General features: G+C 43.1%; 2 protein-coding genes and 1 pseudogene across 7 annotated transcripts; all 3 read left to right on the top strand.

The window, feature by feature from the left end:
* Positions 1-8,897: 8,897 nt before the first annotated feature.
* LOC110593143 lies at positions 8,898-9,238 on the top strand (annotated as a pseudogene).
* Positions 9,239-19,143: 9,905 nt separating this feature from the next.
* On the top strand, positions 19,144-39,081 carry SRSF1 (serine and arginine rich splicing factor 1). Of its 4 annotated transcripts, none has more exons than XR_006541286.1 (5): positions 19,144-20,232; positions 20,636-20,820; positions 21,205-21,377; positions 21,577-23,547; positions 38,327-39,081. XR_006541286.1 is itself a non-coding variant. In XM_044921422.1 (5 exons), the coding sequence occupies exons 1-5, from the start codon at positions 20,039-20,041 to the stop codon at positions 22,159-22,161; spliced, it is 762 nt and encodes a 253-aa protein (XP_044777357.1). In that variant the 5' UTR covers positions 19,919-20,038; the 3' UTR covers positions 22,162-23,705. The 4 variants fall into 4 exon arrangements, 2 of the variants coding, with proteins under 2 accessions (XP_044777357.1, XP_021559624.1); XM_044921422.1 differs by lacking the exon at positions 38,327-39,081 and having other exon boundaries at positions 19,919-20,232; positions 21,577-21,763; positions 22,139-23,705; XR_002481128.1 differs by lacking the exon at positions 38,327-39,081 and having other exon boundaries at positions 19,919-20,232; positions 21,577-22,257; positions 23,189-23,705.
* An 802-nt stretch (positions 39,082-39,883) lies between these two features.
* Positions 39,884-55,770, top strand: VEZF1 (vascular endothelial zinc finger 1). Of its 3 annotated transcripts, none has more exons than XM_044921543.1 (6): positions 39,884-40,046; positions 44,756-45,450; positions 46,224-46,287; positions 47,352-47,553; positions 48,820-48,942; positions 52,295-55,675. In XM_044921543.1, the coding sequence occupies exons 1-6, from the start codon at positions 40,014-40,016 to the stop codon at positions 52,720-52,722; spliced, it is 1,545 nt and encodes a 514-aa protein (XP_044777478.1). In that variant the 5' UTR covers positions 39,884-40,013; the 3' UTR covers positions 52,723-55,675. The 3 variants fall into 3 exon arrangements, with proteins under 3 accessions (XP_044777478.1, XP_021559773.1, XP_044777479.1); XM_021704098.2 differs by having other exon boundaries at positions 47,370-47,553; XM_044921544.1 differs by lacking the exon at positions 39,884-40,046 and adding an exon at positions 42,766-42,879 and having other exon boundaries at positions 47,370-47,553; positions 52,295-55,770.
* The last annotated feature ends 14,950 nt before the right edge of the window (positions 55,771-70,720 follow it).

Below are 70,720 nucleotides of genomic sequence, written 5' to 3' on the forward strand. Positions count from 1 at the left end.
GATGGTCTAAAGCAAGGGTCAGCAAATTAGGCCTATTGGGAAAATGCAGCCCACCACACGTTTTGTAAGTAAATACTTACTGCCACTTGATCATACTCATTCATTTCCTTATTATCTATGGCAGCTTTCCCCCACGACACCACAGGTGGATAGTTGCGACAGGGATCACAGGCCCCTATCCCTAACATATTTACTACCTGGCTTTTTACGGAAAGGGCCTGCCAACCTCCAATTTAAAACATTAAGGTGCTTCTGGGTGGCTCAGTTGGTTGAGCAGCCAACTCTTGATTTCAGCTCAGGTCATGATCTCAGGGATCTGGGACCAAGCCCCTTTTTGGGCTCCATGCTCAGCGGGGAGTCGGCTTGAGGATTCTCTCTCCCTCTCCCACTGCCCCTCCCCTCACTCACATGCTCACTTGCATGCTTGCTCTCTCTCTCTCTCTCAAATAAATCGTAAAAAAAAAAAATTTAAAAATAGAATGTCATTTTATTCAAAATATATACAATTTAAATGCATTTCATCAAAAATGTTAAAGTAAACGTCAAATATTTAAAATGTAAAGTTATATTCATGTTTTCAGGTTTCCTCTAAAAATTAAAATTATCTATTAAAATTAAAAGAAAATTCAAATTATAATAAGCAAATACCAATATTTCAATTAAAATATTCTAAATAAAATGGATGTTTTAACTTAAATTGGGGGAAATTTTTAATTAAATCTTAATATCTTTATAAAAATAAAACTATTCTTGGGGCGCTTGGGTGGCTCAGTCATTAAGCGTCTGCCTTCGGCTCAGATCTTGATCCCAGGGTCCTGGGGTCGAGCCCTACATCAGGCTCCCTGCTCGGCGGGAAACCTGCTTCTCCCTCTTCCACTCCCCGTGCTTGTGTTCCTATCTCTCTCTCTGTCAAATAAATAAAATCTTTTAAAAAATAATAAAAATAAAAATAAAACTGTTCTCAATTCTAGCACTCAATGTCCGTCTAGTGACTCATGTAAATTATCTGTATCACGCTGCGCACATCATATTATCTACATATATGCACACGGAAGAGTAACAGGACTTGTTTAGTATTGCAACACATTTCTCAGTCCCTCTGTGTAACTTCTGCAAACACTGCCCTAATTAGTGTGAACCACAAATGGAACATAAAGAGAAGCAAGAAAAATGGATGCTTGGCACTACTGGGAAATACTACATTATGTAAGAATCTATTGCATTTATGCTATCTGAGGGAAGGGATTTAACAAGTTAGTCTTTTCTCATACCTAAACCATCTGCCACTCAAATCCATAGCATTCTGTCCCCAACACAGACAGTAGCAGAACCCATTCTATTTCAGACACTGGGAATGAGCTCTAGGGCCTGAAGAGCATTCCTCAAGAGAGTAGATGTTTAGGAGAAATCGTGCTGGTTCCACGCTGAGCATAGAATCCAGAATGATAGAGGCACCTGTGGGGGGCGGGGGGGGGGGGGGCGGGTTCTGTTTTTTGTTTTTTCCTCTTCTACATGTAGCAAGTACTATCATTTATGTGGGAAAAAAAAAAAAGTTACCACATTCAGAGGCCTATTTATGCCTAAGATTGCCATTTTTTCGTAAGAGGAAAAAGGATTTTTTTAATATTTGGTAAGATATACTAGCAAAATTAAGACACCTGTGTTTTTTTTTAATAATTTATTTTTTTAAGTAACCTCTACCATGGGCTCGAACCCACAACTCCGAGATCAAGAGTCACATCTCTACTGACTGAGCTGGCCACGTGCCTGTGTTTTTAAAATAAATGTGTATTTGTGCTATGTGCTGAAACTTGAGCAGGAGCCTCTCTTGCCTGCATCTGCAGGTGGTATTTCTGGAGCTGTAAGAAGAGACTGGTGTGAAAACCTGGAGTTTAGGTAGAATCACTGTGGAATTAGTAACTAAGAACCAGGGTCTCAGTACAGAATATCTTACTGTAATTCAAATCTAGAACTATATTGCGGTCCTGAGTCTTTAAATAAGTCTAGTTGGTTGGCTTCTCTTAGGTAAGAGTTTTTACCATCTGATAAAGGTATAGATGATGTAGATGTTTGAAATGTTTTAGAGGGGCGCCTGGGTGGCTCAGTCGTTAAGTGTCTGCCTTCGGCTCAGGTCATGATCCCAGGGTCCTGGGATCGAGCCCCGCATCGGGCTCCCTGCTCAGCGGGAAGCCTGCTTCTCCCTCTCCCACTCCTCCTGCTTGTGTTCCCTCTCTCACTGTGTCTCTCTCTGTCAAATAAATAAATAAAATCTTTAAAAAAAAGAAAAGCCAACACATTAGAGAATTTAACCTATCAAATGTGTGATTTTAATTTGAAATGTTTATTGTCATTAGACATGATATTTTAAAATTTTTATCCAAGTACTCCATGCTTTGCAATGTAAACTATACTCTTCAAGAACATAGTTTAAAAAATAAAATAATTGACTTGAGACAACAAAAAACAATAGCTCCAGGTCAATTCCAGTAGTAAACACTTTCCGTTCTTTTAGCTCTTCTTGTAATAACCTCCACACTTCTGTGATATATGTTCTTTTGATTTATCAATTGCAGGTGGTATCCAGTGACTTCTAATGATATATGAAAGTATTTAACTTTCTTACACCCCCCATCCAACTTCCAAATATAGTTCTATCACAATTTTTTCTTGGATCCACGTTTCACATTTTAGTTACCATGACTATGTAAATATTGTTCAAGGCTGATCCAACAGCATACTATGATTTTACTTCATCTCTTGTAAACCTATCTAGTTTTCCTTGAATTAATAATTAACTCAGTTTTAAAATAAACATTTCTATTTTGGAACAGCTTTAGACTTACAGAACTATTGCAAAGATACAACAGAGAGATCCCATAAAGCCTCCACCTAGTTTCCCTTATGATTACACTGGGGTATAGTTGTCACAATTAGTGAATCAATAATGATGCATTATTAACTAAAGTCAATATTCTATTCAGATTTCCTCAGTTTTTCCCTAACGTTTTGTTTTGTTTTGTTTTGTTTCTGTTCCAGGATCCTGTCTCCTTGGACTCCTTCTGGTTCTTAGAGTTTTCCAGACCCTCCTTGTTTTTATGACTTTGACAGTTTTGAGGAATGCTAGTCAGGTATTTTGTAGAATTACTGTCAATTAGGGTTTGTCTTACGTTTTTATCATGGTTAGACTGGGGTAATTTATTGGGAGGAAGACCATCCTCATCAGATCATAACAAGAGTACCTATTATTGATATGACTTATCACTGTTGGCATTAACCTTGATCTTCTGGCTTAAGGGAGTGTTAACTGCCCGCCGCCGTGCCCCATATCTATACTATACTCCTTGGAAGGAAGTCACTATGTTCAGCCCACACTTAATGAATGGGGAGTTAGCTCTACATAAATTATTTGGAATTCTTCTATATGGGAGATTTGTCTATTCTCCCCATTTATTCAATCATTTATTTATACAGTATGAACTCATGGATATCTATTTTTTATACTTTGGGTTATCATCCAATACAACATTTTTTTCATTATTTTTAAATTGTTCCAGCTTGGCCACTGGGAGTTCTGTCGGGTGGCTCCTGTATCCTTTTCACATATCTCCATCATTGTGGTGGGATTTTTAAATTTAATTTTTAAAATATTTATTTATTTGAGAGAGCAGGGGCACAGAGGGAGAGGGAGAGAGAATCTCAAGCCGGCTTCCCACTGAGCGCGGAGTCCGACCTAGGGCTCAACCCCACAACCCTGAGATCATGACGTGAGCTGAAATCGAGTCAGATGCCAAAATGACTGAGCCACCCAGGAGCCCCCCATTTTTTTTTAAGCATTCTCTTACTTTCTGGTACTACAAAATGCTATAGACTCATATTGTATTTTTCCTGCTCCAGTTTTTTTTTTTTTTTTTTTTTTTTTTAGAGAGCGAGCGAGAGAGAAACAGCATGAGAGAGGAGAGGGTCAGAGGGAGAAGCAGGCTCCCTGCTGAGCCGGGAGCCCGATGTGGGACTCGATCCCAGGACCCTGGGATCATGACCTGAGCCGAAGGCAGTCGCTTAACCAACTGAGCCACCTAGGCGCCCTTTCCTGCTCCGGTTTTAGAATCAGTCATTTCTCCAAGGAACACTGGTTCCTTCTGTTAGAGAATGGTATTAGAAGCCAAGATCTGGGTGCTAGTGTGCTCATTGCTACTAGGGTGTCTTGCTTCTAGGCCCTCCCAGCTGACAGAGATAGGAGATATACACAGTGTACTAATCCATGTATACCCACATATTTATAATGTAGCTGAGTCTCTCCATATAAACATGAGTTCATACCATCTCCAACTCTATTCCAGTTACTACATGGATCATCCTTGCATCTTCCCCTTCCTTATCTATAAGCTCCCATTCCAACGAGAACATGGCTCACATACTTACTGGTTCAATTCCAATACACACACAGTTTTTTCAGAATTATTAACCCAGGAAGCAACTAGTTTTTTATCAGTCTGTATAAAGTGTTTATGTATAGTTCCTTTGCCTTCAGTTTTACAGACTACACTCATTTCCAAAGTCACTTAGGTCAGACCTTTATTCTCCCACTCCCTCCAGAGAGGTTACTTCATATATTTGCAATATATTTAGATTCGTTTGTCACACTATGCATTTTATACTGGGTTCCCTCAACCTCCTAAATTATATTTAAAATTTGCATGCATTAAACTATACTCTTTGTGCTTTAAAGTTCTATGGGTTTTTGAAAAGGTTTTATAGGTTTGAATGTCTTATATTCACCATTAGAGTATCACACAGAATAGTTTCACCACCCTAAGAAACCCATGTGTTTCACTCCCCTCCTCCTGAACCCCTGACAATCACTGATCTGTTTTGTTTATCATTTCCATAGTTTTGTCTTTTTCAAAAAGTCATATAATTGGAATCATACAGTATGTGGTTTTTTCAGACTGGTTTCTTTCCCTTATCAGTATGCATTTAAGATTCATCCATGTCTTCTCATAGCTCATTTAATTGCTGAGTAATATCTCATTGTATGGATACAACAACCTCATTTTTCATGCACTTTCTTTGAACTTACCGCTAAATTTTGCAGTACTTCTCAATACCAAAATGTTTCAATACAAGTTTTACATGGTCATTTTTGTCAGATGATCTATCCGTTACTTTTTTCCCCTGCTAGAGACACCAAACCTGCAGTTTTTTAGTGTCCTGCTCCAATCTAGACAAGTTGTCCTCAAAAGGAGCTGCAGAATTGTCCTCCTGGGTTTGCTCTCTGATAATCATGCTGGAAATTCCTTTGTCTCTCTCTACATAAACTTTTTGTTCTCTGCATCCAATGTCTTCTTTGTTTTTTGGTTTACTTCTTTCCTTTAGTGGAACATATCCTTCAGCACCTTCCTGAGAAATAATGACTGGAAGATACATCATTGAAAATTCTGGCTTCACTCATGATTGAGAGTTTGGATATGTATAGAATTGAACATTGAAAATACATTTTTACTCAGAAATGTCAGGGAATTGTTCCATTCTTGTTATTGTTGTTTTAGTTGTTTAGTATTATTGTTTATTGTTCCAGTGTTGTTATTGAGAAATCAAATGATATTTTGATTCAAGGCTGAGAGGGAGGGTGTGGTAGGTGATCTATTTTGTTTTCATTAAAACATTTTAGGATATTTTACCTATGGTTTTCTAAAATTTCACAATGATATAATTTGGTAAGTTTCATTTTTGTTCATGGTGCTGGGCATTTAGTGATCTCTATCCATTTGAAGACTCATATCTTTTTGTTCTGGAAAATATTTTTGTACTATCTCTTTGATAATATTCTTCCCTACCATTCTGCCTTTCTTCTGGAACACTCATTAGGAGTTTTTGAACTTCTTGAATTCTCTAATTTTCTTATCTTTTCTCTCCTTATTGTCATCTATTTGTTTTTCTAGTTTCTGAGAAGTCTCCTTGGTTTTATCTTTCAATTCTTTTGTTTCATTTCTTGAATTCTTACTATCAAACTTTAGAGTTTCAAGAGTGGTCCTTTCTTACTCCATATTGTTTTATATATACACCGTGCACACGTCGGCTCTCCTTTTTTCCTATTTACTTCTTTCAGTCTCCCTCTTTTTTTTTTTTTTAAGATTTTATTTATTTGACAGAGAGAGACACAGCGAGAGAAGGAACACAAGCTGGGGGAGTGGGAGAGGGAGAAGCAGGCTCCCCACTGAGCAGGGAGCCCCATGTGGGGCTCGACCCTGGGATCATGACCTGAGCTGAAGGCAGACGCTTAACGACTGAGCAACCCAGGCGCTCCAGTCTCCCTCTTTCTTTCTTTTTTTTTTTTTAAGATTTTATTTATTTATTTGACAGAGAGAGACACAGCGAGAGAAGGAACTCAAGCAGAAGGAGTGGGAGAGGGAGAAGCAGGCTTCCCACCAAGCAGGGAGCCCGATGCGGGGCTCGACCCCAGGACCCTGGGATCATGACCTGAGCCAAAGGTAGATGCTTAATGACTGAGCCACCTGGGCGCCCCAGTCTCCCTCTTTCTTACTGGACATTTTCCTTAAACATCTGGCAGTCCTTGACCGGCCATTCATATTTATGAGTAGGTACTAAAACGTTGATTGGAAGCAGCCTATAGAAGGGCAGGACTTGACTGTAGGGAGAACTGGCTACAATTCTTTTGCTTTTTGTCAAATCAAAATTTTCCAGAGCTTCTATCTTCTGTGTCAGCCTCCACCACTCAGGTACCTGGTACCCTGTTTCAGAGTCTTTCATAGTTGTGTGAAGGAATTCAGCTTGTTTCGGGTGCCCTTCTGGGACTCTGCCCATGTGCCAAGTCATTCATTGACTTCTCACTTCCACTTTCTCTCTTCTACTTTTCCCACTTTCTACTTCCCTGTATATGCCTCAGATGTCTCCTAAGGTTCATCAAAGATTGATTTTGTATCTGGTCTTTGTTGTGTTTTTTGAGATGACCAATGGGACAGAAATGTCTATACACTGCCATCTGAAAACCAGAAGTCTTCTAGAACCATGCTTGTTTGGAAAGGTTTGATGAATATTTGTGATTTGAATCTGAAAAGTTGAAAAGAATTTGGTTAATTTTCTAAATAGAATTTTATAATTATTGGGTTGGTAAGTAGTGTTACATCAGGAAATTTTGCTTCGTATTAAATTTTCATGATGGCCATAAGTGCCATATATGGGTACCATTCCCAACACACTTATACAGCGAGGGTTCAGGGTATAAATGAACTTATACCAATTAAATGTACTGATGCCCTAATACAACAAACTATAAAACTTTCTGCTATAGACAACCACTCCTAAACATCTATTATCAGCAGCAAAATAGCTACATAGTAATGTCCACAATGAATGTCTCTGACCAGTTGCCAATGGAAATGATCCAGTTCTTCTTTCCCATTTCAATAACACTTGCTGTGCATGCTCAGTTGCTTATGATTGGCATACTGGAAATTAAGCTGAAGGAGATGGAAGATTAGGATAATCAAAATCAGGACATCAAAATGACAGTATCAAATGTCAATATATTGAATACCCAATCATCAATGTGTTATTTACTGAGCAACCTCTGTGCCTGTGCTACCGGCTGAAAAAAAAAAGGCATGACACCTTTTCTCCTGGAGGTTTCCATTCACTTAGAAGAACCACAACATACACATGAGCCACAATGATCAAATAAGACAGAAGACAGAAGTGTGGCAAAGTGCATCTTCTTGACACTTTGCAGTATGTAATTCTGGTAAAATTTGGGGTTGCCAGTATCCAGTCTCTAGCTTCTTTTTTTTTTTTTTTAAAGATTTTATTTATTTATTTGACAGAGAGATAGAGAGAGAGCACAAGTAGGCAGAGAGGCAGGCAGAGGGAGAGGGAGAAGCAGACTCTCCACTGATCAGGGAGCCCGACACGGGGCTCGATCCCAGGACCCTGGGATCATGACCTGAGCCGAAGGCAGCCGCTTAACTGACCGAGCCACCCAGGCGCCCCGAGTCTCTAGCTTCTTGAGTGTTGAGAAACAATTGCAGCAGTGGCAGCCCAATACCACAATTCAGTGACAAGGCAATTGTGGTGGTGGCTACTATGACTTCCCAGTCCCAGTTCTGTGACCCCTGAATGACATTTTAGGCAGTATGCTGGAATTTTTTTGTCTCAGTAGTTCAGGTTCTGGCCTCCTCATCTCCACTTTCCTGATTGTGGCAGAGGAAGCAACATTCCTGATAGATCAGTTCTGCAATGTTCTGGAAGTCACACCAAGAGTTATGCCTCGAGTTCACACCTCCATTGCTTCCAACAACTGTTAAAGTATGTAATCTCCTATATTTAACCCCCCTTTCTGCTTAAGACAGCTAGAGTATGTCAGTTTCCTACACTGAACCCTGACTAATATAGGACTAAAGTTAGGAATTTGAAGGGTTTGCGAGAACCAATTATATTAAATATGTAATTACTTTAAATGTTTAGTGGAACTTGAACTACTTACTTAATATGCCAAATGTTGAGGATTTAATCTTTTAAATGTAAGTATTAATTGAACATTAATCATAGAATAAGTAAAAGTAATGGATCTTATCTTTACACAATATGATAGGATTAATAATTACCAAGATGTTTAAGTTGATCTTAAAGACTTAAGAAAAACTAGATTGTAAAACTTAAGAATTTCAATATATTGAATATCAATTAAAACATAAGTAAGTATAAATAGTAAACCCCTCCAACAGAACTCTCCCCCTAGACATTAAAAAAATACAACTGGAATTTAGCACTATCTCTCCAGTCCCTCAGACAGAATCTAATATTGGAGAATACTCAATGAAATTTGTTGAGTGGATAAATGAGCAACAATACCATGAGAAAGATTTATCATCATAATTTTAATGATGAAGAAAGTGAAGTTCAACTGCGTCTCTTCCTCTCTGGGCTCAGACCTAGTTTGCGGGGACACGGCTAAACACACCAAGAAGGTTGGAATTGTTGGTAAATACGGGACCTGTTCCGGTGCCTCCCTCAGAAAAATGGTGAAGAAGACTGAAATAAGCCAGCATGCCAAGTACACTTGCTCCTTCTGTGGCAAAACCAAGATGAAAAGATGAACTATGGGGATCTGGCATTGGGGTGCCTGCATGAAAATGTAGCTGGTGGTGCCTGGACCCACAACACCACTTCTGCCCTTATAGCAAAGTCGGCCACCAGAAGACTAATGGAGTTGAAAGACCAGTAGAAGCTCCACCATTTGAAACACTGCTAGCCTATAGTAAATGGGTTGTCATGTAACAACAACAAAACAGAAAGAAAGTGAAGTTCAAAACAACTTACCACTAGATCAGTGGCCTTTAAAATTGGGTGTATGCACCCAGGGAGTATGTGATAAAATACCGTATGTTTTTGTTTGTTGGTTGGTTGGTTTTTTGAGAGAGAGAGTGGGTGGGGAGGGGCAGAGGGAGAGAGAGAGAGAGCGAATCTTAAGCAGGCTCCACGCTTAGCGGGGAGCCCAACGTGGGGCTTAATCCCACAACCCTGAGATCATGACTTGAGCCGAAATCAAGAGTCAGACACTTAACAGACACTGAGCCACCCAGTCACCCCTAAAATACCATGCTTTTTAATCAAATATCTTATTATGTACACAATATAATAGTGTACAAGTCATGTACACAATATACAAAAATGTACATAAATGAGAGGCTTGTGCTCAAAAATGTTTTAACGATGGTATGAGTGGTCAGGAAACTTTGTAGGTTACCGTGGTAGACCAAAGGCAAACTGTCTTCGGTGGGTGTCATGTTTCCTTATGTTTGTACCCCTGAAGTCCAGCCTACAGCCTGGCGTAGCAAGAGTGTTCGATAAATGTTCAGAATGAGAATGAATAGACCAACAGATGAATGGATGAATACAAGGACATTCATTTAGATGTCCCGGATAATATAACGAGCATGTGAAGGTGTCAGGATTCAAATTCAGATCTGCTTACTTCCAAAGTCTGTACTGTTATAATAACAATAGGTTGTTGCACAGCACATGAGACAGATCAGCAATGAGGAACCTGAGATGTTTTTCCAACTAGTTTTTTAAACACACACACACACACAGAGATAAGCCCTGAGCAACAGAGAAAAGCATTACATTAATCAGGAGGTTTTTATCATCCTGTCAGCCTTTCCACAAGGGAGACATTCTTCAGAAACATAGAAAGGCAAAAGAGCTACATCACATTTCCTCCAATTATATATTTGGGTAGCACTAGAGGATGCGTCCTGCATCCTCCTAGAGGCCAGGGACACTTTTCTTTCTCTATGTGATCCGTGGAGGGAATTTCTCAACTTCTTCTTTTTTTTTTTTTTTTTTTCAGCATAGGCCTCATCTCCCCCCTGAAAATGAACAAAAAAACTTAAGAACTTCAACCTACTTTCTACTAAGCTATAACCCCACAATATCAAGTTAGTCACAAGACAAAGTTGAGTTTCATTTATTCCTCCCTCCAAAGAATAGTAAAGTGGACCCACATCTGAAGCACAGATGTTGATAATCCAAGGGCACAGGTGTTCAGAGCCTGAATAAGAAGCAGTGTGAAATTACTGAGAACTTCTGTGTGCAGGGCACTCTACTACTAGCTGATTTCTACATGTTATCGCATTTAATCTTTACAACAACCCTAAAAGTACCATTCTTATCCCCATTTTAGAGATGAAGAGAGGCTTAAGCAAGTTAAGGAACTTGTGCAAAATCACACAGCTGGTAAGTGGTCAAGGGGATTTAAACAAAAGCCCATCACACCAGACCAGAGATCTGGATTCCAGAATCAGATATGGAGAGGAGTGTCTTGCCCCACCCGTGGTTGCCATTAGATAACAGGTAAGAAGTAAACCTTTTGTGAAGCCACTGAAATTTGTGGGTTTGTTTTATTATTGTAGGCTTACCTAACAGAAGTTGGTTGATATAGGGAGTTTTTTACTGTTTATAGCGGTGTAAACTTTGGAAACCACTTCAATAACTTGGGACAATGCAGGGGCGCCTGGGTGGCTCAGATGGTTAAGCGTCTGCCTTCGGCTCAGGTCATGATCCCAGGGTCCTGGGATCGAGTCCCACATCGGGCTCCTGGCTCAGCGGGGAGCCTGCTTCTCCCTCTGACCCTCTCCCCTCATGCTGTTTCTCTCTCGCTCGCTCTCTAAAAAATAAATAAATAAAATCTTTAAAAAAATAAAAATAAAAAAAAATAACTTGGGACAATGCAAATCATGGTTAGTGAGAGCCTCTATTGTTTTATCCCCAACCAAGTACTTCCTCTGATTTAGGACAAAGGCTCAAAAATGATAGGCGCTCTGGGCGCCTGGGTGGCTCAGATGGTTGAGCGTCTGCCTTCAGCTCAGGTCATGATCTCAGGGTCCTGGGATCGAGTCCCGCATCGGGCTCTCTGCTCCTTGGGAGCCTGCTTCTTGCTCTGCCTCTCTCTCTCATGAATAAATAAATAAAATCTTTAAAAAAAAAAATGATAGGCGCTCTGCAGGCAAGACTGAATCTGTGGGGATGTGGCTTTGGCATTCAGATAGTTGAATACAAATTGCTGCATCAACATCTAGAGAGAGGGGGGCGCCTGGGTGGCTCAGTCAGTTAAGCGGCTGCCTTCAGCTCAGGTCATGATCCCCGTGTCGGGCTCCAGCCCCGCATCGGGCTCCCTGCTCAGCGGGGAGCCTGCTTCTCCCTCTCCCTCTGCCTGCTGCTCCCCCTGCTTGTGCTCTCTCTCTCTCTGTCAAATAAATAAATAAATAAATCTTTTAAAAAAGAAAAACATCTAGAGAGCGAGATTTTCTTAAGGGGCCATCAGAGTATTTGAAGAGTACATTGTCAGATGGAATTGTAACTACAGCCACAAATATCTATATGTGTACTTGCAAACTAAGAGTTTATAAGAAACTTTCTGGAACTGTGACTTGAATCGTTATTAAAAGACATGCCTATAATTTTTTTTAATCTGTATTTAATTGAACCTAAAAAAAAAAATGTTAGAGTGATAAGCAGTTATTGTATCCATAAAGGTAAAAGATCTGAATAATCCTTTAGACTGTTTCTTTTGTGTTAAGAAGCTTACCTAATGGGGCTTTCTAGTTGCACAAATTTAAAGCAACACCCACTTGCTCATTTTGAGAAAAACTGTAAAGAAAGCTTTTTTCTAAATGCAGATATTTTAGACTGAGAAGTTGAATATATTACTTGGGCATATAAATTGTGCTTGGTGAATACATGCCATACCACTGTAAAAAAATTTTTTTTTAAGATTTTATTTATTTGAGTGGCGCCCTGGTGGCTCAGTCGTTAAGCGTCTGCCCTCGGCTCAGGTCATGATCCCAGGGTCCTGGGATCGAGCCCCACATCAGGCTCCCTGCTCAGCGGGAAGCCTGCTTCTCCCTCTCCCACTCCCCCTGTTTGTGTTCCCTTTCTCACTGTGTCTCTCTGTCAAATAAATAAATAAAATCTTTAAAAAAAAAAAAGATTTTATTTATTTGAGAGAGAGAGAGGGAGAGGCAGCACGAGCAGGGGGGATGGGCAGGGAGGAGGGGCAGGGGGAGGGACAAAGGGAGAAATGATTCCCCGATTCCCCAAAGAGCAGAGAGCCTGAAGCAAGGCTCATGCAAGGTTCATGCTACGCTCTGATCCCAGCCCCTGGGATCATGACTTGAGCCAAAGGCAGATGCGTAACCAACTGAGCCACCCAGGCCCCCCAGCACTGTAAAATTATTAAGGGGACTTAGGAATGTACAGATAGAAATATTTCTTATCTCATTACTGATGTAGATATGTGTTTGTGGGGATGAGTATGTTATTTAAGAGGTGGCTTGCACTGTATCAGAAACTGAGATCCAAAGACCACATAAAGGATATCCAGACTTGTTTTTCATCTCTTACTAGAGGAACTGGAACTGGAAAAGGAAAAATGTACTGGACTATGTTTGGCTGGCAAGGTTCATCCTTGACTATGTACTGAGAATGTCCTACATGTGGTGCTAATTGTGAACAATCCAGACTTCAGAAAATATATCCATGTTGGTTCATTAAGACCTGATGAAATTGTTCTGGTGGAGGTGGAGGGAGAGGTTATATTCCTGCAGAAAAGATTGGAAGTTCCTCTAGAGGCAAACATTCTCACTCTCAATCATCTTATATAAAGACAGATCCCAAGATGGGAAATGGAGACTTTGAGGCAAAGGAAAGAAATTTTTCTCCCCTGGAGGCTGGATTCCACAAAGAGTAGAAAATAACTTGGAAGGAATTACAGCTGGTGAGGCAGAGTGGCTCTTGGCCACATGGAAGCAGGTGCAAGCCAGATAAGGAAGAGCCCCTGGGGCATGGGTCTAGATGGTCAACTACACAGCCATCACCTCTGGGGCCAGCATGGTGGGGCCAGCACCAGCCTGAAAGCTGGTGGGATCCAGAACTGTAGAATATAATCTGCAAATTTTGGAAATTTCATCAGCAAATTCCACAGTGAATGGACAGTAATAGATATCTGCTTAGAACAAAACCTGTTATGAACTCTGCACGACACATTACTTCAATGCAAGAACAGTCACACAAACCTGCACTCTTGACTGGCAATTCTGAGTCAACTAGACTACAAAAGAATGCAACCCAACGGAGCAGAGCTGAGGAACACCTCCCCTTCAAAGCTGTTTCCACTGGCAGGGCAGTTGGTTTCCACCAGTCTTTGGTACCCTATCGCTAAATTGTAGTAATGGCTGATGAAGCATGTGTAAAAAAAGGTATTAATTTTAAAAAGTGTATTACTTATGGTGACAAATATTAAAAATGTAGAATATTACCTGTGACAAAAAACACCTCGCGGTGGGGAGGGGAATGGGAGAGAGGGAGAGAGAGAGGCCATGACAACAACTGAATTTTTGAATTCAGTTTAAGTAAAACTCACAAAAGCCCGTCATTTTCCTCTTGGTCAGAGACTAGTAAACTTCTTCCATAAAGAGCCAGATAGTAAATCATTTTAGGCTTGTAGGCCATGTAGTCTATGTTGCAATGACTCCACTCTGCAAGTAAATCTAGAAAAGTAATTCTGGGGCGCCTGGGTGGCTCAGGCATTGGGCGTCTGCCTTCGGCTCGGGTCGTGGTCCCAGGTTCTGGGATCGAGCCCCGCATCGGGCTCCCTGCTCTGTGGGAAGCCTGCTTCTCCCTCCCCCACTCCCCCTGCTTGTGTTCCCTCTCTCGCTGTCTCTCTCTGTCAAATAAATAAATAAAATCTTAAAAAAAAAAAAAGAAAAAGAAAAGTAATTCTGAGAGTTTTCAGCTAATCTGGGATACCTTTTAAAGCAATAGAGAGGGCGCCTGGGTGGCTCAGATGGTTAAGCGTCTGCCTTCGGCTCAGGTCATGATCTCAGGGTCGTGGGATCGAGTCCCGCATCGGGCTTCCTGCTCCTTGGGAGCCTGCTTCTCCCTCTGCCTCTCTCTTTCTCTCTCTCTGTCTCTCATGAATAAATAAATAAAATCTTTAAAAAAAATAAATAAATAAAGCAATAGAGAAAAAAATAGTGATGCTTTCAAAACCTCAAATAAAAAATTTTATTGAAATCATTTCTAACATACTTGGTAGCATTATTAACCTCTAATACCAGTATTACTACTAATAAACCTAGCTAACACTTATATAGGATTCATGCTATAAGATTTGTCAAAAATGGTTAGCATTTTTGGCAAATAAAACATATCTGCCATGTTTTTTATAAAATTCCTTAAAGAGCCATTTACTCCAATTAGGAAATGTACAACATGATCTGCAGTTTTAATTTTTTTTTAGAGATTTTATTTATTTCTTGACAGAGAGAGACAGCGAGAGAGGGAACACAAGCAGGGGGAGTGGGAGAGGGAGAAGCAGGCTTCCCGCGGAGCAGGGAGCCCGATGCGGGGCTCGATCCCAGCACCCTGGGATCATGACCTGAGCCGAAGGCAGACGCTTAACGACTGAGCCACCCAGGTGCCCCTGCAGTTTTAATTTTTAAGGGGAAGAACTAAGCAGAAAAAGGGAGTCATAATATTAATAGGAAGAGGAAGACATGGTGAAAATAAATCTCTTTGTAACAGATCATTTTAAGAGCTGGTTTCTGGCAAAATCATATCCTATTGTTATTAATGATGGGAAGAATTAGTCAAAAACAAAACAAGAGGAGTCAAAGAATAAGGGAAGCCAGCCCTCAAATAAGATTACCAAGACTATATTATTAGAGGACTTATTTGGGCCTGTGAAGTGGCCATCATTTTTATACTGTGAAATGAAAACAATCCTTGTACCCATTGTGTCTATCCACTGGTAGCAACAAGACAAGGTTTCCATAGAAACAACATTCTGCTCATCTAACGGCCCACCTCTTTCAAAAAGCAGTCAGTAAATTGTCAATAATATTCATTTTAACAGAGATTTTCCTGGTAATGAAGAAGTTACAGCAGAAATCTGTCCTCCATATAGTTTACTAGAGATGAGACAAACAGAAATGAAATAAGAAGATATAAACTGTTTCTTCCTTTTTCAGAGACTATTTGGCACGAAAACAAGCAGAACAAGGGAACAGAGTCATGCAAATCAACTGTTCCTGAAGGGAACTCCTGTACACAGTAGAATCAAGTATTCCTAATCTTTGTGTCTCTTCACCCAGTAAAAATAACAGTTATCCCCAAGGAAGATTCAAGTAGGGATTGAAATACACATTTATATGGAAAACAGAATTTCCAGATTTGGAAAGCCGTATTTCAGTGCAAATTAATCTATAATATTCCCTATCCCCAATAATGCCTTTAGAGAAATGGTACCGGAGAGTGATTTTGCTGATTTTATAAATAATTTTCCCCAGTCATTTTGAAAAATAATTTTATTGAGTTATAATTTACATACTATATAGTTCACTCGCTTTGTGTACAATTCAATGATTTTTAGTATATCTACAGAGTTCCATAACTATCGCCACAGGTTTAGAGAATTTAAGTGTTCAGCAAATAACTGAAAAACTGGGTTGTGAGACTTCAACCCTTTTTTTTTCCTCAAGTAAATATTTCCAGGGTAAAATATAGTGCTGACACTAGTGTATACTTACTAGATTGAATTGAAAGCATTTACAATTTTTTGAGGAAGTAACTTTTTATAAACAGCAACAACAGTGTTGAAAATAAAGCAACTTTTGAGGATTAAGCTAGTAAAATGAATACTTCATAAATTATCTGGCTGTGCGAACAATCCCTAAAACTGCCAGTGAATGTGTAACTGAAGAGTTGATCGATACTCTGAACCCCTACTTAAGATGAGAATGTAATCTCAGGAGGCAAACTGGAAGGGGCTGTAAACCAGTTAGCAGAAATCTAATCAATTGCCTAGTATGCTGTTTATGTGAAGATCAGCCTACAGAAAGAGAATTGCTAGGGCTCACTGCATTGAGCGTCTGACTCTTGATCTCATCTCAGGTCTTGATCTCAGGGTCCTGAGTTCAGGCCCTGTGCTGGGCTCCTTGCTGGATGTTGAGCCTACTTAAAAAAAAAAAAAAAAAAAGAATTGCCAATCTTTACCCAGCATCATTATCCAGGGAACAGACACACAAAATCCAGGAGGTTATGAATTTTCCTGTGTTCGAAGAAGTATACTCTGAGGCAGGGTGGGGGTCATTTTTTCAGGTCTCACCACTGTCTGAATGAGATCTCTCAAAACAATTTGCCTCATTTTGCTTGGATTCCTCATTTACTAAGCAACTGCCCGATTTGTTTTCCAGACCTACTAAAACAGTTATGTTGGCATTGTACCATCTGAGCATCCTGCTTACCAAAAATGAATCTGATCTCCCCCCACCCCCCACCCCCCAATAAATGAACAAATGGTTTGGTTTACTTCCTTTCTTGTTTTTTACTCTTGTGGACTAAAATATGTTAATCAACTCTAAGATAATGATATTAAGATCACACCCTCAGGGCATCTGGGTGGGTAAGTCTGGTTAAGCTTCTGACTCTTGGTTTCAGCTCAGGTCATGACCTCAGAGTCCAGAGATCAAGTCCTGTGGTGAGCTCCGTGCTCAGCGGGGAGTCTGCTTGAGAATCTCTCTCTCCTCCCTCTGCCCCTCACCCCTACACTCGCGCTCTTCTCTTCTCTCTCAAATAAATAAAACTTAAAACAAAAAATCACAACCTTAACTGTAATAATCACCAAACTAATGTCATCCTGGGAGACCTTGATAAACAGCCATTCAGACTTTTCCTGCTACAGCCTGACCTCATCATGGACCCCCGGATCTATAATTTGGTTACATTCAAATACAATCAGTCAATAGAGGAACAAGAATGTCCTATTCACTCCATATTAAATTCTACTTGTATTCCTCTGAACTGAACATCAGAATGCAGTGATTGCATGAAATTGGACAAGAATAAATCAAAGCAAAATCACAAGTTTCTTATTTTTCCGGAACGAAAATGTCTTGAAATTAAAAGCACCTATGTTTAAATCACTTCAGTTATCATTAGCTTAACATTAATCAACAGAAGATGAGCCTAAATAACTCTTAAGTGGATGGATAAAATAAAAGAAAGTGTGCTCACTGAACAACGGTCAAATGAAAGAATACATGATATGCATGCAATTTAAAAAAAAACTACTTTGCTGCTGCTAACTGAATAGGACAGTGAGAGAAACTGAATTTGTTGAAATAGTGTCTTTTTTGGTCAGCTTCCCATTTTAAAAATCATCAGCTTCTTTTTTTTATTAAAAGCTCAGTTTCAAAAATATCATTGAAGGATAATCAATGAAGGATGGTCTAAAAGATAGACAATCTGCCCTCCCCTCTAAAATTTTCAGAGGTTCTCTTCCCTTTGGGAATCTACAGACCCCTTTAAGAATCTGATTAAAATTTCAAATCCTCTTTGCAGAAAAAGTACATGCACATACATGCATAATTTTGGAAACCATCACAGAGAGTTCAAGGACTACCAAAGATCCTCTATGAATCTGTTCAGGATCAAACTGAATTTGTATTGTGGGATCATTCAGAGACATTTGTAAAATGCACTCAATCAACTTTTAGAACTAAGAAAACATGGCCTTCTCCTAAACAACCTATTTATTTTTTAATCTCAAAGGCACTTAGGATTTTTTTTTTTAATTTTTATTTATTCAGAGGAGAGAGAGAGCAGGAAAGGGGCAAGGGGAGAGGGAGAGGAAGAAGCGGACTCCCTGCTGAGCAGGTGTGGAGGGGCTCGATACCAGGACCTGAGATCATGACCCTAGCCAAAGGCAGACGCTCAACCAACTGAGCCACCCAGGCGCCCGGGCACTTAGGATTTTGAATATACTTGTGTTCCCTTCTTTACTATGACTTCTGGGATGACTGGAGTCAAATTTGCAGTCCATCTTTAGTAACTGGCCAGGCAATTACTGCAGGCATTTTGTATAGTAATCTTACCCATGACTTCATCTTAATTCCTCTCCCCTTATTTTCCCATTTCCCCTGAGTTCTTAGTCCAGTTTTAATGTTTTAGGGTATCTCTGCCTCACATCCTTGGGGACTGTTGCAAACAAATACATACATAATACGAAAAAAATCCTCCTTAAACTCAGGGTACAGATGTTTTAACATATTTATGATTGCAGGGTTTTCTTAAAATTGAATGCATTACTAATATTTTTTATTATTTTTTAAAGATTTTATTTATTTGACAGAGAGATAGAGAGCACAAGTAGGCAGAGTAGCACGCAGAGGGAGAGGGAGAAGCAAGCTCTCCGCGGAGCAGGGAGCCCGACGCCGGGCTTGATGCCAGAACCCTGGGATCATGACCTGAGCCCAAGGCAGCCGCTTGACTGAGCCACCCACACGCCCCTCATTACTAGTATTTTAAAATCCCAACATTTCACATAGAAATCCAGATTTCAGATGTCTCTGGCAAAACTGTAACAAGTTCTTATCTCCCTGGGCCAGCATGCAAGTGGGATCCGTCCTGAGCAGCAACTGTGGTCTCCTGGGGTCACAGTTCTCACACATCCACTTTGCTCGTCTATTATTACCTGAGAGGCCCGGGAATGAGTTCAGAAAGAGGAACAAACTTCAGGATTCTGCAAACACACACACACTTTTTCTTGATCTTTGAAATCACTGGACCCCTCTGCGCTAGGCCTAGTGGTAGGCGATTAAAGGGAAGCTGAGGTCTGAGTCCTGGCTGACTCATCAGGGCTGGAACCACCGCCACTAGATGAAGCCACAAGCTCAACTGAGCTATACAAAGTTAAGTTTTGAACCGACAATGCGACGGTACTTGGTGTAGAGTATTAACTACGGAATCTAAGCTAGGTTGCTCTAAATTAGACACTTGTTTAAGCAAACCACGGCCTGTGCAGAGGAGAAAGGGCAGGAAGACAAAGTCACGCCTTAGCTCTGGATTGAATCATAAGCAGCGGAGCTCCCAAACCAGCCGCACTCTCCGAGGATGTTCGCGTTTCCGGAGCAACCGCCAGGTCCCTCCCCCCCTTAGCTCCGCCCCCAGCAGTCTTTCCCGCCAAAGGCCGTTAAGCCGCAGAGCATTGTGGGACAAGGCTCAAGGCTAGGTTTCACCCAATGCTTTCAAGGCGAGGATTTGTTTTAAGAGACTCATTCCTGGAAGAATCGACTATCTCTTAAGACTCGTCAGGGATTAGTAACCCCTTTAACGAGGAACCTGTGTTTAATTTTTACCAAACGGCTGGTCACTTCACTTGCAAACCACTCCGCAAATTGGGAACGCGAGGAACTTTTTTTCCCCCTTCTCGCGGAGGGTCACGTCGCGCATGCGTGAGCGTACCCTTCGCAGCACCCGTTACGCTCTTGCGCGTGCGTACTGAGATCGAATAGCTGCTTCCTCCCGCTTCTCTACCTCCCTCCCCCCATATCCGTGCGCCGAGCTGATAAAGGCGCCATTTTGGAGGGGCCGCGGGAGACGTGGTGTCGCTGCGGGCTCGCTCTGCCGTGCGCTAGGCTTGGTGGGAAGGCCTGTTCTCGAGTCCGCGCTTTTCGTCGCCGCCATGTCGGGAGGTGGTGTGATTCGTGGCCCGGCAGGGAACAACGATTGCCGTATCTACGTGGGTAACTTACCTCCAGACATCCGAACCAAGGACATTGAGGACGTGTTCTACAAATACGGTGCTATCCGCGACATCGATCTCAAGAATCGCCGCGGAGGACCGCCCTTCGCCTTCGTTGAGTTCGAGGACCCTCGGTGAGGCGGCCCGGGGCTTGCCGCCTTGAGGCAATAAGTTGTAGTAGTTGGGGAAGGCCTTGAAACAGAGAATGGGGAGGTGGGCTCTTAGGTTCGGGGTAAGACGATATCGTCCATGCAGGAACCGAGTAAGGAGCCGAGTCGCTGTGGCTTCTCTGGTGGCTGGGCCCACGGACGTCCCCAGAGCGGACTCTCTCGGAGCGGGAAACTGAGGCGCCGAGGGCTGGTGTAGTGGTCGGGAGCCTGGCGTGCTTCTGGGTGGGGGAGGGGCCGTTCCTATTATGCAGCGCATGTGGGCTCTTCCACGCTGGTTGCGCATGTGCGGGGGCCGCTAGTTCCTGACTGAGTTAGCTGCCCCTCCCGGGCCTTATTCTTACACTTTTTGCTTTCTGTGATCACGCAGAGACGCGGAAGACGCGGTATACGGTCGCGACGGCTATGATTACGATGGATACCGTCTGCGGGTGGAGTTTCCTCGAAGCGGCCGTGGTACAGGCCGAGGCGGCGGCGGGGGTGGAGGTGGCGGGGCTCCCCGAGGCCGCTATGGTCCCCCATCCAGGCGTTCTGAAAACAGAGTGGTTGTCTCCGGTGAGTTTACTGTTTGTGAGGGTTGTTGAGAAGGGACAGGAACTACTTTTAAGTTTTTCCTTGAGTGACCGGTTGTGACAAATGCAAGTTTTTGTGGTAGGTCTTAAATTACTTAAGTTTCTTGGGTGAATTTAGTAAACAAGGATTACTGTAGTGGAGGTATACCAATACACTACTTACTTAACTTACCATTAAGTTGGATACCTAGAACATGGAAGATTTTTACAGATAATTTTGGACTTTGGATTCCAGAATTTTAATAAACGGTTCTTTACCTAGGATCTTGAATCTAATCATTTATTTCAAAGTAGTCTTTGTTCTAGTGTAAATTTTAAGTTTAATGTGAAATTTAGGGTGATTGGTATTGAAAAAATACTTTTTTAGGACTGCCTCCAAGTGGAAGCTGGCAGGATTTAAAGGATCACATGCGTGAAGCAGGTGATGTATGTTATGCTGATGTTTACCGAGATGGCACTGGTGTCGTGGAGTTTGTACGGAAAGAAGATATGACCTATGCAGTTCGAAAACTGGATAACACTAAGTTTAGATCTCATGAGGTAGGTTTTACACTTACTCTTTTCTTTGGCCAGAATTGGATACAGTGGTCTTAACAGTGGAATTTAAAGGTAAGATTCAGGCAAGGGTGTCCAAGTAAAGTACCAGATTCCTGGTTTTAGTTACATTGTGTTCGTTCAGCATGCCTGAAGACAGGTGAAAGCTTAGATCTTTCAATCGAAAGTTCTGTCTATTCAATAGGGAGAAACTGCCTACATCCGGGTTAAAGTTGATGGGCCCAGAAGTCCAAGTTATGGAAGATCACGATCTCGAAGCCGTAGTCGTAGCAGAAGCCGTAGCAGAAGCAACAGCAGGAGTCGCAGTTACTCCCCAAGGAGAAGCAGAGGATCACCACGCTATTCTCCCCGTCATAGCAGATCTCGCTCTCGTACATAAGATGATTGGTGACACTTTTTGTAGAACCCATGTTGTATACAGTTTTCCTTTACTCAGTACAATCTTTTCATTTTTTAATTCAAACTGTTTTGTTCAGAATGGGCTAAAGTGTTGAATTGCATTCTTGTGTAATATCCCCTTGCTCCTAACATCTACATTCCCCTCATGTCTGATAAATTGTATTTTAAGTGATGTCATAGACAGGATTGTTTAAATTTAGTTAACTCTCCATGCTCTTCAGACTGTGATATTGTGTAAATGTCTATTCTGCTCTGGTTTGTGTGAACTGGGATGTTGGGGGTGTTTGTGGTTATCTTACCTGGGGAAGTTCTTATGTTTATCTTGCTTTTCATGTGTCTTTCTGTAGACATATCTGAAGAGATGGATTAAGAATGCTTTGGATTAAGGATTGTGGAGCACATTTCAATCATTTTAGGATTGTCAAAAGGAGGATTGAGGAGGATCAGATCAATAATGGAGGCAATGGTATGACTCCAAGTGCTATTGTCACAGATGAAATTGGCAGTATTGACCTTATACTAAAAGGCAAGGGTTAAAAGTGATTATATATATATATATATATACATCTACCTTAAAACACTTGCAAACATCTTATGCAGTTATCTTTAGCTACAATTGCTTTGCTCTTTAAACCTTGGCAATTGTGGCAAAATTACATTGCCCATTTTGTAACAATTTATTTTGCTCCCTTCCCCCCTTTTTTGTTTTAATAGGGACTAATGTGGGAAGAACTGGCTAATTTGTCACAGTGCTTAGTTACAACTGTTAATGTGTGACCTGCTGTTGGTGTACATGTGGGTACAGGGTGTCTTTAATTCCAACCAGATAGAGTATAATATCAATACTGCTAAATCTGCATGTCCTCTGTGTGACTGATATAGCGTTGCTATTTCATTTTTTTAAGACAAAATGAAAGCAGAATAGAGAATTCCAGTGTATTGGTGTAGATAATCTAGTTGGGAATACTTTTTAAGTCTCACCTTCCCCTTTAATATTCATAATTGACTCATGTTTAAAACACTTTAATTTACAAATTAAATTGCAGATGGGAGCATTAGGTTTAGTTTAGACTTAGGGTGGGTAGCAATACCAGTAAACTTCTCAACTACATAACTTTTTGCAACCACAAAACCTGTAATACGCTGTACAGTAACAAGTGTTGGCATTATCAGTTGAACTGTAAATATAAAATGCTTCTTCCAATTAGTCTCTATGATGATTAAGTTTCTAAAATTTATCTGAACACCATTCAGAAACTTGTTTTGGGGAATTTGATAGTTATTGATGTACATCTGTTAAACTGATGACAGACATAACTCATCATTCCCCAGAAACCTTTTTTGATTACAGTATCTAACATTTTGCCTCCTCTTTTTTGGTTTTGCTGGTTATAAAGGTTTGGATTGGAGAGGGCTCACTGGATCCCAATCCTTGGAGCTGGATCATTGGATTCAAATCATAATGTGGATAGGATAGGGAGGATGAATTACAAGGATTCATGGAGCGGGATCAGATTACCAGGAACATAGGAGTGGATTCCTGCCCCAACCAAACCGCATTCGTGTGGATTTTTTTTTTTTTTATTCAACTTAATTGGCTATTCCAAAGATTTTTTTTTTCCTATTTTTGACGATTGGAGCCCTTAAGATGCACGATGGAATTGTGTTTTGCATTTTTTGGTAAAAGGAGCAAAGCGAGGACCTGGAGATAATACGCTGGAGCAATCTCCTTGGAAGGATTCAGCACGAGTAGATGGTAAACATTTAAAGGGGAAAGGGGGGGTTTGTTTAAAATAGTAAATCAGTAAGTCACTTCTAAATTTAAAGAACAAAATTGGAGTTGAAGAATAAGTAGGTTTCCAATTGGCTATTGCCGTTTTTCTTTGAAAAAAATAAACATTTTTTAAAAAACTATGCATGGTTGTCCTTTTTCCTCTTCATGTAAAATTTTAACTGGGTGACTAGTTTATCAGTTAATACTTCGATAAGATTCTGTTATGTGTTAGTAAATTAAAGGTTCTTGAAAGGTAATTTGTAATAAATGGAATTGGCCATCTCTTACTGTTAATTATAAGTCTTTTGGGGGAGATACGGTAAGAATAAGGCAATTGTGTATATAATATGGTAAATGGGGGGGTGATCTAGTTTCTGAAAGATAATCTTCCCATACTTTGATAAAAGTAATTAAATTTTATACATGTTTATTTTTTGGTGATCATCTAGACAACAGGCTTTTGTGCAGAATTGGGTAGTGACTAGTTAATGTTAACGTGGGGATAGCCTTTGAGATTTTAAAGCTTTTCTCAAAAATTGGTAAGTATTAAATGTTAAATTCAGCACAGATTAGAACTCTTAACACAAATTACATTTTTTCTGAAATGTGAGTAATACACCAGAATTTTAACTGCTTATTTATTGTTAATAAAAAGCTGGGCTTTAGAATTTTGCCTTGCAAACCCTTCTCAACCATAAGATTATTCTGTATCCAAAACCTACCAAAGCAGTGATTTATATCTTAGTCTGCTAGTTCTTGTATCTTTTTGATAGGCCCTCGGTGCTAAATTTTCAATGAGTTGGGGGAGGAGATTTTTACTTAAAATCCTTAATCTTTTTCTTTTGATTTCCTCATAGCTAGTCAAAACCATCAAAACACTTTTTTCTGCACTCAAAAGAAATAACTAAGTCTTAACATTTGCCTTGGATGCTAATCAGAGTTGGAAGCTGAATTTAAGACCACTATGCAGGTGACATAATTTGAAACCTAGGAAAAACTAGGCATAATCTTGGTAATAGAAGAAATGGGCCCCAGTAGATAAGGGCACACTTGCATAAGGGCACCCAACCAAAACATTTAGATGAACCTTATGGAATGTAAGGAGGAAGAGAAGGGACATTAAGTTCAAAACTAAGATTCCACTTACAAGTAAAGAGCTTGGTTTAGATAAGGAAGTTAGTTTATGCAAGAATTCAAAATACAATGTTCAAGAAGTGGAAAGATCTTTACTAATTAAAGCCGTTTCATGTATAGAATATAAGTATTTTTAAACTAATTTTGGAAAGGTTAATGTGAGCTAGACTTAAGCTTGTGTTCATTGAATGTGTTGGAAACCAGACCAAGATGAAAATTGCCTTCACTGAAGATTGAGAGCATTTAAGCTAAGTTGAAAGCTGTGTTCTAAAAAACTTAGTAGTAGTCCAAATCTCAGAATTGAAGTGAGGTAGAAAAGATCTGATAATAAGCTGTCTGAAGATTAGAGGACTTGGCTGCATATTTATAGAAGGTAGATGGGCACTGGACCAGACAGCTAAAAGCTGTGAGGGCAGATGCAGACTTTTTTCAGTCTTAGGAAATGAACCCTAAACCTCTATCCATTTTGGCAGCTGTTAGAAGAAAGTTGCACTGTTCTCGAACTAAAGTAGCCCTGAATTGTTCCCCTTTTCTCTCCCTATTTATGTCCCCTTAGAATAGTGTAGGGAGCCTATAATTAGCTTGTTATTTTCTAACCAAGGAAAAACTTTTAAGAAGCAATTATTTTTCATAACGTCAGATTGAATAACCCACCTTGCTGTTCAGCCCACATCCTTCCGGAAACAAAAGGTAAGAAACCCATTTTCTGATTCCTAATTGTTTGGGATCTTGAATTTTATTTTTAAAATTTGTTTAATAATTTTTTAAAAATACTGTATGACCAGATTTTCCTTAAAAATGTTTTTCCCCTAAGTTTTATATCTTCATAAATTGAGTGCTCCTGTGTCCACTTATTGTAGTGTTTAAGTTCGGTATGATTCTAGAATTTCAGCTTTCTCCGTTTTATCTTTGAAACCTCTTGCTCGTTAGGACTGATGTGTGTTTTCTGTGGAGATGAATTTCTTAATGTGTCTTTTCACTTTGTATATGAAGTTGTACTGAAATTATAAATTAAGTTCTGTGTATGTATTTACCGTAAACAGTATTAAAAAGAGACTATTAGGCTGAAGTTTTGTTGTAACAACCAGTCTTTGGTTTCATTTATTCCATCCCAGTATGAAGATTGCAAAGGCAGAAAACCAGTTCACAGTCTCTTATCCAAAAAATTCTGAAAACAAAATTTGTTGTTGAATGTGAAACCTGACCAGAATGGATGCCTTCATTTTGCACTTTACTGGGACTGCACGGTCTTCTGCAGAAATACTGAGGTTTCGTTACACACTTGCCATAGGCTTTGCTGGGGGTGTTAGATGATACAGAGTCTATATATATATACACACCATACTTTATTATATGAAGTTCGAATGGCTCTGAATTTCAAATACACCTGCCCCCTTGAGTTTGGATAAGAGATTATAGAACTCTAATAGAATATAGGGCTAAGCTTCATGTGAGTGAAAACCTGTTAAAGTGTGGATCCTTTCTTAATGGAGATCTAAGTTTCCCGTCTTTAGGCTGAAGCAGTCACGAGAAAAAAGGTATGACCCACATTTCTTTATATTCTTTTGCTATAGTGGACTCACAGTTGTACTCCACTGAAGGAAATACTCTACCATTCTAGTGTATGTAGTGGTATATTCAGTTCTTTGGGGGTAATTTTTTTTTTCAATACTTTTCAGGAATATTGATCAATATCTATAGGAGAAGCTGGGATTGGCATGAATTGATGCAATTATAAGGGAACATCCGAATAAATAATAATCCTGGCAAAAATTTGCTTTAAATAGGGGCCCAAGAAGTTGCGGTTATACTTAAACCAGCACTTATTCCTGTGATTGAGGACTTTGGGGATGCATCTTGGTAACTTCAAAAGCTGTACCTGAAGGTGGTTGTGATTTTGTAGGAATCAAGGAATTTTTCTATTAAATCACTTGGTGCTTCTGTAGTACCCCCCCCCGAAAATAGTCTTTTCATGTAGAAGTTAATAGGCAGAAATAACCTCATAGTAAACATTTTAGTAAGTTCTTTCAGCTGGATTATTGGGGAGAGAAAATTTATGCATGCCTTTGCATAAGGAGTTGCTGTTTTAGATAGGTGTACAAAATGACAGATGAAATAATACTTAAGATCTTGAGTTCAGCAGATTCTGGGTGTTTGTCTTTATCTCTTAAGTACAAAGGAGTTAACATTGAACCAAGTTAAATGTCTTAACTCCTGCTACCTTGTGACTTAGTCTATCAACTGTTGATAGAACTATAAATGTGAAGGTAGTAGAAAATGCTGTACTCCTCTTCACCAAATACGAGCAAGACAACTTAAAGGGATGCCAAAGGTCTAGTAAGTTCTTGTTTTTTCAACCATGGTCTGTTCTACTCCGCTATTGGAGTAAATGCTAGGGAAAACCTTGTAGCCACTAGAGGGAGCTATTATATAATAAGTAAACCAGGAGAGATCCCTACTGCAAAGAACCCCTAAAACAAGGTGGAAACCAACTATCTTAATTCTATCAGCTCCAAAGTTAGGTGGGGTTTTTAGGGTGGGGTAAGTTTTCTTCCTGTAATTGAACCTCTGCCTTCTCATCTGTTGAGTAAGGATCCATTTAGGTCTTGAACAGAGCTTTTAGTACTGAACCTCTAAAAAAAAAAATAGGTTCAGGGACATAGGAGAAAATGCTGAAGACGTGAAACCTCTTATTGTCCTGCCTCCCCTGTACACCTACAGGTACGGACCAGTAAGGCCAGAAGTGTAAGAATTGGGTACAGGAGTAGATGTGCTGCAAATGGCAATCTAGGCATAAAATTGATCTCAGGAAAAACGAATATACTTTCAGATCTTTGTCATTTGTTTTTATGGCATGAAACATTTCTGGAATCTTCTCAGCATTACTAAAATACTTAATGAGTGTTAGTTAAAACCCTGCTTATTCATCAAGTTGACTGTTTATATTTTTGTTTTCTAGGCCTTGCTTAACTAGGCACAGTATCTTGTGATCAGAAAGTCCATATGCATAGTTCTCTTGTCATGTTTAGTTAATGCCATTTTATATTAAGACAGCTGAAAATTTTTGGGAATTAACACTTGAGTATTTGTCATTTCCATCATTCCCTTCCCTATGACCTCACATTGGCAAAAAATGTAAAGGACACAAACTTACCTCCTGTTTAAATTCACTAAAAATACTATTGAAATTTCTTAGGCCCACTTGATCTAATTTCATCAAGAAAATGGTATGGTAGTACTCTCCTTAAAACATTAATGTTAGAAACTTGTCTGCTTTGAGGAATAAGATACTAAGAGCAAATAAAAGTATTTTTCCAGGAGAGAGAAGAAAATCAAGTTCACACAGTAGAGCTTGTCTGACTGACATTTTCTGTGGCAAGTGAGGCCACAGAAGGTGGTTGCTGACTAGCAGGCTTGGTGCGAATTGGATTGGGAATGCTCTAGATTGGTTATTTCCTATCCTTAATCCTGGGAATGTTAGCTATGAGGTCTCAACTTAACTTGTGAGGAGACACTCTAAAACCAAAATTGTACAATTGAAAATCCAGCATTCCCTTTGTGAAAGAAAAAGGCTAAATTTGGATATTGTAAAGTGCCAGGGGCATGGCAGGATTGTGTCCTGAGTTGCTGAGTATTTGGGGAGCCTTAACACCTGAAGTTTGGGATAAGCTTTCAAGTTGCAGCAATGATGGTTTAAAACAGGAAGAGACTGCTGCATCTGGTAAACAGAAAATAACCTACAGCCTTTAAATACGACTTGGAAGTCCTAGGCTGAATCTCTTCTGCCCTTAAAGTGGCTTGCTTAGAAATGTGATTTCTACCATCTACTGTATGGTCAGTGAATGCCAAGTGTGGTTAGAAATTCATTAATATCTTCATCCCAAACCCCAGCTGTCCACCAGCTACTGTTGCTAGGGTAATTTTTTTTTTTTTTTAATGAAAAATTACCTTCTCACTTCTATAGTTACTTGAAACCTCAATGCTTGGAGGTTATTCTTGGAAATATGGCAGCTGAGCCCTTTAGTAACCTAGCCCCTAGCCTACCTCTGTAGTGTCATCTCTAGCCCTCCCCCTGATAACTCCATATCCCAGGACTTGACATTCTCCAGCATTTCTTATATTTGGTCCTACTGTTTTCTTCCTCCTGCAGTGCTTTCTATCTGCTCATTTAGAGAAGTATAACTTGACACTGGATAGTACCTCAAAAATCACCTCCTGGAAACTTAATACCTACCATACAGACAGAATCATTACTTTGTGTGTGGACACAGACTTGTGTATTTTATTCTAGTATAGCCATGTCACTTAGCTTGCTTGCTTACACTATCCAGCCATCTATTTCAACTGTCTTGCATCATGAATTTTTATTTTCTGAGGAACCAAGAGTGTCTGGCACAATAGTCACTATAAGAACTCACTTAAGAGAAAAAGCACTATTGGTTCTTCCTCTGTTCCCAGAGTATTGCTACTGTATTTTAAAACTGCCATTCTGCCTTGATTATCAGTGAGTTGTTTATATATCTGTCTTTTCTAACAGGTCATAATCTTTCTTCCTCCCCCTTCCAGGTACATAGCACAAAATAGCTATATACTGAATAGACACTCAAGATAATTATTCAATTGCTTTGGAAGAGAAACCTAGAAATTTGAATTATTTCCCGTTCTGAATATCTTGAATAAGTAACCAGTAAATATAGGTCTAAATTTATTTTGTGTCTAAGTTGGGAATAAATCTTTAATTGATATTTGTTGTGTAGTAGTAGAAGTTAAATATTTGTATGTAACATTAAAATATCATTTTCCATTCTGTGACCTCCTGGAGTGTTTCTAGTTATTTTTGGAGACTTTTTTTTTTTTTTAAAGGAATTTGAATTACAGAATAAACAAGAGTGACGTCCACATTTTAAGATATGAAATGTTGATTAGCAGTACAGCAAGCACACTACAACAAAGAAAACTAAAAATGGCTCCTTTGTCCTCTAAAACTAGATATTAAACTTGCACCAAGGTCATAGTTAAGTTCTATGACTTTTTTTTTTTAAGATTTTATTTATTTGACAGACACAGCGAGAGAGGGAACACAAGCAGGGGGAGTGGGAGAGGGAAAAGCAGGCTTCCTGCAGACCAGGGAGCCCAATGCAGGCCTTGATCCCAGGACGCTGGGATCATGACCCGAACCGAAGGCAGATGTTTAACAACTGAGCTACCCAGGTGCCCCTTAAGTTCTATAACTTTCTGTGTAACCAGTTCTTAGCCACAGTACCATTGTATCTACGACTTGAACTATAGTTTTATTTGCCACATCGAAATGCTATTTAGTTTTGTGTTCCATCTCCATTTGCCATACCAGCATACTTACCTGTGTACCCAGATTCATTACTAAAGTGTTTTGGCTGGTTTCACAGACTCCAGTATCCATCCTGGCCATCAAGTCTGATCTTCCTAAAACATTGTGTCAACTCCCCCTAATACAAATCAACAATGGGTTATAGTCTACTTTTCCAACTTACCACTATTCTGAATCACATCTGCCCTTGCTCTGGTTGGTCTGGTAAATACTGACCATGCTTGTTTTTTGCTTCGGTGTGTTTGTAGGCATTTCTTTCTCTCCTCTCACTTAGCAGTCACCCTGAAGTTTCAAGTCCTGATCAGCCTCAGTTAAACCTAATTCCTGAAACTAAAAAGTAAACTTCTAAGCCCATATAATAGCTCTCTTCTCTGATGCATTTCACAATCTTTTTTATTACTGTTGAAAGTTTTGTGTTAATTTTTCCTGCCCAGTGAGGTTTCTGTAGTATTTGTATCTCCCATTCAGCCAAATGCAGCGCTGACAGTTTAATAAGTGTTAAGAGATAGAATTTTTACTCCTTAAAAGCAACACAATAGAACCCTGTTCACAAACTTTTGGGTAACTGGGTGGATTATTGGAGAAAACAATTCTGATCTTAATACTGCATCAAATAATCCCTCCTCAGATGTGATGCTAGGAAGTTCAAATTTAAATGCTAGCCTAAGGGTTCCTGGGTGGCTTAGTCTGGTTAAGCGGTTGAGCATCCAATTCTTGGTTTCAGCTCAGGTCATGATATCTGGGTTGTGAGGTTGGGCTCTGTGCTCAGCCCAGAGTCCACTTGGGATTTTTTCCCCCTCCTCTGCCCCCCTCTCAAATAAATGCTAGCATAAGCCATGTATGATGGGGGAAGTAAATGCCCCAAAGATGAGTCTTGCAAAGTCAAGAAGAAAGTTTGTCTTTTGCAAGCTGTGCATACTTTTTGAGTATTGATCATCAAGAATTGGTACTGTTGTCTAAGAGTAGAGTGGTTCCCTCTTGCTGCTTCCTCCTGTGTCTCCTTTTTACATCATTCTTAAGCAGGATTCTCAACAGAAGAAGCCTTATATTACTTCCAAACCTAGTGGTCATACCTCAATGAGAATTCCTGCAGATTTGGGGGTTGGATTATTTTGGTTCTTTCTTAGTGAAGACATGGGACACTCCGGTGGCATCATAGGTGAAGGCATTGATAGGTGAAAATTAATACAGAGTTTAGAAAATGGGTCATGTATTTCCTTGGTTTGGGAGTCAGTGAATGTGACTCCAGGACTTTGACCCTGGTTACTTAATTGTCTCAAAGCCAAGAGACTCAACAAACCTTCCTTCCCCCACACACATACCCTATAAGCATCCCCATTACTTTTATCTCTTAATTTTTCCACCCCTTCATGGTCAGCTAAAGGCTTAAACATTCTTGGACTAATTGCACTATATTTCTGATTTGCTTTTCTTCATGTTTATATAGTGTCATGTATAAAGTGTATTTGCATATTGTATAGTTTCATGTATATGTGTTTTGCTTCCCCTGGGTACATGGTAAACTCTGAGAGCAAGCACTGTGTTAACTTTTTGACACTTATTCCAAGATGGTTGGTATGCTAATGCACACCTTAATGTTTATGAATAAATAATGTTCATGAAATCCTAGGCAGATGCATTGCATATCTTAGATAAAGTAGTATGGTCCTCCAAACATTGGGCCTATTTCCAAAGTAGTGGCTTCAGGGTTCATGCCCTTACTACTTTTTTAATGGAAGGTTTTAAGGGAAAAACGCAAGGGCATGAGACAAACACCTTATTCTCAAGGAAAGTAGTAGCCAACGTCCATGAGATAACTGATTCATTTTAATGCTCAGCTGATACTAGCCTCATTTTGCGGTTTGAGGAAATAGGTTCAAAGATGTGAAAGTGACGGGCCCAGAACTTGAATCCTTGTGACAAATTTATTTTACTACCATTCTTTTTTAAAAGCCAGCCGTTTACAGTGGGGTGGTTTATAGGGGCAAGTTAAATCTTTGACTCGTGAACATCACCTGTAATATCCACCTGATGCCACCAGGGTGTCCCATGGTGCTGTCTTTGATCGTATTCCTACCCGGGTTGCTGGAGGCTGTTTTGAAGCAGGAGTTCATTTAGACTCAGTGGCTGAGGCCCAGAGCTCAGCAGCAAGAAAGTGGGGTGTTCAGCTCCCTGACTTCTAGTATGCAGTACTGAGCCAGCATCAGAGATGCCCTTGCCCTCTTTTAACCCTCTTTTAACCCCTCCAGTCAGGCTGGCCTCACAGGACAGCAGGGCCTGGCTAGCAACTCTTAAGTAGGCAATAGCCCCACAAAGGAGAGTAGCTTAGAAAAGACCCCATGGGTGGGTAAATGTCTATAAACATATGCATTTGTTCCGGTAGCTGAGTACACACACAAATTTATACTAGTAAAATCGATCCACGAGAGAAAGATTGAATTGCTTTACTTACCACTCTAGGTAGAAGAATTTTAAAAGACAATGTGTGTGAATTCCCACTTTTCAGTTTGCAGTAAAAATCTACTTAGTCCTGAGTATACAACCCCTTAGGCTTGAGTTTTGATACTCCACAATCCTACATCATAATCTTTGGTGTCAAAACTGTCACGTGGGAACTAATGAGGTGAAGTCTCCTACTTTGTATTAAAGAGCACAGTACCCTCAAATTTTTTTTTTCTTCCAGCGCTCTTTAAGCACTTTGTACAAATGTCTAACTAGTCTATAATTCTCAAGTTTTGATTTCTCTACTGGAAGAGATCCTTAAAGTATCCCCAGTAACTAGTACGGTTCCAGGCATTTTAATATAGGTGTTCAATAAATACTTGCATACTGAAATAGTGAAGCCTCCATAATAGTTACAGGATAGTTATACATATGAACCATTTCTCTAAGGAAGAGAGTCTACATTAGGGATAGGGAGGTCTTTGATGTGTCTTTAAGATGATTAGAAACCATTATGAACTGGGGAAGTAGTCCCTGGGGTGTCCTGACTGGCCTTTCGAAATCTGAAATATCTTTTTCTGGGTTGGAATTAGCACAGCCTGAATTTGACCTTACCCATGCAACATCTAAGACTGGGTGTTCACCATGGCTCTCAGAGCCACTAGGATAGACTTACTAAATTAGAGTGAGTGTTACTGATGGGAGATGTCGGGTTGGTGGTGCCCTTTCCCCTTTCTGCTCCCTGCCTACCCAGGTATGTTTCCCTTGTCAAATTCCCGTGGTTTTTCAGGAAATCATTGGAATAAATCCTAAACCTACCTATAGTAGTCCAGCATCCTTTTCAATTTTCTCATCTCTTTAGTGAGAGAGCTAATCAGATTATAGTATCAATTTAGACCCTTCCATGTGCTTTGCTTAAGTGATTAGAGTAACTATCTGAGCTAAATTAAATCTATCAAACAGGGGCTTCCTCAGCCTTCATGAATTTTGCTGAGTGTACTATGTAAGGGACTGGATGAATGACTGTAGGAATAAAGGTTATCAGTTCCAATGCAGATGGTTCTAATGTCCTCGTGAAGCATCACTGAGGGATTTTTTTTCATCCCGTATTATGAATCTAGTTCTAATAGGTTGGTCTGAAGATGCTTTTCCATATGTGAAGAGTAAGTATATTACGCCTTTACTATCTAAAGTGCAAACTACTAAAGGCAGAAATAATGTGTATCCTAGAATGCCTGTTTCGGGGATTACCTTACACCCAATGCTCAGGCAGCATTTTCACGGTTTGGATTGACTACTTGCCATCTGCTCTCCTGAGTATTCACTGCTGAATGACAGAGGAGAGAAAGTGAAAGGAAAGGTGCAGTGGGAGAGGAAGCTGGAAAAATAAGAGGAAACAACTGGGAGCTGAGGGGGGCTACTTAATGTAAGGTCAGTAAAACAAAAAGTAGAGGACAGGGTCAGGCTTTGGGGGTAGAGGGCTAATTTACTTTTGTGAACTAGTTGAGGAGAGCCTTGTATGCTTTGTTTAAAAGACTAAAGTTACTTCAGAAGAAAAGTCTAGCATCTGACCCATCTTCCCTGTTTACCATAGTAAATCGTTCAAGTCAAAATCGACACTGTCCTCTAGGAATTCTGGTCTTTGTTCTTCAATTCTAGGAAAGAGCCTCCTGCTGCTGCTCCCGCAGTCAAGGGTGCAATGCTTCCAGTAGTGTTTGTGGATAGCTGGTAAGCTTGATGTTTTATTCACAGCTTCAGGGGTAAATGCTGAGTACAGCTGTTGTCCCTATGTTGAGCTTTAACAAACAACTTGCCAGGTTCCTGCACCTGCTTTTATGCCTGGACCCAATGACTGAACTTTAGGCAGCGTCTAGTTCAGAGATTTCTCAGGGTCAAGAAACATCTTTAAAGGAGTGAATTCCTGCCCCTGTAGCCTTAGCCAGATTTTATGCGGTTCTGGCCTTGTGTTGCCATCTTCTGGCATTGCTTTCTAGAACAGAGCAGCCTTCCTAAAGCTAAGTCTAGATAGTCTTGTGATGTCTTATCTGTGTCTTCGGTCATCACTGCTCACTTCCGTCACACAGGGAACAATGCACCAGTTCCTCAACACCTGTTTCATTATTCCCTGTTCCCTTTCTTACCAGGAATGGAGGGATCCTCAGCAGAACATCAGACTGACCCGATGAGCCTTTTTCTTAATTCTAGGCCCATGAAAGGGAGAGGAAGGATTAATGACTCAGAGAGAGGGAACCATAAAATCCGCATATACTAATATGCCAACTCTTAAGATTTTAAGAAACAAAATCCTTCCTGAACTCTGGACTACCCCTAAATCTGGTGTGAAGAAATTACTAAAGATATGTATCTATTGGGGTTTGGGTAGAGAATATTCACTTGATTTATGTTTTTGCTCTGCCCCTCCTCTTCACAACATTTGGACAGGCGCTAATAAGTAGTAATCTTTGCAAATGAATCGTTTTTCTGATAATGCAGATGGGTAGCACAATTCTGTTCAGTGTTCTTACATCTTTCAACCAGAGGAATGTGCTTGGGGTGGAGGCTAAAGCCACTGAAAAAGAGGTTTATCTCTGTACCAGAATAACTGTTCGCGTAAGGATTTAATTTATGTTTTTGAATATTAGCATGATGTAACTGAGCTAAGCTTTTAGTCTGGTTCAGGCCCACCAAGTTTGTGTGACTTGTTAGGTATCAACTTTTTTTTCAAGCTTAGCCATAACCCTGAGCTTGGGGCATCTGAGGGCAGGGAGGAACAGGTGGCCAAAGGAGAAATGTTGGTGCCTGAGAGTATGTTTTCCAGTTGTATTGAATTTCTTACTTGGTGTATTTTTGACCTGTCTTAGTTTCTTTCCTTCTGTGTCCTATGCTATTTTGCTTGCTATTTGTTAGATGTCCTCTGTCAGCCATTCAGGAGTTATAAAATGGAAGTTAGTATTTCTACTCAAATGTTTTGTGGATAGAACCGATAGGTTGAGCATTGATTTCTGGTAGCTTCTTTCTAGTAGAAGAGTTAAACTGATAAATGTGTTTCCATGGCTTTGGACTTGTTTTTGGCACCTTGGGTATGTGACCCTTCTTAGAAACTGTTTTAGGGGTGCCTGGGTGGCTCGGTTGAACCTACTTGAAAGAAAGAAAGGGAAAGAATCGTGTTTTAAGACCCTCAACTACCAGCTGAACTAGATGTCTACCAGGAAAATGGGTAGATTTGCTTCCTGTACTTTTGTTCTCTGTGACTTTCCAGCTGTCAAGGAACTTAAATAGGTATTCAGAAAAGAAATTCTCCATTGTTTCCCCTTCCTCACCTTACCAGTTAAAGCAGAAGTAACTAGTGATGACACTTTAGGGGGTAGAATTGAAACACAAACCCAACATCTGACCACATGGGCCACAGGCAATTGGTTTAAGCCCTTAGTGTGGTTATGAAGTTGGGGTGGGCTGCAGGGGGGGTGGGGAGATTACTTCTGCTTTCCTCCCAGAAGCTTCCCTGGGTGGTGGTGTTTTTGTTTTGATTGGGGGGATGGGGGGGGTGTTCCCTTTGGTAAAATGTATTTCCTTTCCTCCTCCATTGCATTGAGGCTGGTAATGAAGGGTAACATTTCTCTCTGGTCAGTGTTTTTGTTGTTGTTTTTTTTTTGGTATTTGCAAATATTGCATTCTTGGTTTTTACTAGTAGATTGGTTCATTGTCAGTTCTAGCTTTTTTTTGCATGAAGAATTAGTCCATTAACTTGCCAGATTTGAAGGCTTTTCTAACTTCTTTGAAGTAGATCTTCCCTGCTGAAAGTTTTGGATTTGATTTGTTTTCAGTTTGTTGAGGAGTCTTACTTGGGGACAGGTAATTGACAACAGCAGAGATGTTTTCTATTCCTAGGATTCTAAATCTAATTATAATCCTTAGTACTCACAGATTTTAAAATCCTCTCCAAAATAGGAAGGAAATACCCTGTTGCTTTCTAATGTTTGCTAAAACTTGCCTTTGAAGAGCTGATCATTTTTTTTTTTAAGTATTTAAGTAATCTCTACACACAATGTGGGGCTTGAACTCACGACCCCAGGATTAAGAGTCACATGTTCCTGGACTGAGTCCGCCAGGCACCCCTAGAAAAGCTGATCTTAACAGTCATCGTCCTTTGTCTTATTAGCCTTTTGGCTACTTACCTTAGGGCTCTTTGGAAGAGGTGTGGGGGTGGGGGATGCCTTGGTGGCTCAGTGGGTTGTTTGACTCTTGGTTTCTGCTCGGGTCATTGTTTCCAGGTCTTGGGATAGAGCCCCATCAGCTCCCTGCTCAGAGGGGAATATGCTCAGGATTCTCCCTCTCCCCCACCAACCCCCACACCAGGTGGGCTCCTGCACACGGTGACTCTCTAAATCTTTAAAAAAAAAAAAGGCGGGGGGGGGTGGGATGAGGCATGGTAAAAAATACCGGTCACTTTGAAAGAAAGAGGAATAATTAACTGGCATCAGTTATGCACTGTTCCCAGCCCCAAAGTTAATCTAGAACCACTAAATAGCACCAAAAAATATTTACTTAGCACTTGTTATATTAGAGGAAATGTTCTAAGCATTTTACGTACATTACTCATTTAATTCACAAGTCACCCCTGTGAGATAGGTATTTATTTTGTCCTCATTTTCCAGATGAGGAAATGAGACCCTGAGGTTAAGTGACAGGTTATACAAGCTGGGGCAGAGGAAATGGGAAAGAGGAACCTAAACAAGATGGGGAGGGGATCTGAGTTTTATTGGGGTGGATATAGGCACACTTTTTTTTTTCTTAGGCACCAAATTTTCAGTTCTCATATCCGAAGGTAATACCATTGATTCAACCACTGAAAGTTGTTTACAATAATCAGGATGAATTTACTGTCTTTAGACATTCCTAATCTTTTGACTGGGCCCCAGTATGGTCTATGGAAGCTGGCTTGTGAAGGGGCTCATTTGTTTGTAGGTTAAGGATATTGACTGTCCTAAGGGTAGAAATGCCCCTTCTAAGGATGGAGTCTTTGATCTTACTGGTTTCATTATATTCCTCAAAACATTTGGAGCTGATTATTTTTGAGTAATTGTTCCAAACTTTTAGATATTTTCCCATTGGAAAGTATTCTAAGGTTTAAAATTTCATCTGAATTTAAAAGTTATTAAATTTTCTTTTTAAGGGAGAGTTTGGGGAACAATCAGGAATTCTGGTTTCCTTTCATGGATAGAGATAAAATTAACCGTTTTCCTCAAGAAAAGTGATACTTCTGAATCCCAGCGCTTTAGTAATGAGAACTGGACTGTTTTCACTTGACCTTTACTTCCTGTTAGTGGGAAAACCCCTCTCCAGAGGTGCTGGGAGATTGCTGGAGAAGGGTTTCTAGATCCCAGAATAAGAAGTTCAAGAGAGTCCAGCAATATTGTCAGTAGGATAATGGTCTCCATAAGTACTAGTTTTCATTATCCTTAAGCTTCATTTTCAACACAATTTGAAAGGCAGCAAAGTAGGAGAGGCTAAACTGGGGAGGAAGAAAACTTAGTGGTTGAATTACATAGACCTTAAAGTGAATGTGTGTGCAAGAAGCAGAAACTTGGATTCACTGAATGAAAATGAAATAACAGGCAGTGTCCAAGGTCGGAACAGAGGTTTTAGTTTACCTAGTTAATTCCCTAGATTTACATCTTAGTTCACGCCTTATGTTGCATGTGCATATAAACCTGAAACATTTTTTCTCCCCAAAGAGAGGAATGGACATTTTTATAGGAGACCTAGGGGCCACCGTAGCAGCTTAGCTGAGGGATGTGTGAGAAACTGTTCATCATTTTCTGTCCCCTCCTGTCTTAGGCTGACCTGGTCCTTGATGTGCTACCTGCTTCTGCTACTGATCCATACTGCAGAACTTCTCATTCATCCCCAAGGCTTCCAGCAGCAATGTCCAATAGGGAATCAACTCTAAAAGGAACCAGACCAACGTTTCCAGCCCTTCATTCTGGTGACTGAGGGAAGGAAACAGTGGGAGGGGTTATACATGTGTAGTGGATGGAAGGGAAACACAGACTGTCAAATTACTATATCTCTTTAGTTTCTTTTGCAAATAGAATTCTGCAACCGTATTATTTCTATTGTGTAAGTATAGGGGAAGTTCAAGATGGTGACCTTGATTAGAATGTGTCTGGAGAGGAATAAATGGAGTGTATGAGATAAGAGACAGTTGGTTATGAAAGATGTTGAAGTCTTGAAATAATGTGACCATCTGAGGAATTTTTTAAAACCATAGCTTATAAAAATATCACTGATACAGCCTGCCCCCTCATTTCCCGCCACAGGAGACTACTTGGACTGGAGACACTTGTTTAATAATAGCTTGTCTCTGATATTCCCAGTAGCTACCTCCCTGTGAGGAAAGGATAGCAAACGTTCAGGACATCATCATACAAAGTTCCAGTAGCAGTGACACCTACGCGGAAGACTTGGAACTGCAAACAGAGGCTGGGGTCACCTCAGTGACATCTGACGCCGTCCAACCACAAGTTCGATTTTTGTTTTGTGGGGTGAGGGAGCAGACTGTACTAAAGGACTAAAATGATTTCTTGTCTATACTTTCTCACTTGTTTTTATTTTTTAAATTTTTTTGGCGGGAGAGAGGGATGTTCGGGTAAAATTTCACATCCTATCTGGAGTTACGGGGAGGATGGGAAAGCTCAGCCCTTCACCCAAGAATAAGCCAGTAATGACATCTCGACGCGTGGGAAGTGTTTCCCTCAGCTGGGAGGATCTGAGGCTGCACCCCAGTGGGATTCCTTGCTGGAGTTGGAAGGCCACTCAGAGGTAGACGCATATTGTAGCAGGAGTGCGGAGAGTTTGGCTGGGGAGGAAATATCAGAGGGGAGGGACATTCGAAGTCCCAGGGGCTTCCCCCAATTTGGAGGCGCGGGCTGTGCTGTGCATATGGGACCGAGGAGCCGGGTGACCGCCGTGGCCTGTGCCTTCCGCTGAGGGTCTGACAGGAACGCGACGCTGCTGGGCACCGCGTTTGAGTCCCGGGAGACGGCCCAGCCGTGCCCAGCGAGCCCGCGCCAGACCCTGGCGTCCTCCATCTTCTCTCCTGCGCTCCCCCTGCTCCAGCTGCCTGAGCCGCGGACCGCAGCACCACACACCCCCGCGGGGGGGGACGCCGCGCCCCATCCCCGCCCCCGGCCCCACCCCAGCCCCCCCGCGGGGGCCCTGACCCCACCGCCGGCGGGCACTGGCTGAGCTCCGAGGCGGCGAGCCTGCGGCGGGGACGCCCAGAAGGGGTCCGGGCGGCTGGGGGCGGCGGCGGCCGGGTCGGGGCTCCCCCCCCCGCCCGCGCTCGCCGCGGCGGTGGTGCGTCCCGGAGGTTACCGGAAGTGGCCGCGCTCGGCGCTGCCATGTTGAGGAGCCGCCGCTGCCGCTGCCGCCGCCGCCGCCGCCGCTTTGTTGTCGCCTCCTCCGGCTGAGGAGGCTCCCCGAGCGGGGGGAGTGGGGAGGAGGGGGGTCGGCCGCCGCAGCCATGGAGGCCAACTGGACCGCGTTCCTGTTCCAGGTACTGGGGGCCCCCCCGGGGGGGCACGGGGGGGACAGGGGGGCCGGGCCCCGGGCTGGCGGGCGGGCGGGCGCTCCTCCTCCCCTCCCTCCCGGCTCCGCTCTCCGGCCCGGCCTTAATCCCCCTTTGTTTTTCCGCCCGCCCGCCCCGGCGGAGCGGGGCTGCTGAGGTGAAAGGAGGCGGCCTCACGGGGTGCGGGGGAGAAAGCAGGCCTCAGGGTGAACCCCGGGCCCCCCCAGCACACTCACGCACACGCACACACCCTTCCCTCCCGCCCTGAAGGGGAAGGGAGGAGGCCGGTCGCTGTCACCACCCGCGGCCCAGAGAAAGGAGGGCGCCGGGCCGCTGGATAGCGCGGGCCGCTTGGCCACAGCGCGCCCGCCCCGGGCCCGCATCGTGGGGTGAGGGGGGATCCCCAGGTCCTACTCTGAGACCCCCCCACACACAGACGCACTTCATCCATCTTCGCTCGTTCTCCTTCCTTTTCACCTCCCTCTCCTCTTTTTGTGTGTGTGTGTTGACTTTCTGACCCCCCCATCCCTGCGAATAGCGGGTATCCCTGGGTTCCCCGCCACTCCCCCTTCCCGCCGCCCCCTCCTTGTGTTTACCCTGTTGGGGGGTGTTGTGAGTGAGTATCCCCTCCCCAAACTTTTTTACTGGATTTACATTTTTTCTCTCGCAAGCCTTTGCCGAGCCTTGGCAGCTGACACCCTCTCCTTCTGTCCAGCTCTCCCGCCGTCCCATTCAGCCCGGGGAATCCCCCAGCCGGGCCGGGGCGGGGGGAGCTGTGGGGGCCGGGACTCCAGGAGGCCCGACCTTCTCCCGGAGCGCTTTTCCCTCTCGTCCCACCTCGAACGTTTCCTCCAACCAAGTGGGGGAGACGGAAAGTGGAGAGAGCAAACAAAGTCGGCTTACAAAGCCCCCAGATGAGTCATTCGTTGGGGTGTTGGTCTACACTTTTTGCAAGAAACTTGAAAGTGCCTGTAGCCGATACGTTGGCAGTCCTCTTGCCCGCCCATTTTAGGTGGGGGACCCCTGTTGGGAAGACCGAGGCTTATTTTTTCCCTGCTTCATTTCTATTTGCAAACGAAGCACTTAGTGGGCAGTAGTGATGAGCTCACGGGAAAACTTCGGAACCGGAGGAGGTTAGGAAGCTTGTCACTTTAAATGCGTTCTTCCCGCCTCTCTGGGTTATTTTCCTTCTTTGAATAGCTTCGTGAAATCCCAGACGCGTTGCTTGGGCGCTTGAGACCTTTTGAAACTAACCAGGAATGGATGCAGAATTTTCAAAAAATCCTCCCAGTCACTGGACCCATCCCAGTGCAGTTAATATAGGAATTGGATAACTCAAACATTAACTATTGTGTAGAGCTGATTTATTGTTTTAAGACATATTTTCTTTCACATGTGAGTAATTTGATTTTTAAGTAGTTAATTGAAATATATTCTGGCTTCTTAAAATTGAAGATATGCAGAATTATGGAACTCACAAACTTCTTTTTCTCATTCTGATCTGGTATTGTTTTATCATGCTTTAAGTCAACTTAAAAATGCATTGGGAAAGATACGATATATAACTAGTTGGCATCCAGAATGGTGTAAAGGTGGCAAATGCCCTCTCTAGAAAAGGCTTTCAAATGGTCATTTAAAAATGGGATTAACGGGCCACCTAAGTGATTTTCATGTGAGAAATGATTTAGATTCACCATATTAATTACCATGTTAAACCTGCTGTCCGTAAACTTCATGGAGATTGAAAAAAAAAAAGGAGAGTTCTTTATGTAAAGGAAAAACCTATAACTAATTTTTGGAAAGTTAGTTGAACAATCTTTTGGAATACTTTTATTCTTTTTCTGGATAAGACAAATGCCAAGCATTTATTGAACAACTTGTTAATTAGATTTTATATTATTTAATTTTTTTCAGCAATTAAAATCTTTTTTTCCACCTGATGGAGAAGTGTGAAAGCTAATAATTGATCCTGGGCTTGGCAATGTGTGCAGTGAAAATTGTTGGAAAAATAATTTAGAGCCGAGGACAGTTGAATGGGTAAAGAGAATATTTCAGTCTTTTCTATGGAAAGGTATGAATAGACTTACTCAGTTTCAGTTTTAAGTAATTTTTACTGGGGAAATGGGAGAGTTAAACTCTCTTGTTTGTTTCCTAGAGCATACTATTGAATTTATATTTTAAAACAATTTAATACCTGCTTGCTTTCCAGATAACCTGGTGGAAAGTGAAAGCCATAGCTGTTAAGATGTTTGATGGATGATTCTCCTAACAGGACATTCAAGATATGACTCACTGATGCTAATTTGTTTCAGTACAAAATTTTTTGCCCTCTGGCACTGGAGATTTCATGGTGCTATATCCTACTACCCTGGGTGATGAAATAACATTTCTGTTTTGTTTTTTTGCGAACCCCAGAAAAAGGAAAGCTTGGGCAGGGTTGAAAAAGCCTTAAAGTTGAAAGAGATGGGAGATAAAATAAAAGCTTTGGTTTGATGATACTAGTCAAATAAAAGTCTACCCAGAAGTTCTTTTTTTTTTTTTTTTAAATCATTTAACTGAAGGCAGGCCATGGTTGTTATTTTACTCTGTCTCTCCCTCAGAGAACAAGTTGGGGAAACCCAGTTCCCCTCTTAGAAGGCTTCATGTAGAAGTGTGGGGATCCTAGGAATCCTCAGAGAGTGATTCCCGTAGTGGTCGAGGCATTCTACAGCATTTCACCCAAGAAGCAGGGACCTGGTGTGACCCTCGTGTGAGAGTGAGCTTCAGCAATGCTGTAAAAATACTTTATGTTGCCACAGACATCTGAATTGGTAAAATGGCAGTAAGTGCTTTTAGTACTCCATCGAACTAATGGTTGTTTAGAATTGAAAAATGCCTCTAAACACTATGAGTCTGAACTTTGTCCAGAAGATTTGCATTCCCTATTATCTGATCTGTTAGCCTTTGAAATTGTGTATCTTGAGCTATCTTCAGCTATTAACTGTTTGTATACTGTATGGAAACTTGGGTATCCTACAGCCAGGTTGGAAAGGGGGTGAGATTTGAATCCAAATTCTGTAAAGTTTCCACTAATGTCTCATGGGCAGACACATTTACAGGAGCTCCGTACATTAAATTAAAAGTGGACTGTAATTCAGTATTATCCCTGAGTCCAGAAAGATACTCATAGGCAAGCACACAATTTCTGTGAGTACGTCCAGGACTCAAAGGGGGATTCAACCAAAATTATTAAATTGGAACTGGTAACTTTGAATATCACACCTCCTGATGATTTGGAGGAGACTTGGTTCCAGGCTTAGCTGTTGTATTGCCATCAAGTAAATATGGAGCTATGTGGTAGATATTCTTATCCATAAGGGGAGAAGACGCTCTGTGTGAATGTGTGTGTCTGTCTCCTTGTTTTCTTCTTAATCAAGTTAACTGTAGGACTTGTGATTACAGAGTGAGAAGGCTAAATAAGTGACTAGAGTGTCTAAGATGATGGGATGGGACCCTCCTAGGATGTTGTGTGCTTAAAATATTTGGAACTCTTACATCTGGGTGCATGTATCCTTTTGGGATTACAAAACTCAAGCATAGGGGCTTGGGCTCACTGTCAAAAAAGTTTCAAAAATAACGTTGGTAAAGTACGACGTATCAGGAAGAACTTATTTCAGGAATTTTTTCCATCAGTTCCTAAATGTTTTATCAGTACGGAGAATTTTGAAAGAATCAAAATCAAGAGAGTGAGTATTCGTAAATACCAAGAATCTGATCCACAATGAAATTTTGGTTTCAGTGCAGCTAAAGAAAATTTCCAGACGGTGTCCAGTTCTGGAGTGGAGAAGCACATTATAACAGCAAATGTCTAACACTTTAATGAAACATACAAGTGCTGGAAGAAGATGAAAATGAAAGGAATTTTAATTATTTATAGTTTGTTTTCTCTTGCTAGTCTGTCTTTGAGAGTTTAGGGTTTGAACAACTAGTGTTGTTAAAAGGATGCAGATTTCTAGTGTAAGATTAAATGAATTGAGAAACAACTGACAGGTGTTTTGCTGTAGGCTACCTTCACAGATGCCTTCCAGGCTGATTAATAGCAGGTTTCATTTCAATCAAATCTTTTAGTAGGAAAGTTAAGTGAAAACTTTAAGAGTAAACTTAACATAGTGCATGTATTCAGAGAGCTAAGTTTCTTTTATCACTTAGCAACAGCCTCCTTCCTCAGTCACTGAGTTTTCTAATGGAAAGGGAGAGACAGTGCCTTTCTTTTCCTAGGTAAAATAGACAGGTGATTATGTGTATGTGTGTGAGTGTGTAGTGTGTGCATTACTGCAGTAAAGTACTGGCAGATACTTAAGTCTGGAGTGTAATTTTTTTGACAAGTTATTTAAACTTGGTTTCAGCACTCACAGACTAATGCACACTGATTTCATCAGCTGGTATGTCCCTTCTGCACCAGGATGGTGTGTAGTCAGCTGTTTGAAAGCAAGATCACTGTGAGCAACTTAGTCATAAAAGTTTTGTGTCTGCACAGTGATTTTAATGCTTTGTATTGGGAGCTCTGAGGGTAACTAGGTGGTTGCTGGATTTCTGCTGCAGGGAGTAGCTTATGGGCTCTTTGATTGTTTCTTCTGGTCTCTGTTGTCTGGAGCATGTTGAATTTTGAAGGCCATTGTGCGAGGCTGAGTTTCTGAAGTGTAAATGTTTGGTTTTAGGCCCATGAAGCCTCCCATCACCAACAGCAGGCAGCACAGAACAGCTTGCTGCCCCTCCTGAGCTCTGCTGTGGAGCCCCCTGATCAGAAACCATTGCTTCCAATACCAATAACTCAGAAACCTCAAGCAGCGCCAGAAACATTAAAGGATGCCATTGGGATTAAAAAAGAAAAACCCAAAACTTCATTTGTGTGCACTTACTGCAGTAAAGCTTTCAGGGACAGCTATCACCTGAGGCGCCACGAGTCCTGCCACACAGGGATCAAGTTGGTGTCCCGGTCAAAGAAAACCCCCACCACGGTGGTTCCCCTCATCTCCACCATCGCTGGGGACAGCAGCAGAACTTCGTTGGTCTCGACCATTGCTGGCATCTTATCAACAGTCACTACATCTTCCTCGGGCACCAACCCCAGCAGCAGTGCCAGCACCACGGCTATGCCCGTGACCCAGTCTGTCAAGAAACCCAGTAAGCCCGTCAAGAAGAACCATGCTTGTGAGATGTGTGGGAAGGCTTTCCGAGATGTGTACCACCTCAATCGGCACAAGCTCTCCCACTCGGACGAAAAGCCCTTCGAGTGTCCTGTCTGTAATCAGCGTTTCAAGAGGAAGGACCGGATGACTTACCATGTGAGGTCTCATGAAGGAGGCATCACCAAACCCTATACTTGCAGTGTTTGTGGGAAAGGCTTCTCGAGGTACTGCATTTTGCTTTGCTTTTTGTTTTCATTAGGTATCAGTGAACTTCAGTTTTGTCTCTTTGTGACCTAGAAGGTTTATGTGAGCATAGCTGTGGGCAGGCCTGTGTTACTAGAGGAGATTGATGATAAAGTACTACACTTCCAGGTCTAATTCCAGTTTGGTGTGGTTGACAAGTGGTGACATAGTGATTAGGCTAATATTTCAGTTAAGAAGTGCCTTGGTGGACTCAGGCCTTCATTTGGCACATTTATAATTCTTACCACTGCAAAACCACCGGTTTCCAATTCAGTCGGGTGACTAGACATGAGGTTCACTGTGCAAATCAAAGAAACTTACTTCTTGGAAGTTGGGGTGACCTTGAATACTGTTAGTATAACTTTTAGGAGGACGCTTTTCTATTTTTCTGTGGTTACTAACATTTCACTAATTTTCATTTTTAAAGGCTTTTAAAGAAGAGTTAATATAGGAGTAGCTTTCTCTGGCAGGTGTTAGGACTAAAACTTTGGGTATTTTATAATTTAAAGAACCAAGGCCTAACATGATTTGATGTTGACTAGGAGAGAAAAATTAACAGGTAAACGACTAAGATTTTTGTTTATGGTAAGAGAGGTAAGGAGGCTTGCACTGGGGGGAGGGGGAGTTGGTAATTCTGCTAGCTTTCTTTAAAATGCCCTCCACCCAAAGCTGCCAAGCATGTAAACATCACCGTGAGTAGCATTTCTCAATGTGTGTTCCATTACATCTTCTGTTGAAACTCTCTCTTTCACAGGCCTGACCACTTAAGCTGTCACGTAAAACATGTCCATTCAACAGAAAGACCCTTCAAATGCCAAGTAAGAGTTAAAATGACTTATCCTTAGTGTAGCACGTAATGCACATTATCCAGAAGGTCTGAGCCAGTCAAATCTCACCGTTCTTGAATAGTCTTAAAATCACTGACTTGAGTAAATGTGGTCCATTTGAATTCTGGTTTTATACAATATAAATGACAGCTTCTATTTCTGTGAGGCAAGAGCATTTAAAAATGTAAATGTGTTGTTTTTGTTAAGCTACATTTCCCTTTCCTTAGGCAACAGTATTTATCGTTACAAGAAAAAAAATTTATAGTCTTGCAAAGGTCATTATGTATTTGAAATGAATAAATGAATAAAATGCTTTAAATTATTTTCTGGGTTGATGATTTTAACTGTAATAGAAGAAAATAGGAATTTTCTCCCAAATGTTACCACTTATGGATGTTTGTCTGTCAAATTGGAGCATTTTCTAGTTGTTTGAAAATCTGTTGATTTTATTTGACCTAAGCTGTGATAACGAAAAGGTTAAGAATCTTGCTAAATCAAATGACTTTTTTAGACATCAGTAATTTTAGTTTATTGCTGGAAGTCTTTCTGTGCTCCTTTCAGTTAAATGTGTTAATGACTGACTTTATTAAGTAAGTGATTTGAATCTTAAGAAAAATGCAATCTGAGGAAGGAAGCTAGTGTCATTTGAGCGAGTACCTGCTATGTGCGAGGCCTTGGGCCAGACTCTTAATCCCACCAATAATTTTGGGAGGTAGGTATTTTTATCCTCATTTTACGGATGAAGAAACAAATTCAGATAGGTTAATTTGCTCAGTGTTACACTGTTTTCATGAATCAAGGAGAGCTGGATTTAAGTCCAAGTTTAACTGACTCTACAGCTCACATCTTTTCAGTACTCTGTGTTGATATTTCTTCTTCCCCCAAAATGTAAGGGTCTAAAGTTCACCAAATGTTTTGTTATGATTATGATTCTAGGTAACACATGCAATTAAAATTCAACTAACTCAGTCTGCTTGTGGACATGGATAGGGTAATGCCTAGAATATAACGTACTTTAAAATGAGTAGAACAGGATAGTCTATATTTAAAAAAAGTTTTCCTCCCTCATGCAGACGTGCACTGCTGCCTTTGCCACCAAAGACAGACTGCGGACACACATGGTGCGCCACGAAGGCAAGGTATCGTGTAACATCTGTGGGAAGCTTCTGAGTGCAGCGTACATCACCAGCCACTTAAAGACACATGGGCAGAGCCAAAGTATCAACTGTAATACATGTAAACAAGGCATCAGTAAAAGTAGGTGACACTTCAGATTGTATTTCTGTTGCATTTCAGATTAATGAAGTCTGGATGTTTTTATAATGTACTGAAGGTATTTTCACTATGCTCTCAGCACCGTATTCATAATCACCTTACATGTTTTCTTCTCTCACTAAAGCGTGTAAACACACGTCCATGGAGAGTATATACTGGTGTTGGAAATATACCTCACCTGCGTGGATACAAACAGCACTGACAAGCCCTCCACTACTTTTGCTTTCAGTCCTGTGCTTGTCTACTAATAACACCCAAGTTAGAAAAGCAGAATTTCCCTGCAACTGTTTTTCAACGTGTCCCTTCTTCTGTGGAGTTTCAATAAAAAGCTCTAGTGTTTTAGAATTGTGGCAGCAGGAGCCGCACTAGGAAGCTGCAGCTGCTGCGAGGCAATTTTCATTGTTTTTATTTAATGTTAGGAAGATTCTTAAGCATTGGTGTCTCCTAACTCCTGTTTGAGTTAATAACATGCCCTTAATAACCTTAAAGATGAAAGCGGCATCATTAAGTTTGCTTTTCAAACCCAGATCTGTAGAGTTGGGATAGCATATCCATCTGAAGATGTAAGTGCTCTACTTACCTTAAATTCAGAATTGAAGATAGACTGTTTCAGGGACTCGTGGATAGAATTCAGTACTTGCATTTACCCCGGCTTTGTCTTTGAGATTGCCCTAAGCACCAGAAGAAAGTCTGTTCCTAATTCTGTATTCTATTATGTATGTACTATATGCAGCAGAAACATCAAATTCTCAGAATAGGTGGCCAAAGGTGAGTGGGGAAAGAACGTTTAAAGTGTTCTAATCTCAACCATTTTTGCTTCTTTGTAAGTACATTGGGTTTATTATCTAGCATGTCATACTTTGTTAACTTTACAAAACTTTACTTTTAGTGTACTTTGTTGTGGTCAAGTGACCAACTTTATCAGATATTTTGGTGAGCAGAAATTAGTCCATGCTGATTTTACCCAAGTTCCATTCTAAAAGACACTTGCTTTTTAATATAGCAAAGAATTCTTTTCTCTTTTATATTGGTTTTCCCCAGCTCTCTCGATTTTTCTTTTATTAATTTGTCTATTTTGACCAGTATAGACAGAAGCAGCAAAAGAAGATGCTCTGTAGTAAAAACTGTCAAGACAAATGATAAAGTTCAGAGAAGCACGAGGAGCCAGAGTATCTAAGTTTCAGATTTTGAGCACCTGGCTGCACGTTTTCAAGGTAACGTAGCATGTGTGGTTTGTCTTTGGGGCAGCGTGCATGAGCGAGGAGGCCGGCAGCCAGAAGCAGCAGCAGCAGCAGCATGTAACGAGCTGGCCAGGGAAGCAGGTGGAGACGCTGAGACTGTGGGAAGAAGCTGTCAAGGCAAGAAAGAAAGGTAAGATGAGGTGGCCAGAACTCACAGGACGGCTAGACCAGTGTGCTCACTTCTTGTGCCCCAGGCTCTAAGTGAGGCAGCCACAGCTTAGGGAGACTGGCTTCATGGGAACCTGGAAACACTATGTTGGCAACAAATTTCCAAGCTTCCAAATAAGTCTTTTTACCTTAACAAATAAAAATCCTTAGTACTTCTTTTCGTGTTCTTTTGATTTTCCTTTTGTTACAAATTTGGAGCCAGGTTTGGTCCTTCCCTGCGTATGTTTAGAGTTCGTTTTTATGTCAACCTCCGTGCATTATGGGCTCCTCTTTTTCCTCTCTAAAACATTCCCACTTTTGGGGGTGGATGAAATATTCTTATGGTACATAAGTTTATTTTCTTACAACTTTGCTACTTTCTGCTCTTTAGTGTTCTTTCTGCATTGCATTATTTATTACATGTTTCTGGCTTTACGAGGCTGATATCTTTTCTCTTGGTCTCACCCTTAATCTCATTCAGTCTGTCACTGGGGCTGGCATTAGCTTAACAAGTATGTACTTAAGTTGTTAGGGACTTTACTGTAATTGTTACTAAAATTGAGAATGGTTTGCTTTTCTCTCATATATCGTATAAAGAATCCGTTGGTGTATCCGTCTTCCACACAGCTTTTTAACTTAATACTTAGAGCTTTGGCTTCTGGACTGTTGTGCGGGCATTTCAAATCAATGATTTTGTCAGCGTACCACCAGCCACGGGAGAGATTCCTAAATTCCTTCTTTCCTTCCAGACCTCTTTGTCTTACTGTTTTATTTTAAATTCATAAGGAACCCTCTGCCTCTAGGCTCCTCTGTAATTCCTTTGCTGTGTAATTTCTTCCCTCCTTTGCTTTCATGTAGTACGGCTGTTCCCTTCCACAGATCCCTTCTAAACACCCTGTACTCGGATAAAGATAAAAGGAATAGCCTCCGTTTTCATACATCTCCTGGCATTGCAGCCAGATAGGCCTCCTACCTTTCCTCAGCGGCTGCTTCCTCCTCTCTTCCAAATGAAGATTTGTCATTATTTAATAAAATGTTTTATCGTTAGGAGAAGAGGTAAGGGGGGGGCCGGAAGATGTATATATGCTATGACAGTCGCATAGTGGGTGAAAGCACGTTACAAAGGATGTTTTAGTAGAGAAGGAGTAAGAGTAAAATTATTTTAAGTCCTAGAAAAGGTTGATGTTAGACTGAAAGGAAAAAGTGCAGGATGGCGGCAGGGGTGGTGATGGCACATGTAAGAGTGAAAGCCCCTTCTTTGGTGTAAACAAGAATACCCTTAACAGTGCTACCATCACCTCAAAAGTGAGTTGGTTTTCTCTTTCTTTCTGCACTTTTCTGTTTGGTGTTGTATTTCATTTTGCTTGCACAATAAGACTCAATTGTTTAGCTCATCTTCTGACCTCCATGAAACAAAATGCTTTTGTATTCCCATTTGTAGCATGAATCTCTCTGGAAACGACCACTGATGTTAGAAACTTCTGTATTCATGTTAGTGAAATGTCACATTTCGGGGGAGAGGAGACTTCTGCCCTGAAAACCTAAACTTGAGTCAGCAGGTCTCTTTTTTTAAATAAGGTGATATAAGTTCCCAAACCTGAGTGACATTCAGATCGCCATCTCAGGAACTTTTTAAAAATACACATTTCCAAAGTTCATCTAAATCTCACTATTGAATTTCCTGGGAAGCCATTTAAAAAAAAAAAAAAGCTCCCTAGATAAATGATTTTTTTTTTTTAATAAAGATTTTATTTATTTGTCAGAGAGAGAGAGCAAGCACAAGCAGGGGGAGTGGCAGGCAGAGGGAGAAGCAGGCTTCCCGCTGAGCAGGGAGCCCAATGCGGGACTCGATCCCAGGACCCTGGGATCATGACCTGAGCTGAAGGCAGCCGCTTAACCAACTGAGCCACCCAGGTGTCCCCTAGATAAATGATTTTGATCATCAGCCAGGTTTGGGAATTCCTGACATAGAGTTTGCCGGAGTTTCATCCTATTGATCAAGGGAGAGCTGCTTATTGACTCCAGGGTCGGCGTGAGGTGATTTGACCCATATGTGTGGGATGTGTGCAGACCTTTATCTTTAGTCTCAAATATATTTCCCCATTTTGACAGCCAAATTACACACAACTAGCCCACTCATCTGTCTTCTTACTGTTGTTTCCTGACACACCAGCAGGTGGTGCTGAATTTTGTTGAGGGGTGGGGTGGGGGTGTCACCTCTGAGGGAAGTTTTCTTTAAGAAGTGCCCGGGCTTTGCTGGGTAACAAGGACCAGGGTCCCCCAAATCACTGCAGGGTCTTCTTGCTTAATTAGTCCTCCTTGGTGTGGTTGGTGATGTGTATAATATGTGCAGTTAGATGACACTAGGCAGAGAGCGGGTGATTCTGTAAGCATCAGAAAGCGAAGAAGAAATGGGAGTGGAGAGGAGAATACAAACCCACTGAGAGAGATTTTATCTTTCTTAACATAGGAAACCTAACCAGAAACAACAGGATTGTTTTTTTGTTTTGTTTTGTTGTGTTTTAAAGATTTTATTTATTTGACAGAGAGAGACACAGCGAGAGAGGGAACACAAGCAGGGGGAGTGGGAGAGGGAGAAGCAGGCTTCCCGCGGAGCAGGGAGCCCGATGCGGGGCTCGATCCCAGGACCCTGGGATCATGACCTGAGCTGAAGGCAGACGCTTAACTGACTGAGCCACCCAGGTGCCCCACAACAGGATTGTTTAAACAATTTTTCTAAGACTGAAATAAACAGATATGAAAACAGCTTGTCAGTCCCTACTTACGGACTGACCTTACCTCTGAGGCTTTAGAGTACACAGCATTGAGGACACACAACGCTCTCTGCTAGTTACAGTGCACCTTACCAGAAGATTTTTCTGATTATCTGTTCTTGTGTGACCCATCGGCCCAGCTCATTGTAAACGAGCTCTTTCTCCTGGCCTGCCGATGGTTGGCTCTGCCTGCATGAAGTGGTAGTGAGAATACTAAGCCCTGCTTGATATCTCTGCCCCCCAGAGTGCCTTGCGGAAATTAACTGGTCTTCCAGCATCACTGTGAGGTAGGTAAGTAAATCTAAATTTGAAACCAAAAGTGCCAGGCTAAACAAGTTGCCCAAGGCCTTGTGGGAGGTATAGTGTCAGAAAAGAGATTCACGTACCCCCAGTCCTGTGCTCAGAAAGAGCCTCCCTTCCTGTTGACCGCTTGGTAGAGAACTATAATTTCATTCATTAAATGTTTGTCCTTTTAATTAAAAAAAAGTTGATTCAGAAGCTGTTTGTGAATTTTGTTCATTGTTTGGGGAGTCTAAAGGCCATTTTGTCTTCTTATTTTAGAAGCTGCTAACCTGTGCCAAACCTCCACGGCTGCTACGACACCCGTGACTCTCACTACTCCATTCAATATCACGTCCTCTGTGTCGTCTGGGACGATGTCAAACCCAGTCACAGTGGCAGCTGCAATGAGCATGAGAAGTCCAGTCAATGTTTCAAGTGCAGTTAACATAACCAGCCCAATGAACATAGGGCACCCTGTAACTATAACCAGTCCATTATCCATGACCTCTCCTTTAACACTTACTACCCCAGTCAACCTTCCCACCCCTGTCACTGCTCCAGTGAATATAGCACACCCCGTCACCATCACGTCTCCCATGAACCTGCCCACCCCTATGACGTTAGCTGCCCCTCTCAATATAGCAATGAGGCCTGTAGAGAGCATGCCTTTCTTACCCCAAGCTTTGCCTACATCACCACCTTGGTAAACAGTATTATAAAATCAAAATATGGGTTAAAGTAAATATTTACCAGCAACTTACTTTTAGTTTATTAAAGCAAAAAGTAAACCATGAAATTGGGAGATTTTATTACATTAGTTAATAATAGTGTAGTAGCATTTTTCTCCAATTTGGCTGGGATTGTTCAAAGTAGGGTGTGTATGTAACTTATCACTGGACCACTTTAGTTTAATCAGAAATTCCTTTTAGCTGACAGCATTGCTTAAACAAGATAGTAGTTGGCAAGGTAAAATGCCAGAATTAAAACCAATCATAAAAAAGCAAAACCCATTTCAAAATAAAAAAACGGCATTACTGTTTCTAATCCCAAGAAATCATTTTATTCTAAACACTAGCAGAACTCTTCTCCCTATACAAGGTGGATGGCTGATTTTAACCTGAAGTTCTAAATCCACAGATAGAGGGCTAGTGTAGCATTGTCTGTGTTTATTGTTTTTATGAGTAAATACATGCATTGTCATAATAAAATGCATTTCAGAGAATATGCATTTTACCTTTGGGAATATGTTAATTTCAGGCAGCATTCCCTATGGGAAAGGTGATACCAGCTCTGATATGCAAAGCATATGATAATTTATCATTCTAACTTCAACATATAATAGGGATTGTGACCTGATATTTGGAGATGTAAATATTGCTCAGCATATTAATCCTGATGGAATATAGCATTGTAGTTGACTTTTTAAAAAAAATTAAAAAAACAAAAACAAAAACCAACCAAAATATACAAATTGTGTTTTGGTAAGAAAAGGCCTCAACTGACAGAGGAGAAGTCAAGCGTGTGGACAGGCAGACTCCTAACAAACAGAGGCCAGTGGGACTCCTATTCAGGAGCCAAGGAGTACTTGGAACAGTTAAAATATATTGCTTTAAATTGGAAGATGCTGGAGGCACTGGGATGTGATATGCCCCTCTCTCTCCCAATCAGAGCCTGTTGATGTTACAACAGGGAAAGATGTGTTAGTTGCTCACTAGAGTTTATGTCTTATATTAAATTGTATACAGTTTTTATTCTAACCACTAACTAGGTAGTATGCCCCTTCAGAACAAGCAGAGTGTATCTTTTTTTAAAAATTTTTCCTTCCATTTCTTAATCAAGTATTGTGCAGATTTGTTCAACTTTGTAAATATGGACATCACTTTTTTTTTTCTTTGAGAAAACACTTGTATCAGCTTTGTGGTGTTTTCAGGGAGACAGCTCTCTGTACTCCCTGTAGAAACCCAGCAATGATTGTGCACGTTAGGACATGTGCTTTTTATTTCTTAGCAGGATGTTTTATCTCTGTACATAAAGTAGAAACCAAAAGTTAGGGAAACAGATACTTTTTACACCATCATGCCACACATTAATGTTTTTAAAGCATTGTGTTTTTTTTAAAAAAAGTTACTAAAACCAAGACGCTGTGATTTTTTTAAGTTGCAGTATGTTTTTTTTTTTTTTCTCTTTTAATCTTGCAGTTAAGAGAAATGGAATTTAGTTGTATTAATCTTGCAGAATGTTTGCAGGACTGACTATCAAACTGGATGACTTCCGTTTATACCCCACTGTGTCAGTTCAAGCATCAAATACCTTACATCCGAGGCAGACTTCCTACATCAGGGACAGGTATCTGTGTGTCATTATACAAAACAGTTCGAGGGGGTTGAACTACATAGTAAAAAATAAAATAGTACTTAGTGTAAAATAATTTTATAAATGATCTTTTGTACTTTAGGACATTAAATTGTACAACTTTTGTATATATAAAAGCTTAGGAACTTTCTGTTTAGCAGGAAGGCAACACATTCCTACACTTTTAATGTATATGTTTGTTATAATGTCCATGTAAACATGCCCTATGTTTGTGCCTTTTAATTAGTTTGTCTCAATAAACAAAATGTAGAGAAAAATATGTAGCTATGACTTTGTTACAACTGTTCCTATCTACAGTACGAAGAGGGTTTGTTTTTAATCTGTAGAGCATTGTGTGTGGGCTACTGGAAGGACTTGTGTAGGGAAGGCCCGTACATGGCCCTACTGAGGCCTGGATTGGGCAGGTAGTGGCCACATTTGAAGGAAGCCCACATTTCCTGGCATGCAGCCCCAGGACTGGGTTCTGGCTCTGCCTGCTGGGACCTGTCGTCTCTCTGGCTGGGCTGGCAGTCACCATCCACCATGGTTCAGACAGCCCAGGCTTCCTCCACAGTGGCCTAAGGAGCAGTCCTCAGTGGGGGCAGGTGTGGACCCTACCCCCAGGCTAGAGTGGTCGTCAGAACCCTGAAAGTATTAGTTCTTAAAAAAAAAAAAAAAAAAGATATATACTAGAAATGATTGTTTTATCAATTCATTGTATAATAAACAGGAGTGAGACTTCATTGTATGACTTCAGTTAAATTGCTATTTTGTATGCATTCTTTATTCACTTAAGAAGCTTGTCTGCAATAATAAAGCCACGTCGTGTCTTCTTTTGGGAGGGAGAGAATTGGCAGGAAGGGGTTGGCGGCAGGCCACTGAAAGGGGGGCCGAATAGGTTGTATGGTGAGATTCTCCTGTGTCTTGGAACTGAAATTGAGTTTTGATGCTGATGAACTGATTCAACCAAGTGTTGAAGGCACGACGGCCACCGCGCTACGAAAAAGCAGAGTTTGTTTTTCCCCTTCTGGTTGTAACCTGGTTGAGAGCTTCCCTTTATCAGATTGGCAGCTAAACAGTTGTATTAGATAATCCTCAAATCTGACATCCAGCCTGTTATGCTCTAGGGCTCGCTGCTTGGCCTGCATTTGCCTTTTATTGTATATCCATTTCCCTCCTAAGGTGTGCTCCTAAATGAAGGTTTCTATGTAAGCAGATGATGATTTTTCCTGTCAATACCAGCACTGTATTACTAACATGCAAAATACTGCAGATTTATTTTGACAAATTAAAGTTAACCGGTCACAAATGTTATGATGGATTGCTTAATATCTCAGAAGCTTCACCAGTTCACTCTGATGGTAGAGAAATGTTTAAAGCACTGCTTCTCCAGGTGTACCCATCTCGGTATGGGGCTGGAGAAAGGGGGAGGGATGCTGTCAGGCTGGTTGGTATTGAGCCCCTACCGAGAAGGGAGGGTGGAAACACACCAGACTGACTGCAGTAGACTCCTGCCTGTCAGCTTGAGGAAAAGCCAGGAAGCCAGGCCTTGGGTAGTGGCCACAGCCATAGGCCCCTGTTCTACCCAAAAGAGAAAATGGGTTTAGAATATTTCTCATGCTTTAGAACCCAGTTTCTTTACTTGTAAAGGGCGTTAGGCTAGGTCTCCTACCCATTTGTGTTCAGCTAGATTCATCGGATGTCCTTTGGGTACCAACAATGTGCCAGGCACTGTCGGGAACTAAGGGGCCCATAAAGGCGATTTCGGTGTGGTTGCTACCTCCAAGGAGGCTGTTACGAGAAACACGATGAGTACTCAAGTGACAGCAGATCAAGATGAATCTGACACTTCATTTAGTGAAAAAGTTTTGGATACCTACATCTGTTTTCTATAGAATTGAGGCCTCCCAACCTTTTTCTGATAATTGCTTTAGTCTCTATTGACTCAGTGAAAACAGCTGGAGGAAAAGTTTCTAGTGTTGCTTTTGTCTGGAAATGGGAAGTGTTATTTCACTGAGTTGCTAGCTAATCTTTACAGTCCTGGCTGTCCAGGCCTCTGCTCTTTTCAAGGGGCCCTGCATTTTGGTCCACTCTAAAGAGACCTGGGTTTGGGATGTAGAGGGGATAGTGAAGGTTTTCCCTGAAGTGTCCTCAAGGATCCCTGGACAAAAAGTCCAGTGTGTTCATGGGATGTAATCACTTCCCCCTCCCTGCTCTAATAAATCTGGCCCTCAGTCCTGCACTCTTTCTATTTCCTCCTTAAGGAGTCTTGTAGCCTGAATGAATGCCATTTGTCCCCATTTGAGCCTATAAATCCCCACAGCTGGTCTGACCCTAGCAGATTACTGGATAATCTCCCCCTGGTCTTGTAAAAATGGGGGTGGGGGCAGATCAGTGTGGGGTGGTTCAGGACTCAATACTGATTGACTTTGTGCATTGATCTGGATTCCAGCTTCTCCTGGTTGCCCACTTTTGGGCAGTCAGACCCATTTAGTTCCCAAGGAGGGAATGGAGGGACAGTCAAAGGCTTTGCTTTGGATTTTTGTGTAATCTAGCTGTCTCCTTGGGGCAACTTGTCAGGGGCTGGCTAGTTAACTTTTCCCTTCCTGAAAGAGGCACTTGACCCAGATCTTGGCCCTGGACCGTGAGGGTCAAGTATACTTCACTTTACAAAAACTGCCGTGTCATGGTAAGAGAAGGGATTTTCACACTTTAGATTCTGTATCACCACTCACTTGCATCATCCTTTAAGAAATTTTCTTCGTCCTTGATTATCTTAAATTGACAACCCATCTCCTTCCCAATGCCTAAATATCTGTTGGAAGAGTGCATAAAATAAGAATTTAAAATCACTATTCTTATTGGAATGAATCCTTTCTGGGTATGTAACTGCCAGCCATGCAGGAGGAATTCTCTGGAGTGTTTTGTAAATTTCTGTTCTTTATGGATTTTTCTCAAAGTGAGGTTCATCTGAATTTGGCTCCATCAGCCCTGTTACCTCTATGTCACTTTTTCCTAAACACATTTATAAAGAACCTGGAGCAAGAACTACCAGGCTAAAGATGGACATTTGAGGCCAACATCGTGTTCTGCCAGTGAGCTATTCCTTTGGCATGGCAAATGGAGAGGACAAGGAGACCAAGGGGCAATAGAAGGGACATGCCTTTCCAGTGACTATTCCATCAGCTCTGTCTGAAAGTCAGTGTCCAGGCAAGACTGGGAGCAGATGTACCAACTCTAGAGGCTGTTCATGGAGAGGGGAGCCAGCCTCAGGGACTGAGATACAAAGTTAAGTCTTTGACAATCTTCGGGGCAATCAGGGGAGTCACCAAAGCCCCAGTCACCTTAATCCACTGAGAGATCTGACTTGAAGGAGCCTAGATACCCAAGGCCCTTGCTCATAAGCCAAGAAATTCCTAGCTTTGTGAATGGTGAGGAAAGAGCCAGAGACATCAACTTTGCTTAATGGGGAGGAGGGGGAGTGGGAGGAGGGAAATGGGGGACTTGGAGGTTAGGAAGAGGCCCAGGAAGGGGAGAGAGATTTTAGAGAAAATGTCCTTGTGCTTCCTGTGGTGTAACCGTCACCCTGATCCCCTCCCCTCTCCATTCATCTGCCTTGGACTGGACATGATTGCTCCGAGGACTCCGAGACAGACTGCTAGTCCAAGTCAGCTGTGATCATTTCCGCTTCAGTCAATGAGCAGAAAAGAGGTGTTCTTTGGCCATAAAATGGACAGCATCAGTAGATGAAGAAACAGGCAAGATTCAAGTGATTAGTATGGAATCCTCTAAGGTGGGGACCCATGAGCCACTTTCAGCTAAAGAGGTGGGGATCCCCCTTCCTGGAATCCCAGAGCTTCATCCCAAGAGAGTAGGCCCTGACTCACAGTGGCCTGTCCAACACAAGAGAAGTTCTGCCACTTTGTCAACACCAGAAGCTCTGTTTCTGTCAAGGATCTCCGAAGGAGGAGGAATGGGGCAAGGGTGGAGTTGGGGACAGAAAGCAAAGGAGACAGAGCCTTTCTATATGCTCTTTCCAGACCTAGAATGTCCTCCCCAGGGCCGCCGGGGTGGATCAGTCGGTTAAGCATCTGCCTTTGACTCAGGTCATGATCCCAGGGTTCTGAGATTTAGTCCCGCATTGGGACTCTTCTCCCTCTCCCTCTGCCCCTACCCCCCCGCCCCCGCCGTGCTTTATCTCGCTCTCGCTCCATCGCAAATAAAATCTAAAAAAAAAAAAGAATGTTCTCCCAACAAGCAACCCTTCAACACATTTGCTCCATTGTGAACCCCTAGATACCCCGCAAAACCAATTTAAATGTTGCTCCTTCTTTTGAAACCTTCCCTGTAACGTTAGGCAGTTGGCTGATTCCTCCTCAGTATAACAGGAGGAGTTGGGAGATGCCCAAATAAAGTGGATGTACAGTCTAGCACCCTCTGGTTTCTAAGTTCAACTGTAGGTCCCACACCCCTTAAATCTCTGGTTCCAAATTAGTGGGGCCATGGCACCTGGGGTTTTGCTGACTTTCCCTTGTATGGATGAATCCCTGTGTCTGGGAAGCCTGAAACACAGCAGAGAACCAAGTGCCAAGGCCAGAAACAGCAGCGACAGGTAGGTGAGGCCCCCAGATGATCCTAAGCAGGGTGAGAACTGGCATAAGGTCCCTGTAATACAGGGTTGCAGTCAAGAGCAGAGGGTTGGGAATCGGACAAGCCTGGGTATCAATCCAGGCTGTGCCACCTGAAGCTGTGTGATCTTGGGCAAGATACATAACCTCTCTGGCCTCCATTTGCTCAGCTGTAAAAAAGAATGGTAACAAGAATGAACCCCACCTCCACCTGGTCCCATTTCCTATCTCAGTAACAGCAACATCAGTTCTTTCAGAGGCACTAACCCCTTCTCTGTAAGACCTACAAAGGAGCTGAATGCTTTCCTGCATGCCTTTCCCACCTCAGACTCTCAGGTTTTGAGGACTGGCATCCAGCATAGTAGCCAGAGCCTCATCTAAGAATGAGAAAGTTAGATGGAAGACCCATCTCCTGAAAAGCATCTAACTGAAGGCTGGCCAGAGATGTGGCAGAGAGGGTGCAGGTTAGACCCAGGGAAGAATCACCAGGCTGGGAGACGTGGAAAAGCTGCCATGCCATGTGCCCATGTGGGGATGGTGCATCCTGCTTCCGAGAAGTCCTTCCATCTCGCCTCCTTCCCTCACATGCATTACATCCGGACATGACGCCTGCACCGCTCGCTCTTCTCCGCGGTCCCGCCATTCCCGCCATCCTGACAGTCAGAGAGTTAGTTCTTCTTTTTTTTTTTTTTAAGATTTTATTTATTTATTTGAGAGAGAATGAGAGACAGAGAGCAGGAGAGGGAGGAGGGTCAGAGGGAGAAGCAGACTCCCCGCTGAGCAGGGAGCCCGATGCGGGACTCGATCCCGGCACTCCAGGACCATGACCTGAGCCGAAGGCAGTCGCCCAACCAACTGAGCCACCCAGGCGCCCCGAGAGTTAGTTCTTAAAGCTGGCTGCAAGCCTGGCACAGGCCTGACCGCCTGCCTTCCCAAGAAGAAAGGAAGCGCCGCCTGCTACCCAGGCAGGATGGGGGAGAGCAGCCTGACAGCCTTCTCACACCTGCTTGCTCCTGAGTCAGCCCTCGCCAGCTTCACCTGCTCTCCCGAAGGAAGGCGTCCTGGACTCGCGCGCTCGGAGAGGGGAGCCCCGCGGAGAGCGTGGCAAACGTAGCTTTTGCCAGGGCTGCATCGGTCAAGCTACTGTGGTGCCCAGACTGCCAAGCCTAGCGTCCTCCCCCGTTTGGCCCGACCTCCTTCGCGGGCCTCCTCTCCGCGATCCCGCCCCTCCCGGGCCAGGGCCCACTGGAGTTACTGCAGGGCTGCGGGGAGCCGCGGCGAGCCACCCACCCGGGGCGTGTCGGCCCCGCCCCGACCAGAGCATTGCCGAGCCGGGATTGGGTGAAATCTCCGTCCTGCGTTCTGATTGGCCGGGCCGGGGTGCTCATTCGCCCAGAGCCATCCTCCGGCTGAAGTTTCTCCAGGGCCGCTTCGCTTTCTTCTCCCTGCACAACCGTTGTACGCCTTCTCTGTAAATAGATAAAAGGCAGTTCTATGCTTTCACACGTGAGGTGCCGCCGAATACAGGGTTGGGCCCTGAAGGATGGCCGAATCTGTCAGTTTAATGTATCCTGCAGCCAAATCACACAGGTGCGGCGAATAGGGAGAAGCTTGTGGGAGGCTGGGGGGAGGACTGCGTTTGCGTCCCAGGGGGGTGGACACGATTCATCCTGGGGCGCCCTTTGCCGGGGTAGCTTTTCAGAAGACTCGCCGTTGCTAGAACAGGCCCTTTCTACCGCCTACACTTATATCTCACATTTCATTGCCTTCTGTCATGTTGTTCCATATGCTAGGAATGCTTTTCTTTCTCATTCTTTTATTTTTTTTTTTAATGTGATTAAATACTCCTGCTCACTAGGATCCTCTGGAGAAAAAGCAGATTGCAGGGCTTGGGCACGGAACACATAAAGTGAGCCTGGAACGTTTTCGAAAAGCTTATTTGGAAATAATTTCAAAATTACAAAAGGTTGCAAAAATGAAAATAGTACAAGACACACCTGTATACTCTTTACCCAGACTCACCTATTGCTAACATTTTATCTCTTGCTTAATCACATATGGGCTCTCTAACTTTTTTTTTTGAACCATTGCAGGGTTTCATACCTTAGGGCCCTTATCCCTAAATATTTCTGTATTTCCTAAAAATAGACATACACTCCTACACTCTTATGAACTTTATACACTGACGTTTACATAGTACTTTTATTTAATCTACCATCCGTATTCCAATTTTGTCCATCCTTGATAGCACTTTCTCCCCTCCAGTACAAGGTCTAGTTTAGGGTCAGGTATTGCACTTAGTGGTCGTGGGTTTTTTGTTTTTATTTATTTATTTATTTTTAATTTTTTTTTAAAGATTTTATTTATTTATTTCAGAGAGAGAGCACATGAGAGGGGGGAGGGTCAGAGGGAGAAGCAGACTCCCTGCTGAGCAGGGAGCCCGATGCAGGACTCGATCCAGGGACTCCAGGATCATGACCTGAGCTGAAGGCAGTCGCTTAACCAACTGAGCCACCCAGGCGCCCTTTTGTTTTTTTTTTAAAGTAGGCTCCATGCCCAGGATGGGGCTTGAACTCATGACCCTGAGATCAAGGCCTGAGCTGAGATCAAGGGTCAAATGCTTAACCAACTGAGCCACCAAGGCACCCCATTGGTTGTGTTTCTTTAGACTCCTTAATCTGGAACATTTACAGAACTTCTTCTTCTTCTTCTTCTTCTTCTTCTTCTTCTTCTTCTTCTTCTTCTTCTTCTTCTTCTTCTTCTTCTTCCAGACCCCTGAATTTTTTTAATAGACTATTCCTTATTTTAGGTTTATCCCCCCTTGGCTACATTGAGATAATGCATTTCTCAGCTGGAGTACTGCTGAGACAATGTGTCCTCAGGATATCATATCTGGAGGCACATGATGTCCCTCTGTCCCCCATAGACAATGTTAATTTCGGTCATCCAGTCAAGGTGTTGCCCAGCTTCTCCACTGTATAATTACTTTTCTCCCCCTTGCAACTAATAAGCAGTCTGTGAGGAGACACTTTAAGGCCCTTTAAATATCCTGCTCCTCATCAAAATTTCCCCCTAGATTTAGTGTCCGTTGATGGTCTGATTCAATGTTTGCCATGGTGGTGTAAACATCTCTTTGCACAAGAGGGTAGGGATGGGCATGTATCACAGAAAATGGGAACATACTGAAAGAACATAGGAGCAAGCAAATGGTCAAATCTGGAATAATCTAAGCATCAAAATAAATGATGCTAATAAATTAGAAACCATTGAAGGAAAGTAATAACCCATGAATCCACAATAAAGAAATGCCTGTATCCTCCGGTTCATTTAAATCTCAGTGCAGACTTCCAGCGAACGGGCCCTGCGGTGGTAGCCGTGCCCCTCTGTGCCATTATATTGGCTGTGTCTCTCCTCTGACCCACCACCATCATGTGACACTTTCCTGACTAGGGAATGGAGCTGAAATGAGCTCTGGCCTCTACCTCCCCCTGACCCAAGGGAGCAGGCCCTGCAGGCTCAAGGATGGGACCTGGGGCTGAGGGTCTGGACCCTGGGAACCAGGTCCTGCCATAGACTCAGGGTCCCCTTGTCCCAAGGGCTCAGCCCTGCCAGAGGGTTCTGTTTTCCCTTTTAAAGAGACACCCAGTAAGTAGAATCTCCCTCAAAGACATCACTCGGTCCTCTAGGGCCCTCTGCCCACCACCTTGGAACTGGCTGCGGTACAAGCCAGGGAAGCTCTCCTGCCAAAGAATAAGACGTTTGTGCCTTTCCACTAGTGTTCAGAGCCTCGCTCAGGGGCTGATGATGTAGGGTCAGCCTCCTCTCCTTCTCTTCCTCGCCATTGACGGGGCAAGCTGAGGGCCTCTCCCTCCAAGCAAGAAGGAGCCCTCCCCAAATGTTCCTTCACCTGTGATTCAGCTCCCCAAATCCCATTCAGGAATATTATCTTGCCTCATCCCTAAGCTCCTCCATGAATCATTATTGCTGGGAAGAACCAGATTTAAACATCTTGGGCTCAGTTGATCTCAGGCAGACCTCTTGAGAATTGTAAGAATGACAATAAACAAAACAGGCGTCATTCTTTGAGTGTATTAAAGTGACGAGGAACTGACTCTGCAGCCAGGCCACCTGCGCCTCTATACCGGCTCTGCAAAGAAACTTGGACAAGTCAGTTAATCTCTCTGTGCCTCAGTTTCCTCATCTGTGAACAAGGCCTAATGGTAGTACCTACCAAAGGGCTGTTGACGAGTAAATGAGGTAAGAGTGTGAATGTTGGGGGCGCCTGGCTGGCTCAGGCAGTGGAGCATGCCACTCTTGATCTCAGAGTCCTGAGTTCGAGCCCCACGTTGGAAGTAGAGTTTTAAAAAAATAATAATAATTGGGGCACCTGGGTGGCTCAGACAGTTAAGCAGCTGACTTTGGCTCAGGTCATGATCCCAGGGTTCTGGGATGGAGACCTGCATCCGGCTCCCTGCTCAGTGGAGAATCTGCTTCTCCCTCTCCCTCTGTCTGCCACTCTGCCTACTTGTGCTCTTTCTCTCTGTCAAATAAATAAATTTTTAAAAATCTTTAAAAAAATTTTTAAAAATAATAATAACAAAAAGAATTTTCAAAAAGAATGTAAATGTTGGGGTGCCTGGGTGGTTCAGTCGGTTGGGCATCTGACTTCGGCTCAGATCATGATCTCAGGGCCCTGGGACCGAGCCCGGCGTTGGGCTCCCTTCTCACCTGGGAGCCTGCTTGTCCCTCTCCCTTTGCCCCTCCCCCCGCTCATGCTCTCTCTCTCTTAAATAAATAAATAAAATATTTTAAAAAAAAAAATGTAAACATTAACTGACACATTATGTGTAAGCATTATGTGTTTGTTTTTATAATAATTGTAATTGTTCCCTGCAGGAATGTGGTAAAGGGCATGGACTCTGGAGTCACTGGCTGGGTTTATATTGTGGTTCTCCCACTTATCGTTGCAACCCGGGCAAAGCTTTTTGACCTTCCTGTGCCTCAGTTTCCACATCTGCACTTGATCTTAGCCAAAAGGCTGAGAAGCGATTCAGTTTCCATACCTGTAAACTAGAAGTGAAAAATAATGCCTGCTTTTTAGGGTTTTTCTGGATTAAATGAGCTGAAATGTGCAGAAGTGCTTAAAACAGGGTCAGACACATTGTAAATGTTCGCAAAACTTCATCATCTATTATCATCTAAATTTTTTTTTTTTTTTAATTTTTAAGTAATCTCCCCATGGGGCTCGAACTCACAACCCTGAGACCAAGAGTCGCAGGCTCTACTGACTGGGCCAGCCAGGCGCCCCGTACTGTTATTAGTGAGGAAGAAGGTGATATTCTTAGTCATTTTAGAGCTGAGAAAACTGAGACTCAGGTTAAGTATTTCACTGGTAAAGAGTGGCCCAGCAGGGATTTATTCGTACCCTGGTCTGACTGACTCCAAGTTCCGGGTGCTTCACCGCGCTACATTCCGCAGAGCAGGTTGAGGGAGAATTTAGGAGGAAGAAGGAATCTGCTGCTCCAAGCCAGGGCTGAACCTCTAGCCTCTGTGAAATATTTATACTAAATGTTTATCTCCAGGCTGGCTTTCTGCTGGAGCTGACCTGGTGCAGGACCCGGGGACCTCTCCACCTCAACTTGTGGTGTGGTTGGGAAAATCAAAGTACATATTAATATTGTATTTTGAAATCCAGGCCTGAGCCTGTAGTCCTTCTCTGTAGATTTCTTAGTTTGCTGTTCCACGCCATTCACTGTCAACCCTGCTCGCCTTTCCAGCCTCATCTTGCTGTGTTACCCCCCCACACACACACACCTGCTGCTGTCGACAGCCCATCCACTCTGCCCTCTGGCCACAGCGGGCATTCACCCACATCCAAACCCGCCGCAGCACTCCCACCTCCGGGCTCGAGCTGTGCCCCCAGATGCAATGCTCTTATCCCCAGTTACAATGGTTTCCAGCTTTCAAGGCCTGGCTCAGAAGCCAGTTCATCAAAGGCGCCCTCTCTGCCCTCTGCCCCGTGAGAATGCACCCCTCCCTCCCTGTGTAGCCCAGAGCCCTCTGCTCGCACGCACCTTGACGTTCCTGTTCCTGTCACACGCCGCATTGTGTTAGTTGCTGGCAGCTCCCCATCTAACCTCCCCTTAGACTTGGGGGGTGAGGAGGGGCGATACGCTCTTCATTTGGGGGGTCTCAGTAGAAGTACACAGGAGGTGGGGGAAAATGGTCCTGGAACTGGGTCGCCTAAGTTAAATATAATTATGGAGGAAAGGTATTTATGTTTGACTTTCCTCCTTCCCGTCACAGTGATCCTGAAGGCTCAGTACAGGCATATGCATATATGGGATTGTAAAGGAAAGTATGGTCACTTGTAGGAAATTTGGGAAATCGAGAAAAATATTAATAATAATTACATTTTTTAAGATTTTATTTATGTATTTATTTTAGAGAGAGAGAGCACATGGCATGCGCAAGCGGGGCAGAGGGGGAGAGAGAGAGAGAATCCCAAGCCAACTCCCGCTAATCAGGGAGCCCCACACAGGGCTCCACCTCAGAGCCTGAGATCATGACCTGAGCTGGAACCAAGAGTCAGACACTTCATCGACTGAGCCATCCAGGTGCCCCCAATTAATAATAATTATTAATAAAATAAAAGTAATATATAAAACTCTCATCCTCGAACTTGTTCATAAGTTGGCATATTTTCTTCTATGTTTATAACTAACTGAATAAAAATAAATGGGCTCATACTGCATAAACTGTTTTATAGCCTCCCTTTTCCATAACATATCATGAACTTTCTTTTTTTTTTTTAGATTTTATTTATTTATTTGACAGAGGAGAGAGCACACAAGCAGGGGGAGTGGCAGGCAGAGGGGGAGGGAGCAGCAGGTTCCCCGCTGAGCAGGGAGCCCGATGGGGGCTCGATCCCAGGACCCCGGGATCATGACCTCAGCCGAAGGCAGATGCTTAACCGACTGAGCCACCCAGGCGCCCCTCATGAGCATGTTTATAGACACTAAATATTCTTTACAAATAATCCTAATGGTTACCTGAAATTCCATTTATGTGTGCCTGATTTCCACCCAGCCACCTTGTAGAGGACTCTCGCAGCGGCCTTACAGGAGGGCAGGACCCCTGGAGCCTTACAAACTGGTACCAGTGAAGGGAAGACAGGTGGTTTTATAAGGGCAAGCCAGATGCCTCTCACCCACCTGTCAGAGGTCTGTCCTTCGGCAAATAGTTACAGACAGTCCCTGACTTTTGATGGTCCAGCTTGTGATTTTTTCGACTTTACGATGGTGCAAAGACCATATGCATTCAGTAGAAACTGTAATTCGAATTGTAAATTTGGATCTTTTTCCCCCCGGGGCTAGCAATATGCGGTACACACTCTCCGGTGATGCCAGGCAGCAGGATGCAGCTCCCAGCCAGCCCTGAGATCAGAAGGGTCACAACCGATATACTGATCACCATTCTGGACCCACACAACCATTCCGTTTTTCACTTTCAGCACAGTAGTCAATAAATTACATGACATAGTCAACACTTGATTATAAAACGGGCTTTGTGGAAGATGATTTTGCCCAACTGGAGGCTAATGTCAGTGTTCTGAGCACAGTTAAGGCAGCCTAGGCTAAGCCATGATGCTCAGTAGGTTAGATGTATTCAATGTGTTTTTGACCTATGATAATTTCAATTTATGATGCATTTGTCAGGATGGAACTCCACTGTAAGTTGAGGAAGATCTGTACTCAGCTCACGGGGCCTGCCAGATTGGGAGGTGAAGTCACTGAGACAGAAGACGCCCCTTGTCCCCCAGGAGCTCATGTGAAAAGTAACTATAATACCACGACCCTGTGCTATATGTAGGTGGGGAGGGGGCAGAGGGACCCCCAGGGAGCAGTTCGCTATGCAAGGGAAGGAGGGTTCACAGAAAGTGCGACAAGAATGCCATTGGTGCTGGCTCTCTGGGAAAGGGCTGAGGGGCCCCGGGGGTCCTTCTCTCAGATGGAAGTCGGACTGACAATCCCACAGGCATCCATCTAGTTACCACCCCGGGAGGGGGTTGTTTACGCACTTTTTTTAAGTAAAAATGTTTCCACTGTTCCCACGTTTCACCCATGTGTTCTTTCAAAACTCCCACATGTTACCACCAATAGTTTATTAGTGTCCCTTGAGTTTCTTGGTCAGATCCGTGAAGATGGAGAAAAGGATAGGATTACCCAAATTATGTGGACGTTTACACCACTTTCTTTTCCACCTCCAGCCTGATTAAGCTGCTTTTGGTGATTCTAAAAGGAGAGGGTCTCTTGGTGGCTGAGACACTGTGGTTGTTTCCTCGAGGTGTGCCCCAGCATTTGTGTGACCCTGCAGGAGTCCCAGAAGGGAAACGTCCCGTTTTGCCTGTGGTCCCGCTGGAACCCGCTCTCTCCAAGCTTGAGCCCCTCCAGCCACCTCAGCCTCACGGGAGGCGACACATGGCAGATGCGCTCCCATTTATCTGTGCTTAATATAGCCACAGACTTGGCCAGAAGCTTTCCTCACCTTCCCATTGGCTCTGTGGGAACAGCAAGCGGTCTTGACTGTTCTAGCTCAGGGGGGAGGGAGCGGAACATAGGTTAAGGGGCGGCTGGGAAGGGCCTCTTGAAGGAGTTTAGATTTGATTCGCCAAGCCATGGCGAGTCATCCGTATCTTTTCAACAAGACGGAGACATCAGCAGTCTCTGCTTCAGCAGGTAAGTGCGAGCACGGGGGAGGATGGAGTGAAAAGCAGGAGCCCGGTGGCCGGAACAAGGGTGGGAATGGAGAGGGGGGCAGAAATTCAGGAAGTAGAAGGCCCTGAATTTACTCCGGGCTTTAAAGTGGGAGAGGAGGAAGGCAGCCTGTGAGGTTGGTAGCTCAGGTGTGTGGGAGGTGCCCTCTGACACCTCCCACAGAGCATTCTGGCAAAGGGGGACGTGGAGGTCATGGGTTCCAGGCTTGCCGTGCTGGAGGTGAGGTGGCTCGGGGCCAGCCTGTCCAGGGGCTGCCACGCATGCCAGTCAGGGGCTCAGGAGAGGGAGGGGGACCGGTACCAGGACGGGTCGCTCCACAGACGGCGGACAGCAGATCCCTGCAGCAGGAACGACGACGCTAGCCATTCTTGAACATTCTATGTGCCAGGCAGTGTTCTGGGCACTCCACGTGTGTGGACTGGTTTCATTCTCACCACAATCTTTTGAGGTAGGCCCTGTTGTGAGCTCCAAATACAGGGGAGGAAACGGAGGCGCAGAGAAAGTTCAGTAACTGGCCCGAAGACATGCCACAGGCAAGTGGAGCAGCCAGGGCTTGGTACCCGCTCCACTCTAGCCCCACTGGGAGAACATTCTGGGAACTGTGTGATTTAAGGGAAACTGAAGAGGATTGGGCCCCGGAGAAACTCTTGGGGCAGGCCGAGTGATAGAAAGGAAAGAACTGGTAGGAAAACCAGGAGCGTGCCGAGTCATTTCGAGGGCATGCAGGGCTGCAGGGGGGCAGAGTGGGGCAGGGAGGAGGCCCTGGGTGGAAAGGACTGGGTGCTGGCTGGTGCCCCCTGTTGAGAGCTGTCCCCAGGATGCTGGGGAAAGAGGCCAGACTGCAGGATCCAGGGGGCACTGAGGAAGCAGACAGAGTATGTCTGGTTTCTGTTTAGAGGAAGTCTATTGAGGAATGGGCAAGAGAGAACCAGGGTGTGGCCTGAGGGCATGGCGGCGCAGGGGCTGGTTAAGGGCTTCTTAAAAAGGGGGCATCCTTCAGGTTTGTAGGTATGAAGCAGAGGGAAGGGGAGAAGGAAAGAACGGATGGAATCTCCAGGAGCAGGAGGGTTGGGCTTGAAATGGCAGGGACATCTCATCCTCTGAGATGAACTTAGACAATAGGGGCCTGACCCAGGGCAGAAGCTGGGGGAATAAGCTGGGGGCGGGGGTAGAGGAAGAATGCACAGGACTCGATGATCAATAGAACGTAGGGCAAGGGAAACTGAGGACTGAGGCTCTCAGCTGCCAAGCCAGAGGAGGAGGGGCAGGCCTGGGGAGGGAAGGGCTCTGAGTTGGATTCCAGGCTCCTTACTTGTGAGATGTCCAGGGGACCTGCCGGCCTGGCCTGGGAACCCGGGGAACTTGCAGCTCAGAGGCAGTGGCAGGAGTGAGGGAGGTTACCCAGGGGGCTATGAGAGGCAGGGGAGGGGACCGAGGAAAAGCTTCCAGGAAGACAGCCCTGAACAGAAGAGTAGGTTAGCACTGCCCAAGAAGTGTCCTTCAAGGAAGAGCATCCATTTGAGTGACTGGTTTCATTTGATGACTCTATTAATAACACATTAAAGGATTTTATGAACACTCAGAGGGGTATCTCCAAGTCTGCCCATGCATTTTTCCCGGCTCTGAAATGCCAAGGTGACAGGGAGGAGCTGCAGAAGGATCTTGCAAGTAAGCAGAAAAGTGGTAGACCAACTGCACTGTGGATAGGAGTAAGGTAACACCTGCGATGACATACACGATCTAGAAGACTGGCAAGGAGGATCAACCCAAGCCCCCCGTTACAACTTCAGGACTGGAGCCAGGAGTCAGCATGGAGGCGTGAGTCAGTCCGTCTAGATTAAGGATCTTTAACCTGGGGTCTAGGGGTCTAGGGGACTACCTCTGGGGTTTCAAGGGCCCCCCTGAAATCAAATGTATCACCAAGAGAAGGAGCATGAGGAGAGGGTGTGGGCAGAGAGTGGAGATCCTCAGAGGGTCTGGGAGCCCAGTTCTGGAGCTGCGCTCATCAGGCTAACCCCGGTGTCTGATGTCCCCAAGGAGGGTGGTGCTGAGGTTTCTCCCCCTCCCAGGTTCCCAACTCGCTAAAGAAACTTTCCCTTGACATGCAAATGATGGAAACACATGGTGGCTGGGGCACTTTGGTTTGTGGTTTTTACCATCAGATGTCTCTGTGGCTGAGCAGGTTGATCTGTCTCCGCAGAGCTAGGGGATTGCAAACCCTCAGAAGAAGAGGAGAGGGGGGCTATTCCCTGGAGTCTGGGCCCAGATGGGAAGTGGGTCTCTAAGGCCGCTTGTCTCCGAGGAGGATGAAGACCCGGAACTGTACCGTCTTCAGAGCTCCTAGATAGCTCCTCTTCAATGCAGGCTGCTGGGCTGTCGCCCCCCGCCCCACCCTACCCACCCTCAAATTGGAGTTTGAAGCCAAACCACGTGGAAAAAGAACAAAATTGATTTCCCATTTATTGAACAAGTTCTTCTGTGGAAAATCTCGGGGCTCAGGAGCCCCTGAAGTGCCCGGGGATGCCGGGCGGAGCTGGGGAGACGGCAGAACGGATCTGATGATGTGATGGGTAACAGCTTCGATCTCCTGACCCCCTCCTCACCATCTCCTCTGACCTCAGCCCTGGGTTTCCTTTCCCGAGCCCTGACTCCCAGGGGCCGCCCCTCCCCCACACCTCAGCCGTTCCGGGCCCAGATGTGCGTCCACACTCCGCACCCGCCCCGGCAGCCCGGCTCTCAGGTTCCCCTGCTAGTCGAGGGCTCGGGTCCCCGCCCCCCTCCGCCCCCTCCCCGCCCCCGCATCTCCGGGTGAGCCTTCCCGGCGCCGGTCCCCAAGCAGGGAGGGAGGGAGGGGCAGGGCGCCCCGCAACCCGCTCTGCGGGGGGAGACCGAGGCTCCTCGCTCACGCCCTCCGGCCCGCCAGCGGGGACTCAGGGCGGCTGGTGCGG

The sequence above is a fragment of the Neomonachus schauinslandi genome, chromosome 15 (assembly GCF_002201575.2).
Source record: "Neomonachus schauinslandi chromosome 15, ASM220157v2, whole genome shotgun sequence".
Taxonomy (NCBI): domain Eukaryota; kingdom Metazoa; phylum Chordata; class Mammalia; order Carnivora; family Phocidae; genus Neomonachus; species Neomonachus schauinslandi.

What these genes read in the sequence shown, in the direction of transcription:
- SRSF1 (XM_044921422.1), top strand. Translation starts at nt 20,039, where the DNA reads ATGTCGGGAGGTGGTGTGATTCGTGGCCCGGCAGGGAACAACGATTGC. An exon ending in GTTGAGTTCGAGGACCCTCG is followed by an intron (nt 20,233 to 20,635) that starts GTGAGGCGGCCC and finishes GTGATCACGCAG; the next exon opens with AGACGCGGAAGACGCGGTAT. An exon ending in AAACAGAGTGGTTGTCTCCG is followed by an intron (nt 20,821 to 21,204) that starts GTGAGTTTACTG and finishes ATACTTTTTTAG; the next exon opens with GACTGCCTCCAAGTGGAAGC.
- VEZF1 (XM_044921543.1), top strand. Translation starts at nt 40,014, where the DNA reads ATGGAGGCCAACTGGACCGCGTTCCTGTTCCAG. An exon ending in GGACCGCGTTCCTGTTCCAG is followed by an intron (nt 40,047 to 44,755) that starts GTACTGGGGGCC and finishes GTTTGGTTTTAG; the next exon opens with GCCCATGAAGCCTCCCATCA. An exon ending in TGTCAAGGCAAGAAAGAAAG is followed by an intron (nt 48,943 to 52,294) that starts GTAAGATGAGGT and finishes TTCTTATTTTAG; the next exon opens with AAGCTGCTAACCTGTGCCAA.